Raw genomic sequence first — 70,993 nt, forward strand, 5'->3', positions numbered from 1 at the left:
CTATAGCAGTTAATATGCCTCGAAAAATTCTCACTTGGAAATTCGGAAGTGAGATGTCCATGCTTACATCACACCGTAAGATAGTCATACATAATGGATTTCGTTCCACTGACAAAAAGACAGCCATTTACATATTACGAAAAGTGCACAAAGAAAAAGAAACCTTGGCATTTAATTTGTGGCTAGAAGAAAAACATTTGGAAAGCAAAATTCTGGATTGAAGTATTCTGGCATGAATAGGGAACCATCTTGTGTAGCAAAAGGAAACAGAACACTGCTGTAGCAATGGTGAATGTGTCACATTAAATTGCTGAAATCTGGCAAAATGTCAGAAAGAATAGGCTGGTGGATTGGAGAGATATCTCAGTGAGTGAGAGTACCTTCTGCTCTTGCAGAGGACCTGGGTTTGATTCCCAGCACCGACATGGTGGCTCACAACCATCTGCATCTGATGCATGGATGTGGCTCACTTATATGCATTCATACATATACAGTGAAATAAAAAAACACAATCAGATTCCCAGAACCCACACCTGGTGGTTCATAATCTTCTGTCACTCCAGCTACAGAGTATCCAATGTTCTCTTCTGGATACAGAGTATCCAATGTTCTCTTCTGGAGTTTTCAGTCACCTGTACACATTCACACACTTAAATAAATATCTGAGTTTGAGAACAGCCTGGTCTACAGAGAGAATTCCAGGACAGCCAGGGCTACACAGAGAAACTCTTATCTCAAAATGCCAAAATAAATAAATAAAATAAACAATAAGTAAATAAAAAGAAAACTTGCCAAGTTTCATATTCTCTTTTGTTTGCTTATTAGACAATCAAAGGAATAATGGCCTCCAACTTGTACTAAAAATTGTTTTTAGAATAATTTAACTATACCAATTGCACTTAAAACATTGAAAATGTAAATGTTGGTAATTTATCTATTAATAATACTTTATGGATTATGGAAATAGTATAGTGGGCCTTAGGCATAGCGCCATAGTACTCTAGATGAAAGAACCTGAGGTTACTATAGCATTGACAAACTGTGAATAATTTTATGCTTATCTAACTTTGTGTTCAGACTGAGAGGTCTTGAAAGCATTGCTGTGTCATGGTTGTCACTGCTGGAGGTGTCTGGGGTACTATTTTGCTTAGCATTAATTTGTTAATTAAAATGTGTGTGTGTGTGTGTGTGTGTGTGTGTGTGTGTGTGTGTGTGTGTGTACCCATGGGGAAGTCAGAGGACAGCTTGCTAGAATTGGGCCTCCTTCTGTAGTGTGGGGTTCTGGGGGATTGAACTCAGCTTGTATTGGAGGCAGCACCTTTATCCACTGAGTCATCTCACTGGCTCTTCTTAGGACGAATTGAGCATGACTAAATCCTTACGTTGAATTCTTTAAAAGAAATTAAGATAACGCTGGAGAGATGACTCAGTCATTAAAGGCAAGGTTCACAACCAAACCCAATGTTTACCTTAAGCTTAAATAATAATTATTAAAAAGTTTTGAGAACATGTCAAGCTAAATCTAAATGATGAAGAGCTTTTGAGTAAGGATTATTACCATCTGAATGAGCTAAGATCACAGATTTCCTTCCACGATAAGTCGTGATGACAAAATTGAGTGCAAGTTTGAAATGTGACTATATTTGCAGTATTGAAAATGGTAGCCCTAACTTTTTTTTCTAGAAAATGAACTCCTCAGACCCACGGTGGGTAGTCTAATAAGATGGGTCTCATGTCCCCATTAGAAATCAGTTATAGATGGCACTGTGGTGACTTGTTAGTCAATGGCTTACTCTTTCCTGACAGGTGGATAGCATTGTGGATACTTGTGAGTTTGGCCAAAGACATTCTGTAGGCTTGGTATCCATTCCTTTTCTGTTGCCAGCAGCACAGCACCATAGATGGGGTGAGTTTTAGCAAACAAAAAGAGTTTGTTTTGATAATTTCATGTATGCATATAAAGTATATAATGCATCCTGGTTATCCCCTCACTAGAACTGTACCCTGTCCCCCCTTCTCCTGTTTCTTTAAACAAGTCACCTCCTACTTTCAAGTCTTTTTGCTGCTGATGTTGTGACCCACTGAGTTAATTTGATTTATTATTATTATTATTTTGTTTCAGCTGACTTTAATTCAGTTGGCATGAGCATGGGCAGTGCGGGAGGAGCTGGGGGGTGGGGGCTTACTGGAGCAAGGCAATTTGCCACTGGATATTATGAATCTCCTCCCCCAGCAGTTATTAATTGCCAACAGCTCCTTAGGGAGCAGTGGGGCCTCGTGAGCCCCTTCCCCCACCCGTGGTGGAATGTTGATGTGGCCCCAGCTTGAGCAAGTCACGACTGCTGTGAGCCAGCACCACAGCCCTGCCACATCCAGACATCAGGTTTTTGAAGCACAGTTTTCAGTCTTGGCAGCGGCCGGCACCTGTACAGAAGCTTCTCTGACCAGTGCAGCATGCTCTTTGGCTATAAGCTACATACAGAGAAGGCGATTCTGTTTCATGCCCACTTAACAAGACTACAGTCACGGTGCATCTCCCTTCCAGCCTCACTTCTGATAGGTTACATAACACGAGGCATCTATCCCCTCCTGTGGAGGTCCCAGATCCACACCGAAAGCAGTGGTTTTCTTCCCTAACAGTCATCCCACTATTATACCTGAGGGCACTGGGACTTCCTTGCCTGTGGATTGGTGACACAGCTTTCAGGGTTCCCAGCTGGGTAAGAGTGCTGATGCATAGCACTTTCTGGCTGTACGGAAGCCATCCAGCAGAAAGTCTCCCGAGCAGTTGGACTTGAGTTCTCTATGTCCTGCAGCCAAAGTTTCTCTTTCTTTTTATAATGCCATCAAGGTGCACTCATGGTGGGCTCCACCCCAGTGATGCTCTCTAATCTTCTTAATATTCACAGTGGGGAGTCAGTTTAAATCCAGAGTCTTAGGGAGACAGGAAACTGCATTCAAGTCACAGCTGCCTCTGCAGATCCTAAAACCTTCCTCTCTGTCCTTTCTGCCCATTCCCTTGCACAGGCATACTTGCATGGTGGTTGTCCAGCATCTCCAGACTCCCATTCCTTCCTGCGTCCTACACCCGGGTTTTCCTCTCCAATGAACGCCTTGCACATCAAACCCTCTCAGTCTTGGCATTCAGACTCTGAAGATCTGGAAAGATTCACTTGACTTTGTCCTTGCCGTGGCTCAGAATCACATCACAAACAACTGGCTGTTGTGGCCCGTGTCTGTATTTGCCACACCTGGGAGCTGAGGCCGGAAGATTCAGCATTAAGTTAGCTTGGGATGTGTGTATGTGTGTGTGTGTGTGTGTGTGTGTGTGTGTGTGTGTGTGTATGTATGTATGTAAGTATGGATTCTTTGTCTCAGAGAAACAAAGGAAAAATAATAAGAGTATCACAAAAACTAGACAGGAAGGAAGAACCAAGAGAAAGAGGAAGGAAAGAAGAAAGAAGGGGGCAGGCAGGAGGGAGGCCGGAAGCAGAGAGAGGGCAGAAGTGGGTTTAGCTATCTCAATCGTTTGTCTTCTTTTTATTCTAACGTTAATGAAATGGTTATCTATTAGAATATTTCCTACCAGTTCTGATTCTGAAAGAGATGAAATCAAGGAGCAGCGCTGCAGAGGAATAGCTGAGATCAAATCCCCTGGATAGGAGGAGACCACCACATCAGCTTACTGCTGCTCTGCTAGAGTGACATAAACACCCACTTTGTTCACTCCTTCACGAAAGGGTCACGTGCTTCACACCGAAACACGTTTTATAAGGCCTGACTGCACATTTCTCTTAGCAACTCGGCCGGCAGAAAACATGCCAGTTTTAAACAGTAGCCAACAATGGCTTCAATCAGGTTTTCTTTGTTTGTGCACATGTACTTGTGTGTGAGTGTGCATGCATGGTGTGTGCTGGAACGTGTGTGTGTGTGTATGCGCAGGCGCGCGCGTGCATGTGGGGACCAGAGGACAGCCCCCTTAGTCTTAGTGACCCAGCATGCTACACAGGCAGACTGGCTGACTAGTGAGCCCAGAAATCCATCTGCTTGTCCCCACCTGCTCAGCGGAAGGGCGTCTTTCCTTCTAGTATTTAAACCATCTTTTTGACTCATGCTATTTTCAGTTGTGTGAATGCGGGTGTGTGTAAGTGTGCACTGGAGTGCGGGTGTCCACCGAAGCCAGAGGCAATGGGTCCCAGGAGCGGGAGGAGGTGATGGGTCCCAGGAGCAGGAGGAGGCAATGGATCCCAGGAGCAGGAGCTGCCGGTGGCTTCGAGTGCGGGGACATCATCCGGTCCTCTGCAAGAGCCCTGCGCCCTTGTCACTGCTGAGCCAGTCTCTCCACGGCTGTCTTCTCTCTTTTTTGAGATGATTCTGTTACTTACTCTAGGATAGCCTCCAGTTCACAATGCTCCTGCCTTTGCTTTGCTTTGCCAGTGTTGAGATTACAGGTATGTACTACCAAGCTTGACTTCTAAATCTAATTTTCTTGCCCATTCAAAAATTTTCAGAATTTTTAAATTATGTGTGAACATGTAGAAAGGCATGCACCTCCGCACGAGGCGTGAACTTCTGGGTTTTAAAAGGAAAAGTGGAATTAAAGGTATAGCTTGGACTCGAGGGGGCCATTTCCATACTAATTTTTAAAAATATTTCTGGAAGTTTACACAAGATTGAGAAGGATTACAAAAGACAAAGGATCCACGAGTGTTTGTATGGAGAAGTTACAGAAGGCATGAAGAGGCTAGAAGAGGGAGTAGAGTGTTTGAAGTTCTTTTAAATAATTTGTTTAAATCAATGTTTTTTTTTGATCCATACATTCAGGTAGCAGTGTGAGTTTTAGACTCAAAATGTACAGTACATTTGAAAATACTTCCTTTTTTGATTTATTTTAGTATTTTATGTTTTGCCTGTGAGTGTGTGTGAGCCTGTGTGTGAGTGTGTGCGCCTGTGCCTGTGTGTGTCTGTGTGCGTGTGAGTGTGTGTGTGTGTGCGCCTGTGCCTGTGTGTGTGTGTGTGCGTGTGTGTGCCTGTGCGTGCCTAATGCCCCGGAGGTCAAAAGAGGGCATTGGATCCACTGGGACTGGAGTTACAGATGATATTTGGGTGCTGGGGTTCTCTGCAAGAGCTGTAACTGCTGAACCAACTCTTTTTTTTTTCAATGTGGGGCATCAGCATTATTTTTTTAAAAAAGATTTTATTTAAATACTATGTATACAACACTTTGTCTCCATGCACGCCTGCAGGCCAGAAGAGAGCACCAGATCTCATTACAGATGATTGTAAGTCACCAGGTGGTTGCTGGGAATTGAACTCAGGATCTCTGAACCATCTCTCCAGCCCCTGAACCAACCCTTAATGCCCTTGAAAGGCTCTTTATAAAATCTTCTATTGGTAGAAAATACTATGAAATAACCAAGTCTTTACTACCAGCTTAAGTTAGCAGCCGGAACACAGCAGTGGTGCTTAAAACACGTTGGGGGTGGGGTGGGGACCTGATAGCGTCGATATGACTCTTTATACTATGCAATGATCTGTCAAAAGGTGCTTGGTGTTCTTCTAATCTAGTTAGAGGCAAGGAATCAGAATTCAAGATGCTGCCAATCAAGCGATAATAAAGTAACGGCATCTGTCATTGAAAGGCTTCCCCAGCTCTTATTTATGCAAAAAAGCATTCTAAAATTCAGCACCCTACCACAAGAATAATGATTCTTTATTGCTTTTGCACATATGTATTCATGAGGCTTACTAGTATTTCTGAGATCCCCAGTAGAGTAAGTCCTTTTGACCTGAAATCTGTCACAGTTCAGGCCACATTTCTTACCTACGTTGGGAGAAACAGGTTTTGGTTTACTCCTTTTGGCCTTTCACTTATTTTTTTTTTTCCTTTCATTGCCTCCACCCTCATTCTCTAAGTCTTCCATTCTTGTCCTTTTTTCATTCAAACGAGGCCAGGTGCTTCGTTTTGTGTTATCATCTCATTCAAAAGGCTGCCACGTCACCCACCCGCACGGGGCAAGAACGGAGAGAGGTGCTGTCATTTCTCTTTGCCAGCGTGGAGCCCCGCCCTCTGCTGCTCACCTGCTCCCGGGCAAAAGACACAGAGGCCACTGTCACGAGCCCGAGGCCCGGTGCCCTCCCGCCGGTCTAGACGCCCTCCCCGCTCTGCAGAGCTGCCCCGCCCCTCCCGGATCCGGGTCGGCCGAGCGCATTGATTTGCATATTCCTACCTTTGTTCCCCGGCCATGGCCAATCAGAGTGCGGGGCGAGGCGGGGCGGCGGGGCGGGGCGTGCGCTCGGCTGAGCCGCTGCCGCCGCAGGTTGCAGAGCGGGTGGGAGCCGCTGCGGGCGCGGCACTGCAACCCCGAACCCCAACCCCGAGCCCAGCCCCCGCCACAGGCCCAGGAGGCTAGGATCCAGCGGCTCCCCGCCCGGCCCCGCCGAGGACGCCTGGATTCGCAGGCGCCCGCCAGCCCACGCGCCACGATGGTGTGCGGGGGCTTCTCGTGCTCCAAGAACTGCCTGTGCGCGCTCAACCTGCTCTACACCGTAAGTCGCCGGCGCCCGGTGGCACCTGCGCGGGCCCCCAGCCTCCTCCCAGCCCGGCTGGCCGCCTGAGCACCACCCCGCGCCCCTTGCAGCCTTCCCTTGCCCCAGCCGCGCCCGCGGCCCCCGCCCTGGACCCCAATCCTTGTCGCAGTCTCCGCCCCGTCCTTCATTGTGGCGCTCGCCCCTGGCCCGGCGCTCTGCAGCCCTTCGCCTTGCCGTTCCCTTGGTACTCGCCCGTCCCTCCCCGCCCTCGCATCCCTCCCCAGGATCCCATCCCGGTCCCTCCAGCCGCACGCTCCCATCTGGAGCGCGATCGGAGGCTGGAGAGCAGCCCGGGCTGGGAGGGCGGTTTTGCGGGAGAGCGTGGCCTGGTGTGGACCAGGCGGCCTGTGGATGGCGCGCTTCTGGCTCCCGTCTGAGCGTTGTCGTTTGAATGGAGGCCTCCGAGCGAGGTCACAGGATATCCGTGGCTTCCGAAGTTTGTGTTTCGGGCTTACATAAAGTCTCTTTGTTGATGCTCCTGCCAGTGAGGCTCCCAACTGGATGGCTTTTCCATGCCTTCTTCCTCCTTCCCCTTCATCAACATCCAAACTCCATTTAGTGTGTAACCCTCCCTCCACCCAGGTCGCTTGCCTGTTTCTTCTCCCTGCTTATCGGCGCATGCCTCCCAGTTTTAACGTTGAGAGCCCGTTTTCATTTCTGAGGCATAATCCTGGCTGAACGGGAGGGAGGCAGGGTGACGTTTATTGAAAACCTACATTCCTTTTCATGCACACTTGTCATTCTGGTTTTCTGCGGCAAGCGGAGTTGTCTATATGTTATAACGGTAAAGATTTTAAAAAAAGGTTTTTTATTACGTTTTCATACTGGTCGTTGGTGGGTCTGGAGTGGAACCGAGCTGTGGAATCTAGGTCTTTCCATAAGCTGTCTTCTCTGCGAGGACGAAACTTCCTCTCGGCCCTCTCACTCCATCTATAAATACACCTGGTGCTCGCAGCACCCACCCTGAAAACAAACCCGGCTCCCCTGCGTTAGCAGAGCCCGGCCATCTGGGCCAGCTTAGGTTACACCCATGGGCAAGCGAGACTGGCTGCTTGGGGTTAAGAGCAGAGGCAACCGGTCATTTTACCTTTGTGTGTGTGTGTGTGTGTGTGTGTGTGTGTGTGTGTGTGTGTGTGTGCGTGCCTGAACAAGATGGTAAGGCTTTGAAGGCAAGCCAGAAATAGGCATCGATGGCCTAAGCGTTTCTGGTTTGTTCTTAGGAATCTAGACGACGTGTTCGCAAATGGTAGACTTGGAAGAAAGAACACAGGGTGATGTAGCACCTTGTAATTGGAGATGCGTGCCATGTTTTCACATCGAACACGCTGACCGTGTTGCCTATTAGTCCCCATCTGTCCTCCGCTCTTTTCTCTTACTGGCGTGAATGGTTTGCCTGAAACGTCACATTCTGTTTTGTGCCTTGAGCCCCTCCCCCTCCAGTGATTCGGTCATCTGTTTACCTGATTCTCCATCTTGCTGTGCCTGCCCCCACGCAGTGCAATGGCTGCTGCCGAGCTTCGCTGGCTGTCTGCAAACAGCAGTGTGCAATACACACATTTTTAAAAACAGGAAGGTTCTTTTCAAACCAAGTACCATTGCTTTCAAGATACATTTTCCCCCCCTGGCTGTATTTACAACATGTCATGAACGCCAGGAAAAAGAAAAGTTGACTCTAGCGGGATATGTTAAGATTATTTAATATATGTCCTCAACTTGACCCGAAAAGTGATTTCTAACAGGTGCACAGTAAAACTTAATTTGAAATTCATGGGACTATGAGTATGGTTAGTTTTTAAAAATCCTAGACCTGTTTTGAACAAAGGGACAGTTCTTGAAATACGTTATTTTCTGCCTGCCTTCTAAACGTTGAAAATAGGTTATAATATTGTAAATGTAACAGTTTACGTGGGAGGTAAAGTTGGGCGAGATTTTAAAAGGTAGAAAGATCTTCTGCAGCTATCAATTAAGTTCTGTGTCTTCACTGTCTCTCCCTCCACATTTTAAGATTTTTTTTTTTTAAATGTGGTTGCTGGCCCTAGGAGGTAATTTTTAGGGCAGGAATCAAAAGATCCTTTGTGGGTTTTACTCGGGCCCTGCTAACTGCCGCTAAGATCCGCTCAGTGCTGCAGGGTTAAATATGAGGTCATTCCTCCGAGTGTCAGAGCCACGGCTGCTTGTGGTAGAAATGCCCATGCCTGTGTCCGACGTCAGCACTGTTGTTCTGAAGCGTTTCCTGAGGAACTTGGGACTCTATCAGCAGAGCCTCGGGCATCCTCAAGTGATCTGACCAGCCAGAGCCTTGGCAGTTTGACCAGCCTAGAAACGGAAAGCAGGTCCCTAAAGCAAGTCCCAGGGAACGTCCCCTAACACACCCCAGGAGTTCAGTGGCCCTATGGAGGTTAATGGCGGGTTTTGTTCTTTTCTGAACTAGGGGGGCTTCCCCAGGACGGGAATAACCTTGGGTTCATGCAGGGTATGTAAGCAGCCTCTAAGAGCAGATGGGAAGGGGAAGTCCACGCGGTGTCGTAAGGGACAGGATCACTTGCTTCAGGACTTCCTGTATTTAGAGATGACGAGTTTCTCTAGTCAACAGTGTTGCTTGTGCCCCCCCCCCCGTGCCCCCCTGTGTGCTGACGTTAGCCTGGAAATGCAGGAGCAAACCAAACAGGGCTCTGAAGTAGGCATGTTTTGATGACGTCTGTGTTTCCTTTACTGCATATGATCTTGAGGACTGTAAACCACCAACTATCTTGCACGGCACCGAAACCCCAGGGAAATTAATGCAGAAGCCCTCAATGAATACTTATTTGACCTGTAGGAACAAAGGCTCTAGTTGGGGATATCAGACTGTGTATAAGAGCTTAGACACCTTAAAATTTAGGACTGAGTGAAATCTTCCCGGGCTTAGGAATAAAGAGGGGGTGTTTGAATTGAGGAAATGAAAGAGTAAATTTGGGGAATCGGTTACTTCGTTTCTTTATTTTGAGACAGGGTACTGCCCAGTCTGTTCTTGAACTATGTAGCCCAGGCTGCCCTCAAACTTGGAATCTTCCTGCCTCAGCTTCTTTTCCCTTTCAAATTAATTAGCCATTTATTACATAGTTCATCAAATACATTAGTTCCTACCAAAGCAGAATTCCGAAAGTTCAAGGGTAGCAGGGTAAGGTTTGCTTTCAGTTATGAAACAGAATGGTTATTTTTTATCTCACATTCAAATAACTGTCTCCAGGTTTCATAGCGAGAGCTAGGAAAGGTTTCAGATACTAACTGTGATGCCAGCCATTCATCCCACGTCCCACGGAAAATGAAATTCCCGAGCCCTCTATATCTAAAGTTCCTGATGCCTCGTTTTGGCAAGTGGCCTCCCTGGAGCCTCTAATGCCTCTTGTAGTCAAAGCCGCCGACTCAGCATCTTACATGCCTTGGTAGAGATCTACCACCGTGCTCTGTAACAGCCTTTTACATTTGTGTGTTTACTTATTTATGTTTGTGTGTAGGAGTATTTATGTGCATATATGTCCGTGCACCCTGTATGTGCTTAGTGCCGGAAGAGGCATGGGCTCCCTGGAACTGCAGTTACAGATGGTCGGGAGCCACCCCGGTGGGTGCTGGGGACTGAGCCGGGGTCCTCGGCAAGAGCAGCAAATGCCTTCAGCGGCTGTCACCTCCCCAGCCCTGCATTTGTTTTCACCGAAAGCATCTTGATAAATGTTGGGAACATTTAAAAGGCCATACATTGCTGTTTGTAGGAGATTGTAAGACATACGAAGCAAATGTATTAAAATACATAACCTTTTGAAATCTGTATTTTTTTTTTTCTGGTACTGGCAACTAATCCCAGGCCGTTTATCCATGTTGAGATGTGCGACAACCAGAGTTTGATCCCCCGAACCCCACCTGGTGGAAGGAGAGAAGTGGCTTCTGCGAGTTGGCTATCAACTTTGCACGCCTGTTGTGACCCGTGTCCCTCCCCCACACACAGGTGCATGGTTAATACAAGGAAAAGAAAATTGCGCTGCCAACTTCTGGGTGTTGGTACATGGCAATGGGCACTTGGGAGGCTGAGGCGCAAGGATGACCACGAGTATGGGGACAACTAGCTGTATAGGGAGGCTGTATCTTATCCTCCAGTTCCAGACACAAGAGAATTGCAAGGCCAGTTTTATACACATAGGAATGGCATAATATGGTTAAAAATCATTTTGTGATTTAGACTGTGGGCATGGTATGCTATGTAATATAAATGGATTTTAACTTCAGAAAATAACAGAGTTAAAATCAGAAAGAAATTTCGTGAGTTATGGGTGTGTGTGTGTGTGTGTGTGTGTGTTAATGGGAGAGTCTTGACTGTTGAGCTCTGGTTGCCTTGAACTTGCTGTCTTTTTCCTGCCTCAGTCTCCTGTAGGATTGCAGGTGTCCCTTAGCCATGCCCAGCTGAATTCTTTCACTTTCTTCTTCCTTTGGTAAGTAGCCCACTTTACAGTTTTCCCTTCTACACCTTTGCTTGTTTTGAGAAGCGTTCCTCTGAAACATCAAAAATTATGCTGATTTCTAGGTTTCTGTTTTAACACGTCTAACAGGAGTGCTGGCTCAGGAGGAGCCTGGACCCCTCGTGGTGGAAGGAGAGAACCCATTCCTACATGTTATCCTCTGACCTCCGCATGGCGTGTGTGTACATGCCCGCCCCAAACAATGAGTAAATGAATACATACATGTAATTTAAAAATAAAAGAGATATATTTTATAATAGAATGAAAAAAAGTTGGTAAACTGGTAGGAGACAAATGCCACTGTATTTATTGAGGAAGTCAGTTCTCCCAGCTCTACCTGTAAACCACACAGCATGGTTTTTGTCTTTTGTTGTTTTGTCTACAGTCTCTCCATTTGCAAATTGATGATAATTTCATTCTTCTCTCATGGAATTGTGGTTAAGATACAATAACTTAGTATGTTTTAAAAACACTTATATGCATTATAGAAATAGAATTAAATCCTTACAGCTTCAAGTATGAAGGGGCAATTATTCAAATCTTTTGAACCTATAACTTTTGAACTTATAAACGCGTGTGTTATAATGAAGGATTTTTCAAGCCATTGGGATTTTGAAACATATAGGCTGCTAGAAACATGCTCCAGGAAAGCAAGAGTTCATATCCACAAATAAGAACAATGGTCTTTTGCTTGTGAGACAGTAACGACTGGGATTTGTTGACTGTAAGCATAGAATTACAATTTTTACATTATTTTCTATTTTTGATTATGTGTGTGTATATATGCAAGGCAAATGTTCTACAAACTGAGCTATATCTCCAGTTCCTGGATTTTATATTTACCTATCATATATTTATTTAAGTATATTTTAATATAAATTGCATTTAAAATATTTTATGTTTAGTACAGTTTTTAAACCTAGTCTAGTCATTAGAATTCTGGCAAACACATTAGTACCCCAGTTAAGAAGGGTCTCTGTTGAAATTGCTTTCCAATGGCTGTATTTAGCAATTTTCAAAATTCTGATCAATTTTAAAACCATTCAAGTTTATTTATTTTGCTTTGCTCTATTTGTTTGTTTATTTTTGAGACAAGGTCTCATCATACAATCTTGGCTGGCCTAGAACTCGCTCTGTAGACCAGGCTGGCTTCTAACTCACTGAGATCCGCCTGCCTGAACTCCTCAGTGCTGGGACTAAGGGTGTGCGGCACTGTACCAGCCTTATTTGCGTTTTTGAATCAGGGTCTTGCTCTGTAGCATGAGCTGTTCAAATTTAATTTCTTCTTCTGCTATGCATGTGCTGGTTTGCAGGCATGCATCACCACACCTTGGCTCTTCAAATGACTTTGATATTTTGATGTGGGTTTAGATGGGCGTAGTAATATCCCTATTATTTAAGCCCCTAAAGGTCCACCTGGTCCTTGACACTCCCCACTGAAAAGAAGTTCACAATTCAGAATGAAGCGAAGTTACCTTCTCCCCGGTAGAGTCTGCAACTAAGTTTAATTTGTTCTGCTGTATTCCTTTACTTTTTTTTCCCCCTCACACACATCTGTTCTTGAGGAGGTTTGTTTGTTTATTTATTTATTTGGTTTTTATTTTAGGCTTACACACAGGATCTGGAAATATAGGACATTGATCCTGAGATCACAAGGACAGTGGACTTCTTGTTTGTGAAGTTTTTGAGAAAGGGGAGTGCAATTCTTTTGTAGTATTCTGGCTAGTGATGTCAAAATTCCTGGCTGTCAGCCAGCAAGAAACAGCAGTCAGAACCAGAAGATAGAGAGAAAGGGCTTATCTTTTTTCATGGCCTTCACTTCAGAACAAGTAGTGTCTTCAGAGTAAAGCAAGTTACAGATGTGCACACAGAAGCATCGAGGGTCTCCTCAGAGGGAAACAGGTTACAGGTGTTCCCACAGAAGTGCTGTTGGTAATCACAAAGTTATTGCTATAACAGAGGCTTGGCATAGAATGTTATAAGCCAAAGTGAAAAGACATAAATTCTGGTCCTGTTTTGAGGGTGGGGCTGAGACAATTTCTCTTGGATTGAAAATAAGGTTTTAGAGACAGGGACAAAAGATAGATGCCTCATGGGCGTGGCCTAGTCGGTCCCCTGGTAAGATGGAATAGGATTAGCAGGACCAGGGAAGGTCCAGCATTAGATGTGATGTCAGGGATTCTCAGACAGTTGTTTACCAGCATTTGCGACTCACCTCACTGGACTTCAGGGGAGAGGGGTCCCAGGAGATGCCTTTGAAGGTACCGTGAGCATAAGAATGGCGTTAGCAGGGCTGTGATGGTATGAAATCATAAGTCAGGGAAGGCAGCTGGAGAAGGGTAGTGGTCCTTTTACACAAGCAATGATATGATGAGGTCTAGGTGACAAGGTGAATTCTGCAAACGGAATAGCTGTAGTGGAGGAGAACGAGATAGAGTTGGCTGTTGGAGAAGCTGAGTGCAGCAGCTGCAGGAGACGGGCTTGAACCCGTGTGTCAACTTAGGCAAACCTAGCTGTCATTTCGTGCTCTCACTACCACTCCTGAATTAGTTGGTGCTGGGGATTGGGCCCCGGACTTCCTGTGACTGAACCTTTGTGCTTGCTATACAGCTACTCTACCAACTGAGATCCATCCCCAGGCACTAATTATTGAACATGAAGAAGTCATGGAAAAGAGCTGTTCTCCATGAGGGATCAGGAAGACTGAGTCGGGGAAAGAATAGAGGAGAGCAAGAGAAAAGATACATTAATAGAGGGAGCCATTATAGGTTTAAAGAGAGATCTGGCACTAAGGAAATATCCAGAGATCTACAAGGATGACACCAATTGGCAATCTAAGCAATAGTGGAGAGGCTACCTCAAATGCCCTTCCCCAATTATGAGATTGATGACTACCTTATATGCCATCCTAGAGCCTTCATCCAGTGGCTGATGGAAGCAGAAGTAGACACCCACAGCTAAACACTGAGCTGAACTCCTGGAATTCAGTTGTAGAGAGGGAGGAGGAATGAGCAAAGGGGTCAAGATCATGCTGGAGACCCCCACAGAAACAGCTGACCTGAACAAGTGGGAGCACACAGACCCCAGTCGTAAAACCGGGGAACCAGTTTTGTACTGAACCAAGCCCTCTGAATGTGAGTGCCAGTTAGGAGGCCTGGGAAATCTATGGGACCTCTGACAGTGGAACCAGTATTTATCCCTAGTTCACAAATAGACTTTGGGAACCCATTCCCCATGGAGGGATACTCTCTCAGCTTAGATACGTGGGGGAGGGCCAAGGCCCTGTCCCAAATGATATGACAGACTTTGATGATCCCCCATGGAAGGCCTCACTCTCCTTGGAGGAGTGGGATGGGGGCTTTGTGGGGGGCATGGAAGGATGGGAGGGAGAGGGAACTGGGATTGGTATGCAAAATAAGATTGTTTCTAGTTTAAACAAAGATTTCAAAGGAGACAAAAGAAAAGAGCTGTTTTCCACCCTCCCCTTTGTTGGGAGATCTTCTCTGTCTCCTTTCAGTGCTACTGGACAGGTTTCTCTCTACCCAGTTGGGTCCCTGCAGCTACTATAAAATAACCACCATGAGACTTAATGTCTATAATTGTTTGGCCATTGGCTTAGACTTCTTACTGGCTAGCTTTCTCTTAATTATTAATCCATAATTGTTGATCTGTGTATTTCCACGTGCTCTTTGTTTGCCAGAGAATGCCCAGGTGTCCTACCTTCTCAATAGCTACTTGGCTGAATACTGCCTGTCCATTGGTTGAAACAGCTTTGTTTGTCAACCAATAAGGGAAACATATATTCACAGCATACAGAAGGACATCCCCCATCATCTCCTCTTTTCTGTCTAAATGAAAAGGTTTTAACTTTAACTTAGTAAAATTATATATAACAAAACAATTATCAAGAAAGATTATGGTTACAATATTTATTAGTCCATTAACATTTGGCAAAATTTAAAGAAAATATTCTATAATCTGTTCTATGTAAAGTTTTATATGTAGCTTATCTTTGACCATAACTAAGGAAAACCATAACCACAACTACCTGTCTTCAACTCCAGCAGAGACCCATTGCCTCAAGTCTGTTGGCGGAACAAGATGCCACCACACCCCTTCTTTCTCTTCACAATAACAGCAAGTAAGGGCCATGTCCCCACCACATTCTTTGCTGAGTACACAGTGCAGCCCTACACTGTGTGAGCACTCAGAGCAGATGTCAGCAAGGGGCTGTTTTGCCAATAACCCCCCCCTTGTGTTTTTGTAACCATGGCAAAGAAAAAGGGGTGGAATCTCATTGGCAGCCATGGGTACCATTCAAAGTAATCGACCCTGGAAAATGGTTCAGTCAGGATGCCTTACTTTTAGTTCTCGTTTATATAGTTTCATCACAGGAGTTAGTGCTTTGTGTTCTGTGCCTTGTAAGCAAAAGCCAGTGGGAATGTGGAGAACCCTACAGATATGGGCAAGAGCTCTCCAGCTTTGTGTCAGTTGAAGAAATACTATGGAGAAAGAACTGGCGTTTTGGCTTCATGCTAAGGGCCTGGCTATTCAGCAATATCTGGATTATTCGTGGGCTTTCAGGTCTTCAGCCGGATGTTCTATGTTACAAATGCATCTGTTTGCTTGATCTTTGAAATCACAAGTTCATGGCAAAATTCTTGAAGGACTTAGGGGAAAGGTGGCTTGAGGCCTGCGTTTATGTATAAATCAAGGTCTGTATGGCATCGGCAGTGTGCAGTCCTGCACTCTGACTCACAACAATGTTCAAAGTTTTCTTGCCTGCTACTTCATCAGAACTATTGCTCTTTCTTCGTTTTGAGACAAAGTGTAGCTCTGGCTGGCCTGAACTTGATATGTAGAACAAGTTGGATTAAAGGCCATACAGATCTGCCTGCTGTTGCCCCCTGAGTGCTGGGATTCAAGACGTGTGCCACACCAAGCCAGATCAGCTCCCTCCCTTCTTCCCTCTCTCCCTCCCTCCCTCCCTCCATCACTCCCTCCCTCCCTCCCTCCCTCCCTCCCTCCTTCCCTCCCTCTCTCCCTTCTTTCCATTTATTTCATTTTGTGTGTGTATGTCTACCTTATGTGTGTAGGAGTCTGTGGAGACCCGAATAGGGTCTAGGATCCCATAGAACTAGAGTTCCAGATGGTGTGAACCAGCATGTGGGTAAACCCAGATCCTCTGGAAGAACAGCAACTGCTCTTAAGCAGTGAGCCATGTCTCCAGCTCTACTATTTAAATTCCCAATCATTTATTGTTATTATTATTATTAAATTATTTATTTTATGTGTCTTGTGTTTTGCCTGCATGTATGTCTGTGTACATGTGCATGCCTAGTATCTGAGGAGGAGGGCAGAACAGGGCGGCATCAGATTCCTTGCAACTGGAACTACAGATGGTTCTGACCCTTCAAGTGGGGGTACTGGAAACCAAATCTGCATCCTCTGCAAGAGCATCCGAGTGTCTTCAGCCCTTCAGCCATCTCTCCAGCCCCTTGTTTGTTTGCTCTGAGACGGGGCTTTGATATGATATGACTTGGAATTCAATAGGTAGACCAGGCTGTCATCAAGTATATGGTGCTTATCTTGCCTCTGTCTGGGATTACAGGTATGTATGTATCGCCATGCCTGGCCATCAGAATGCTCCCTTTCCTTTTAGAGCTAATGAGACATTTGGAATAATTTAACTGAAACATCTCATCTATTTCTGGTGATCAAAAGAAGTAGCTGGCTTAGAAATACTCCTGTCTCCATCTTGCTCCTGAATAGGGTGGATATTTGATGAATCGATGTAATTTTATGTATTGCATGTACAAAGAAAAGTCTGGTACAAGGATGGACTGAGTTTCTTTCCCTTAAGTAGTGTACAGGCTGAAGAAAAAGCATTCCCCATGCTCTGAGGAGGAGGAGTGAGAATCCTTCACCCAGCAGTTTGCACTGATCACCTCTTCTGCTCTAGGCAGTTAACCAAGTGCTGGGAATACGAAATCAACATAGCATTGACTGCAGGCACCTCCTTCAATGATGTCAGAGCTGGCTGGGGCTGCAGGGTGGTAGTTAATGTCTTACCTCCAGAGATAGGCAGTCCTTTCACATCGTGGGGTTCTGAGAGCATAGGAGTACAGACAGTAATATTAAAACAAGATAGGCAGGATGCTAGCCGAGAATGACCTAATCTTCCTGGCTTCGAAGAACAATTAAACATCAATTAGTGTCTGGGGTAGTTTGAATGAGAATGGCCCCCCTAGACTCCTGTTTGAATTCTTGGTGTCCCCAGTTGGTGGAACTGCTTGGGAAGGATTGGGAGGTATGGCCTTGTTGGAGGAAGAGTGTCACTGGGGTTTGAGCATTGAGGGTCCACAAAAGCCCTGGCTGTTCTCAGTTCTCTCGCTGTCTCTGTCTCTCTGTCTCTCAGTCTCTCTCCCCACACAGACCTGCTAATAAGGATGTAAGCTCTCCGCCGCTGCTCCCGTGCCTGCCTGCCTGCCTGCTGTCATGCTCCCTACCGTGATGCTCATGGACTAACACTCTGACACTGTAAACCCTCCATAGACTCTTTTTTTCTTTAAGTCGCCTTGTCACAGTGTCTCGTTATAGCAATAGAAAGTAACTACGACAGTGTCTTGGTCCATTTTATATTGCTGTAGTAGAATATGACAGACCGGGTAATTAATAAGGCAAATCCTACTCCTCACAGTTTCTATAGGGTAAGAAGTCCAAGATCACATACTTACACTTCCCCATCGCTATGTAGATGAAGGTCTCCCTTGGCACCAGAGCAGAGGGGCAGCTCAGGGCCCTTCCTGACTACATAAAGCTTCTAACCCCTCGTTGAGGCCCTGCCCTCAGGACCATTTCTGACCTGGGTCGCCTTCCAAAACCCCCTTCTCTTTCTAAGATCGGGCACGTTGGTGCTGTCCCTTAGCCTGTGAACTGGGCATGTGTCCCTATGGCACACTGGCGGCATCTGGGTGTCCTCCTGGGCATTTGGCTAGGGGAAGGGATGCTGGATTTAGACACTTTCATAGTCTTGCTGTTGTATGACTTTTCCATCACAGCCCTTTTAACTCCCCTTTAAAGCGCTTGCTATAGATCAAATTTTCTTTGTTTTAAAGAGAAAACAGGAAAGGTTGGTGCTTCCTGCTCATAAAAACAACACCGTCAAGGAGTTAACAGCCATGATCTGTTTTTATCAGCGTTCCGTCTCCCAGAGGAAGGAAACTATTTGTCATGGCTCTAAATTTACTTTCCGTTGCAACTGTTTTCATAAGAAAACTGTTATTATTCCTGAACAAAAGAGTCCTTGCAGTTGCTTTGTCTCCCAAGGTGTAGTGACAGGCTTAGATTTTTTAATTATGCAGCTACAGTTAATTTCATCTGAAACCGTAATTTTTAGATTACTAACTTGGACTTGTAATCTCATTCTCCTTAAAATTGTAAACCAACGGTAACATTTAATTATTACTTCTGAGAAATAAGTCATTACATTATTATGTGGAAAGGCCCCTTTTAATAAAAATTAGAAGTACATTGAATCTCTTTCGGTGTTAATTGTGACTATTTGGTGAGTTTCAGTTATACTATGTTACAAACACAAATCACCCACTTTCATTTGTTTGGGGATTTTATTACTATTTTTAAAGATTTATTTTTATTTTTAATTATATGTGTGTGTAGGTGTCTGGCTGTGGATTTGTTCACATTCACGTAGAGCCCATGGAGCTAGAAGAAGACATAGGATCCTCTGGGGTAATCCTGGGCTGCCTAGTGGTGCTGGAAACCGTGTGGGCCTCTGAAGAGCAGAGCTTTGACTCTTAACTGCTGAGCGGATCATCCCTCCAGCTTCTTCCCCTTTAAGAGTCATTTATTTTTATTTCATATGTAGGAGTGTATTCACCTGTTGAGTCCCCTGGAACTGAAGTTACAGGTGGTTGTGAGCTGTCACGTGGGAACCAACGCTGGGTCCTCCTACAAGAGCAACAAATGCTCTCTCTCAACTGCTTAGCCATCTTCCCAACCTCTGTTTGGGTTTTAGTCAGGGAAGTTAATTCGTTCACGCAAGTTCGTGGTCATGTGATCTCCCTGGTTGCAGTAACAGATGCAGAATTGGTTTTGCATTAGAGGGTTGACTCTACATTCTTTTTTTACTTTCAGGAAGGCCCCTTACAAGTGGTGATTTGTGTTTGTGTGTTTGTGCTTGTGTGCACGTGAGGGGACAGGGTGGTTCACATTTCAGACTGTTGGGTATGATGGCCTTGGAGGACTTGGTTTGCTTATCTTTGTGCTGACTCTAACTCAGGCCCTTGAGTGTGCTAGGTAAGCACCGCCCACTACTGAGATGTCACCTCGGCCCCAGAGATGCCTTTGGCCCTCTGCGCATGGAGGGTCAGTAAGTTGTTGCCAGTGGCCTGCCTTTGGGTGTACATCTCTTTTGTTTGCAGGTTGTCCTTTCTCCTGAGTGGGAGCGAAGTGTAAGGAGGAGTGTGGATGCCCTCGATGACTCATAGATAAGGATCCACGACTGTTGGACGAGGCTGGATGGTCTGATTTATAGGGGATGGCAAGGCGGAAGGTTTCCAGTTGGTGCACATAGAAGAAAGTGCTAGTAATGTCCCATAGTTTATCAACTCATAGTTTATCTATGTATATCATCTCATGTACATAGAAAATAACATGACAGGGTCCTGTGAACTTAGCAGCTGAATTTTACAGATGCCCAGTGTTCTGCCATGACATTTTCTCTAAGAAGTAAATGTTAGTGGAACCAGCAGCCACTCTGCACCCCTTTGGCCCCATAGGAAGACAGTGTAGGTGGTCACTGTCTTCAAATCCACACCTGTCATGTGCATGTCCATTCATGATGATTAAGACAACTCGAGCCACAGGAAATTGTGTTGCTAGTTTGTGTTTGGAAATTGACATATTGTATCAAGACTTGTATAATGCTTAATCTTTTGTTTTTGAAGTCTATTGAATAGTTTCATATCACTTGTATTCTGTTATGTGATTACACTGTGTTGATGGATGCCCAGTCATAGGTGTGGGGGTGAATCCATTGACTTCCTGGTCCACACAAGGGTGTGGCAGTGTCCTGGTGTGTGTAGGTGCTTGAAGGAGCCTTGGGGACTCACCTGAAAACAGAATTGCTAGGCTAGTGAGTACTTGGGACTCCTGCCAAATTCTTACTCTGTAAAGTGTCCAAGGCTTTACCCTTTTGCCTGGAGGTGAATTTCAGATCCCCTTGACCATGTCACTGGATTTTTGTGACTTTAGTGTGCATGAGATTGTGTTTGGTCTAATATTTAGGATTTTGCTTGTTGATTGGTCTTTGGGCTTTTTTTTCTGATTGCTTCTTATTTTTAATTCCTCTGAACCACTTTTGAGCCGGTGCTCATAACTGCCGAGCTGTCTTTCTAGTCCTGCTTTTAGTTTTTATATTTTTATTCTGTGGTGGTAACCACTTGTTTCTACAAATTTTAATACTGTGTGGACGCTTGGATTTCCTCTCTACATGGTCATTAATTACTCATAACGATGGTGCTGCCCCTCATCTTTGCTTTTTATCCCTCTTAGGAGAAATTTGTGTCCTGAAATTTGAAGGGAGTTTCATGTTTTGTCACTGAGTATGAATTTTTGCTCTGGGTTTTGTTGGGTGTTCCTTATCAGGGAAGTTTTGTGGCATTTACCCTTTCTCTTAATTTGAAAAAGTTTATCTGTTTTTGGCACAATCTCTTGGAGCACAGGCTGGACCCAGACTCTTCTCTGAGACTGCCCATCAGCCCCTGATCCTTCTGCCCTGTTTTTGCCATCCTGGGATTGTAAGTGAGCCCCGCTGCACCCTGGGATTGTAAGTGAGTACCACTACACCCACACTCTCACCTTAGCCTGGTTCTCCTTCTGATCTCTATTTTAAATTTATCTTTTGAAATTATATATATTGTGTAGAGGTGTTTGTGTCACTGTGCATGTGTGAGGAGGTCAGAGGGCAACATTCAGGACCCACTTCTCTCCTTCCTCTGTGTGGGTCCCAGGGAACTGAGCTCAGGTTGTCAACTTGGCAGAAAGTGTCTTTGGTCACTGCCGCCCTGTTGCTTCTCTTTATTTGATTTGATGTATTTGGCTCATTTCCAAGTCTACACCTATAAAATATGACTCCCCACTTTCTTTTTATTTTTTTAAATCCCCTTAGATAATTATTTTTTATTTTTGGCTGTCCTGGAACTCATTGCACAGACCAGGCTGTCTTGAATGCGCAGAGCAATGCCTTCCTGAGTGCTGGGACTAAAGGCGTTGCACCACCACGCCCAGCCTGGTTAGTTTAAATATGCCATTTTTAGTTTCAGCGGTGTTTACATCAGGCTCTTGGGAGCTCTTATCGTTGTCTTTCTCATAGATTTTTTTTTCCTTAGGTGTTTGGGAATTTTGATTGCTAACAAGACTTGTCTTTTTAAAATCTGGAGCTGTTTGGGAGTTGGGGTTTGCGTACATCTCTGAGTCATTAGTTTGCTTCTGTCCAGTCTTCCTCAGCCTCTGTCATTCTATCTGGTGACGAGCTGCCATCTGAAATGTGGCGTGCAGATAGATCCCTGCATGTGTGGGTAAAGTGGATTTTACGCCTAGGAGACTGAGTGTTTCGTTTCCTGAGTTTTGAGGACACTTGGGGATCTTTGCAGTCTCCCACAGAGTTTTACCTGGAGTTCCCAGCTTTCTGGGTCCACTTCCTGGTTCTGCTTGGCCAGAACCCAGAGTCTCCTTTAGACTCCGCTGCCAGCAGGGATGGGACAGCGAAGGCTTTCAGTTCTCCTCGCTTTGGGGGACTACGGGGTTTCCTGTAGTTTCCGTGTATGTGTTAAATCCTTTTTCATTGGTTTGAAATATATTTTAGCAGGGCAGATTGTTGTTTTATTTTAACTCATTAGTCAGTGAATTTGCATGATTGTGGATGACTGTGGCAAGTGCCATTGTGCTCAGGGGACTGGGTGGGGGTGTCGTCTAGGGATCCAACTCAGGCTTGGGCAGCAAGGGTATTGAACTACTAAGCAATCTCCCCACACCCACCCTCCCCTCTAAAAATGTTTTAAATTTTTTATTTATTTATGTTACATGTGTTTTACTGGCTTGTATGTACCACATATACATGCTATGTGTCCCTAGAAGTCACAAAAGGGCTCTGGGTCTCCTGGAACTAGAGTTGCAGGTTGTGATCAGCAATGTGGGAGCCAAGAATCGAACCCGGTCCTCTGGAAAGCAGCAAGTGCTCTCAACGGCTGAGCCGTCTCGCCATTTCCATCCTTTCTTTTTTTTTTATTTTTTATTTTTCAGAGGCAGGGTCTTACAATGGAGGTCTGGCTGTTAGCTTGGTACTTGTTAGGTAGTCCGGTTGGTCTTGAACTTTTAGAAACCCTCCTGCCTTAGCCTCCCAAGTGCTGGGATTGCAAGTGTGGCCATCATGCCCGGCTGGAAGATTCCTAATAGTTTAGAACTGCCCATGGTAAGGCAAGTAATACCTGTTCTCAAAGGCCCTGCATAACCTTGGGTTCTGATGTTGTAATGTGCTTTCCAGTCTGTTTCCATTGTTTAGACCAGGCAAACTTTCAAAAGCCCCATAGATTTCCTGCTGGTAAAAAAATCACTCCAAGTGTAGTGGCCAAAAGCAACGGGGTGTACTCTCCACACCCGACAGCAGGAGCCGCCGCAGATCTCGGATCGTCTCCTAGAGTACGGTCCTTGCATTCCTTGGCATGGAGCTCTTCCTCTGCCTCCAACACTCACAGCATGCCACCCTGAGCCTCTCAGACGACACCCTGTTTCCCTCAGCCGAGTCCTTCTCTGACTCACACCCCCCTCCTGCCTCTTGCAAGGACTCTGGAACTATGTAAGTCTTATTCAGGTAATCCAGAGTACCGTATTTTGAAATTATCAGTTGCACACCTTCTAAGTCCTTTTGGCCAATCTTTAGTGTCACATTGTGGACACGGGCCTTTGGAGCTAGGCATCATTGTGTACTCCTGTAGTCACAGAGGATTGCTTGAGTCTGGGAGGGACGGGAGAGCCAGCTGGGAGAGCCTCATAAAGGGGAGTGCACATTAATGTACTTCCTTCTGTTTGCATTCATGGCTACCCTAATGCAGATGCATGGTGTTTTTATTTGTGAGTTCATTACAATCAGATGATATTTATTTAATTTAACAATGTGTGCACGTGCATGTGTGTGTGTGTGTGTGTGTGTGTGTGTGTATACATGTGTGTACAATTTAGAGGACAGTTTCCAGCACTGTAGGAGTTCTCTCTTTCCACTGTGTGAGTCCCAGCGATTGAGCTCTGGTTGTCCTGCTTGGCAGCAGTCACCCTTGCTTGCTGAGTCATCATATTTTTAAATAGTCTGAAAAAAAATCAAAGGAAGAAAAATACTTCATGATACATGGAAATTCATGAACATAGACTCCACAGTTGGAAATGAAGGTGTTGGTGGTCATGGTGGCACATGCGTGTCATCTCAGTACTCGGGAAGCCAAGGCAAGACCATCCTGATTTCGAGGCTAGCCTGAGCTACCGGACCTTATCTCCACCATTCTAAATCCTCCCAACAAAAATGAAGCAAAAATGTAACTAAACCAACAGCAGCAAAACTCCCAAACAAAGCAAAAACTCAAAACTTCCGCCAAATAAAACTAAAAGATGGGGTGGTGTCAGCAAAGCCGGCGTATCCCGTCTGTACTGTGTGTCTCCACGCTGTGTACAGTCTCGGGACTGTAGGGCCGTCGTCTGCACAACCAGGGGAAAAAGTTCCCAACTCTGTTCCGTCATAGGGCCCGCCTGTAAGTCTTTCACTTACTTTTTAGTTTAGTAGTTAAGGATATTAACTTTTAACACTCTCAATTATTAGAAACTCCGTTAGCGTAGTAACATTTGGCATGGTTTCCGAAGGGCTCTGTAAAGCTGTGTCTGCACGCGTGTGTACCGCCCGGTGTGCTGTGGGAGCCGAGGACGGCTTTTGGGGGTTGCTGCTAGCCTCCCACCTTGCTGAGGGTGTGTCTCCTGTTCCCGTTGCTGCACGGTGTGTTCCGCGCCACACGTGGCCCGAGGGCTTGCAGCTGGCTCTCGCGTCTCCTGCCCGAGGAGTGTTGAGAGAAGAGCCGATGCCACCACATCTGACGTTTTACTGGGTTCCGAGAGCAGACTTGCGTGTCGGGCTTCGGCGGCAAGTGCTTCTCGCTGCAGAACCACAGTCCTCTGGCCCAGAAGGGTTCTTTACGTTGAATGACGTTTCATGAGCTCATCCAAATGAGGGAGCGAGCCTCCCACCCAGAGCTTGGTGTCAGCAGAGGGGGTGAGGAATCTGTGTTACCATGGACATAGGCTGTGGGGTCCAGCTGTTGGTCAAACGCTAGTCTAGATACTGCTGTGAGGGTATTGTAACTGAAGGGGGAAAAAGGGTATTGTAACGATGACCAGCCAGCACTTACCATCAGTTGATTAAGCGAATCACAGTGTGGGTGGGAAGCCGTCACATCCTCTGAAGTTTCCCAAGGAAAAGGGTGTTCTGCTCTGTTTCCCTCCTGCTGGGCCCTACGGATTTCTGCCTGATCCGTCACAGTTGTGTGGGACAGATCTTTCAAACCTCTTTTTTCTTGAGAAGTAGATACAGACGCACGTATTTCTGTTGGGTATGTTTCTGGAGGCCCCTAGCTACCCTGACGTGTGTGTGTGTGTGTGTGTGTGTGTGTGTGTGGACTGCCACCTGTGGCCCACACAACTCAGCAGTGATGCTAACCCAGGAAGAGGAGGCCCTTCCTCACCCCGCCCTTCCTCACCCCTGCCTCAGAACATCTGCTTTTGCTGACTGTGAAAGGAAGTGTACCGCATTTGGATGTGACAAAGTCAGAAATGAGATCGCTTGTGAAGGGGCCGAGGTCTTTTTCTCTGTTCGCTGTTGTTTGAAACTGTGAGGTGGCTGAGGGGGTGATGTCACAGAAGTGACAAGGAGCTGCCAGGAAGGGAAATGGAACTTGGGAAGCATCTTCATTGTTCTCTGTGTGCTGGCCACAGGGGTGGAGGCCACCAGGTCCCCGTCCCCAAAAACTGGTTCTGTGGTTCTACAAGCTGATTTCTTTTGTTCTTGTGTTTTGGCTCTTTGACCAAGATTCCAAAAAGAAAATGTTTTGGATAAAAATACAAATAGAATATTTAAATACACTAGTTAGCAGTTCTGTTTGTATTTCTACATACGTAAATATTTTTTAAATCAGTGCATTTAGAGCATGTTTAGTGTTGTTTAGCACAAACAATGATACATATTAGCAGAAAAACATCAAATGGTAGTTACTAAACAGATTTCCCAGGCCTTCCAATAATATGATGCTAGAAAAATCTAGTTTTGAATTTTGATTTCTCCAAACCCTACAGTACTCCAGGAGACGACCCTGCTCTACAGCCCCCCCCACTCCTTCCCTGAAACCTGACTAAGCTAGATATGTCTTCTGTGAGTTAATTATAAGCCCTTTGTGGTTTACTATTTATTTGTTTTTTTTTTAATTTTAAGTCATTGTGGCTTTGAGTTTTATAATTCCTAAGGTGTGCGAGCTTTTCTGGTAGTGCTTGACAAACCTGTAAATAAAATGACTGAAATGTGACGTTGTTTCTTCTTGCTCAGATGCCATTTCATTTTAAATGGCTAAGCTCTCCTGTCCTGTTTTCATCTGGATGTCTGTCATGGTCTCTTATCCCTCTGTATTTTAACATATTTGATGTCAATACAATTAGCACCAACAGTGGTTCTGAAAACAATTTTCGAGTGTTCTCCAGAGCTCAGGCCTGTAAGTTCTAGGGGTACCTGGCGGTAAGAACATAGGAGTAGTTCCTTGCGAATTGCTTCTTGTTTCTGCAGAGGCGGATAGGGGACAGATTGTAATGCAAGAACAGAAACAATAGCTTCAGATTTGAGGAACAGCTTGACAGGGGAGGGTGGATTGGCTGAGCCTTTTGGGGAGTGGGAGGCCACAGGGGGCTGCAGGCCAACTGAGTTGTGTAGGAAAAGATACATAATTTTCATGTGAACAGACCAGAATTGTGGACTGCGGTGCGTTGCTGCCTGGTTTTACATGTGCTGGTCCTGCGCTAGTTAATACAGTTGCTAGAGTGTGAGCCTTGTAATCCAGATGACCTCTGAGACTCCATGGTTGCTTTCTGGATTATGTTAGTCTCTTTTAAAAGGCATACTCCAGGGTTACGTTAAATTAAAAAAAACAATAGCATCCATGGAAGCTTGTGCGTTTCAGTCCACTATCTGTATCTGTGGGTTTCACATTCATGGGTTCAGCCACCTGGATCAAAAATTGCTTCGTGAGCACAGATTCCTTTCTTGTCGCTAATCCCCTGAGAATGTGGGTGACATTGCATAGCCTTGACACTGCATTAGCTGGTCTGAGTCATCCAGAGGTGGTTTGATGATTAGAGGAGCATGTCAGAAGTTACACACATGACAACTTTTTATATGCAACTTGAATTTGGTGTATGTGGCAGGTTCTGGAACCAACACCCTGGAGATCCTGCGGTTCTCCTGCCATCGTATGAACCATGTAAACACCTGACACTGCTGCCCCTGTATAATTGAACCGCTCCCGTCTCTCCACAGCTCGTCAGTCTGCTGCTCATTGGGATTGCTGCTTGGGGTATCGGCTTTGGACTGATCTCCAGTCTCCGGGTGGTGGGTGTGGTCATCGCTGTGGGCATCTTCCTGTTCCTGATTGCGTTGGTGGGACTGATTGGCGCAGTGAAACATCATCAGGTGTTGCTATTTTTTGTATCCTTTTTAAAAAAAAATCAGGATTGCTACTTCAATCAGGCACAGTTCTCACTCCTTGTCAATTATGTTTCAATGGTTGCTGCTAACTTAATATTATCACGAGGGAATTCATTGCCAGGAAGCAGCCCTTAGAAAGACAATGTAGGGATGAATAACTGTAAGGAAAAAGCCTTAGGTTTAGTTATCCCCAACCCTTCCTCATCATAGTGTTCTACAGGTTGGGCATAATTCTGATTTTCTTTTGCAAACTCAGAGTTAAAATGAACTCATTTTGTTACTTCCTAACACATTAATCTTTGGTTGAGAATTAAGCAGTGTATTCTTTATGTTTAGTTTTGAGAGAGTTTATACATTTGTCTAGATCTGTTTTTTGTTTTACAGGTTTCGGAATTTGTATTTCATTTTGGATGTGAGTTTTTCAAAATCTGATTCTCTCTCTGTTTCTTTTTGAGACAGGGTCCCTGTAGATGAGGCTGTCCTCTCCTTAGGCCAGGGGATTACATGTCATCCACCATGCCTGCTGTATATAATTATTTATATATTTTTGGAAATGAATTTAAAGTTACAGTGTATTAGCAAAATAATACAGTGTATCACTTTGAATTTAGGTAACATTGTTCTGGTTTCTCGGTGAATGGCTTAGAGTGTACTGTCAATGCTCCTGTTTTATGCTCTTCCAGAACATTTGCAGTATTTCTAGCAGCAGGTAAAGGCAAATCTAAGGACCAGAGTTCAATCCGCAGTTCCCACATGGAGGTAGGACAGTTGACTCCTCAAGCTGTCTTCTTCATGAACAGCGTGGCGCATGCAGATATACTCATACATACAGTGAATAAATAGGTGTAATGATAAATGACAGACGAAGCAGTCCTTAACCTGTAACCTCAGTATATGATTATTCTCCTCCTTGTATTTATTGTTCAGTTCTCGGTGTCTTGTGCTTGCTTAGCTCTGAATCAGGACCAACAGGTAAGTAAGGGTTTTTTTCTTTTTGTTTTGATACAGGGTCTCACTGTGTAACCCAGACTGTCCTAGAACTATGTAGACCAGGTTGGCCTCAAATTCACAGAGATAGCCTGCCTCTGCCTCCTGAGTGCTGGTATCAAATGACTGGAGAACAAATATTTCTTCTTGCCAAGAATGCCGTTTTACCCTGCTCTTGAGTGGTTCCTGGAGATGACCTCAGGGAAGAGTGTCAGGTCTTGGTCATTTGTATCCTTAAGAAAGACTTAACAAAACTGCTGTTACAAGATGTCTTTTCTTAAAAGGCTGCTGTGTAGCTCCAAAGTGTCTGTGCCTTTGTCTTGTAGCAGCTACTCTTTTTTTTTTTTGGTTTTTTGAGACAGGGTTTCTCTGTGGCTTTGGAGGCTGTCCTGGAACTAGCTCTTATACACCAGGCTGGGCTCCAACTCACAGAGATCCTCCTGCCTCTGCCTCCCCAGTGCTGGGATTAACGGTATGCACCACCACCGCCCGGCTGGGATGATAAGTTTTAATGTATCTATGAACTGCATTTCCTAGGGTCAGCTGCTGGAGGTTGGTTGGAACAATACAGCCAGTGCTCGAAATGACCTCCAGAGGAACTTGAACTGCTGTGGCTTCCGAAGTTACAACCCAAATGACACCTGCCTGGCTGTAAGTCCAAACTATAAGAGCTTTTTTTTTTTTTCTTGATTGTGTTACATACAGTTCAATAATGATTAGCAAAGAAGAAGTAGCCTTTCTGATACTATATTTCAGGATTGTTTGGCATATGCTCCTGTTATATTTTGTATATGTACTACTGTCACAATTACCCATTCCATGTCCAGTGAGACACACTGCGCTTATTTTCTTTCCTGTAGTTCTTTCTCATTCAGCTCTTTCCTAAACCAATTGTGAGGGAGAAATGATCAGTCTTGGAGATTTCTGTCTATGTGGTTTTTCAGGGAGTTAGCAAAAGAAGGGGGTCTGTATTAAATTGGCTTTCCTAACTAGCCCAACACCTCAAGGTCAGAGACACAAAACTACCCTGCTCTCTTTCCCTTCCTCATGGCTCCAGGCTTGGTGTCCTCCTGCTCAGTGTTTGTTTGTAGACTCATTGTTCTTGTAGCCTTGCCCTGTTTCCTTGGTGGCTGTCAGCCAGTGTCTGTTGCTGTGAAGGGACACCATGACTAAGACCACTCTTATTGGAGAAGGCATTTAGTTGGAGGCTTGCTTACTTTTTCAGAGGTTAATTCCATTATCACCATGGAGGGGACAATGTGACTTACAGGCATGGTGCTGGGAAAGTAGTTGCGAGTTACATTCTGGTCTACAGGCAGGTGTGTACGTCCATAGAGAGAGATAACTGGGTTTAGCACAGGCTTTTGAAACCTCAAAACCCGCTCCCAGTGACACACTTCTTCCAACAAAGGCCACATTTCCAATCCTGGTAATCCATAACCTTTTCAAACAGTTCTACTCCCTGGTGACTAAGCCTTCAAATATATGGGCCTATGGGGGACATCCTTATGTAAACCACCACAGCCGGGTGTCTTACAATGCATGCATATCAGCATGGGAATCTCTGTTCTGGTAGGATGGAGTCTTACACAGTGTAGTCTGGACACCTGCACATCATATTTATAGTTCCTGGATGGGGATGGATACTACAGAGCATGTACAGGAAATGGCCATCTTGGAAATTTACACACAATTTAAAATCCACAATCAAATTGGATGTAGCACCCTAGACCTGAATTTTGTTTGTGTGTGTGTGTGTGTGTGTGTGTGTGTGTGCGCGGCGCGTGCGTGTGTGCAGTTTTTAATGTGACTGTTTTTTATAAATGTACTCTGAAGTAACTAATGGGCCTTTTCTCTTATTGATACAGAGCTGTAATAAAATTGGACACAAATGCTTGCCATGTGCCCCCATAATCGAAGCGTATGCTGGAGAGGTCTTGAGATTCGTTGGTGGCATTGGCCTCTTCTTCAGTTTTACAGAGGTTTGTCTTTCCCCTGGGTCACTGGGAGTTGTGTTTTGTCTGTCAAGAAGACACAGCACTGCGTGTCAGCATAACAGCTAATATTCCAGAGCTCTCTTTTCCTGAGGTCACCCTGTGATGGGAACAGCCCAGCCTGGAATAGGAGGTCTGGCAAATCTAGGATGATCTCTATGATGGGTGCCGTTCTTGATCTGTTACCCTGAGCAAATTGTACTAAGTGAAGAGGTTAGGCTGGATTGACTCGGTCTTTCTCCATCTTTCTAAACTTATATGATAAATTATAGTTTAATTTTGTCATAAGTAGACCGTTACTTGATATATGTTATACTTAATATATATTAATACTATAACACACGTAGGCATATATGCACGTAAAGATTTGTTTTTAAGAATTGCCCCTGTTGCTGGGCAGTGGAGGTGCTTGTCTTTATCCCAGTATTTGGGAGGCAGAGGCAGGCGAATCTTTGAGTTCAAAGTCAGCCTAGTCTACAGAATGAGTTCTAGGCCAGCCAGGGTACACAGAGGAACCCTGTCTCTGAAAAAAAAAAAAATGCCCCTGTAACTGAAGAAGCTGGGAGTGGGAGAAGTGAGGTGACCTTTCCCAAAGAAGAGCTCATTAATTCGTTATCCAATACCGAATGGTCAACCCTGGAAACATGCATAGAATAACATAATATGGGCCGAGAAGGTTATGTTTAGGAATATGCATATATATTTATGTTCGCAATAATAATGAGTGAAAGAAGAGGCCATTAATTTGAAGGAGAGTGGCAAGGGATATATGGGGGGATTGGATAGAAGAAAGGAAGGGAGAAATGTAGTTATAATCTCAAAAATAAAAACGACATAGAAATTGTGTTACTTTCAACCTTAAAAAAAATTTCCTCTGAAACCGAAAGGATAAAAAGTGGCAGAAAGGGTACCTTTGGCGGGCCCTGCCAAGGTGTGCCACTGAGAAATTACACCAATCAACAGAGCTAACGCAAGAGATTTATTGGGGAAGGGGAGAGCAAAAGAGTGAAAGGCCATCCCAGAGTGGGGACATGAGAGAGGCAGACAGACAGACAGACAGACAGACAGACAGACAGGCAGGCAGGCAGGCAGGCAGGCAGGCAGGCAGGCAGGCAGACAGACAGACAGGCAGGCAGACAGGCAGGCAGACAGACAGACAGGCAGGCAGGCAGACAGACAGACAGGCAGGCAGACAGACAGGCAGACAGACAGGCAGACAGACAGACAGACGGGCAGACAGACAGGCAGGCAGGCAGGCAGGCAGGCAGACAGGCAGGCAGGCAGGCAGGCAGACAGACAGGCAGGCAGACAGACAGGCAGAACAAGCGGGAGAGGAGCGAGACGGCAGCTAGAGAGGAGCTGTGATGGACAGACACGTTAGGGAGTGTATGTGTGCCCTAGCTGGCAGTGGAAATGCGCTGCGCCTGGTGGCCGCTTGCTGCAGGTGGGGATGCAGCTGCCGTTGCGAAGGCGGAGGCAGGCTGGCGAGGATGAGCGGAAGCCATCCCCCATTTCCCCGTTACTGCCTTTCTAAAACCTGTAGGCAGCTACTCTCGTGGTTTGCGTATGTTTATATTACATTAATGTACTTGCTTGCATTAGTAAACTTTCGTATGTTAGTAAGTAGAACTGGAATGCTAATTCTGTATTCTGTATTACATTCTCAATATGTGTGAACAGTTCTTGATACTTCTGAGCTGATAATATGTATCAAAAAAGTTTTGATTTTGAGGCAGAGCTCTTACTACATAGTCCCTGCTGGTCTCAGATTCTCCTTGTCTCAGCCTCCTGGGCACTGGTGCTATAGGTGAGAGCCACCACGATGGCTTTAAAATTCCCTTTTAGCAAAAAAAATTCCATGTGCAATATTTTATTTCATGGAAACAATTATATAACCACGTAAAAGGAATACACAAGGCTATTTATAAGCAGCTTTGAAAGGTTTTTAAATTATGTACGTGAATGTGTATCTATGTGTAGGTACACACACATGGGTGTGGATGTCAGTGGAGGCCAGAAGAGGGCGTCAGAATCCCCGGATGTGGAAGTGTAGATGGTTGTGAGGCATTGTTGTGGGAACCAAACTCCAGCCTTCTGCAAGGGTGGCATGCACTCTCTCGAGTGCAAGGGTGGCATGCGCTCTCTCGAGTGCAAGGGTGGCATGCGCTCTCTCGAGTGCGAGGGTGGCATGCGCGCTCTTGAGTGCGAGGGTAACATGCGCGCTCTTGAGTGCGAGGGTAGCATGCGCGCTCTTCAGTGCTGAGCAGCTTCTCTGGCCCTCACCATGTTTGTTTCTGATTAGTCTTTGGGCCCTTTTTGCTTCCCGACAGTGTGCTGGGTCATTGAGATGTGAGTCCGACACGGGAGCAGAAGCTGAATGGCACCTGCTTGCTCATCGTGTGGCCTGGGGGCAGGTTGTTTAATCTTGCCTTGTGTCTCACCCTGCCTGGGAATAACGGCCACAGAGAGCAATCTTGCCGTGTGTCTCACCCTGCCAGGGAAATAACGGCCGCAGAGAGCCGGCCGGGGAGCATGAGGGGAAGCTCCAGCCGGTGCATGGCTGGGGAGCTGTGAGCAGTACTGGAAGCTAGTGTTTCGTAACCACTGATAAAGTACTATATATGTCATATTATGCGCTGTTAGAAAAAGACAGTGTGCCATTGTTTTTGAAGCATGAGCTGCCCACATCACGCATCTGTTTTAAACAGAGAGCAGAAGAATGGAGATCAGATAATTCTTCTGACAGAGTTTGTATGTATAGCTACAGAAGCAGATTAGGCTACTTAGAGGAGCAACATATGTCCTTACAAACTGCAAAAAAAAAAAATCTGTGTTTTATATGGTTAGAATTTAGCCGTGGATGGGATTGCTTAATCTGTTGGCCATTTACTTTTTAGTTTTTAAAAATTGCATCATACTTATTATGTGTGTGTACTGGGGGGGCAACATGCTTGTGCCACAGTGGGAGTGTCAGGGTCACAAGGACAGTCCTGTGGAATCTGCTCTCTCCTTCCACCATGTAGTTTCTGAAGATTGAACTCAGGTCTTCAGGCTTTGCACAAAGTGCCCCCCCCAAGGCCATCTCATCCCACCTCTTAGAAAAACTCATTCATTCATTCATTCATTCATTCATTGGGAGACAGGTTTTCTCTATGTAGTCCTGGGCATAGTGGAACTCGCTCTGTAGACCAGGCTGGCCTGGAACTCAGAGATCCGCCTGCCTCTGCCTCCTGAGTGCTGGGATTAAAGGTGTGAGCCACCACTGCCGCCTGGCGTACATTTCTTTAGCTACCTGGGTGTGGGTGCCCTTGTGCCGTGATGCATGTGTAGAGGTCAGAGGACAGCTTTGGGGAGTCTGTCCTGTCTTGTCCTGGGAACCGAAGCCCGGGGACTCGGGTCATGAGGCTCTGCAGCAAGTGCCTTCATCTGCTGCACTACCTGGTCAGCCCAGCCACCTGATTTCCTTTTAACGTGTGCATGTTTGCACAGGTGACTCCTGTGTGTGGAATGCCATTGTACTCTCCCCTAGGCATGCACTTCTAGGTATAAAATGCAACAGAGTATAGGAATAGTCAAGGGATCTTGATAAGCAGGGTTTGGTGGTTCACACCTTTAATCATAGCGCTTGGGAAGCAGAGGCTGGTGGATCTCTCTGAGTTCCCGGCTAGCCTGATCTACCTGCATAGTGAGAGCCTGTCACAAAAAGAAAAAACGACTGAGATTCAGTATTGGTAAATTGCCTTCTGAGAAGAATCTACCACCGACTTTTGACTGAATAACTAACTCTAGATATTATTAAAAATATTTGACAGGCTGGAGAGGTGGCTCGGGTCGGTAATGCTTGCTGCTTAGGGCAGTTACCATTGGAGATGAAGATTTAGGTTCGCCCAGTTTGGTTCCCAGCATCCAGGTCTGGCAGCTCACATTCACTCTAACTCAAACTCCAGGGGGCTCCAGGGCCTCTGGACTCTTGGGGACACATTTGCACATATGCATATAACTAAGAACAATAAAAATAAATGTGAAAACCACGCAGAGTTCACACTTGGCTGCTTATCAAAATGGAAAAGTCAAACTTGCTGCACCAGCTTCGGGTCCAGCGGCCAGTGTGGAGCACGCGGCACCCCTGCCTTCTTGCCCGGTCGTCGTTGGCAGCAGACTTTATCTCTGTCCTCTCACTTCGGCCCTCTCAGCTCCTCTGAGCCCTCCTGGAGCATGTCTTCCTTGCATAATCTGAGCAAATGCTCAGAAAGTAGCATTTGCAGGTTCCAGGCAGTGGTCACATCGCCGCGTTAGTAGGGCCTGTCCTTCAACGTGCCCAGTCTCTCCTCTTTGAACAGAAAGCATGCAAAAGTAATTCAGAAGTTTCAGGTATTCTGTTGGTTGAGGAACTAAATCTGCACAGCGCTCACCTCTTCTTCTTCTTTTAATTCCAGATCCTGGGCGTTTGGCTGACCTACAGATACAGGAATCAGAAAGACCCTCGCGCCAACCCCAGCGCTTTCCTTTGAGGAGGAAGCCAGGAAAAGTTCTCCCGTGTTTTCCCATCTTCCTCACTTTCTCTAATCTTAAGTTAAAGTAATTTGTTCATTTGACAGGAAACAGTATCTGAAAACTACACTGTCAACAGTGGAACTAAATATTTTCACTCTTACATTTTTTTGCTGACATTGCTGAAAAGGCAATTGAAATTCATGGTGTTCGCTGACCCTCAGTGGTCTCTGTAGTCACAGTTCTTGGTGTCTGGCGCTGTCCACTGTGGCCTTTCTTAGCCTTTTTACGTGCTGTAAAACTGTGTGTGGCACCCCTGGGGAAATGACATTGTGAACCCCAATCTCCATCTCACCGGTAGTTGTGCAGAGCACCGTGCTGTGCGGGAGGCTCCCCCGAAGACACTTGAAGTTCATGAAGCCAGGAAGAAGTCCGCGGTGTTCAGTCCTTAGGAGAGATCTAAGTTCCCTGCACTTTATGTCTTTTTAGGAAAGCTACCTTGTAGTGAAAAGTGTTAGCATCTAAGTGATCATTTAGTTATCGTAGTCTTCCATGATTACACCCGTGTATTCCAGAAATAGCTGTGTCTTTAGGAAACTGAACTTTAGTTTTTGACTTTTATAGTAAAGGTAAAGGAGGTGCCATTTGGAAAATGTTCTGGGCTGTGACAGTTATCTTCAGCTTTTAAAATGGGATGAGTTAGGATAATCTGACCTTTTTTTTTTTAATAATTTGAAGTTCAAAACACTGTATTTGTAGGCAACGTGCAATCAATATGTTGGCCCGTGCAACAAAAAGATGTTTGATTTTCTTAAAAAATAACTGTTTATTGACATTTCTTGGTATTGTGACAGTGAGTTGTCAAATCCAGACATATTTAAATGTGCTACCTCCCGTAAGCTGAGAGAGAAATGGTGTTTGTGGCTCTGTATGTTACATTAAAAATTAAAGGCTGAAACCTTTCTTTGTGTATGGGTGTTTGAATCAAAAAATGGTATGGGGAGCGTTGATAAACTAAGGTAAGTCAGCATTTTTCCCTCTGCTTTTTTGTACACCAAAAATAGTGTTTAATCAGGCCTTGGAAATAAACTCCTAGCAATGATGTCTACTGGTAGTTATCCTCAAATCCTTAGGTTAAAAGTAAGTATATATGTGTGCTTGTGTGTGTGGGGGTGTGTGTCAGAGGACAGTTTGTAAGTATATATGTGTGCTTGTGTGTGTGTGGGGGGGGACGGTTAGTAAGAATTGGATCTCTCTTTTACCATCTCGGTTCTAGGGCTCAAACTTGGTCATCAGCCTGGGTGGCAAGCACTGTCACTACTGACCAACCACCTGTCTCCTAAATGCCTGATTGAGCTATTTCGGTGGTCCCTGTTACCTGCACGATGAGGAAGGTGTTTGTATTTATTTGGAGAAGTCACTGGTGTTTATATGGGAAGAGTACACGCATTATTTCCCATTAGTGACGGTTCATTTCCTGTCTCGGTGTGGAGCAGCGTGTGATACATCACTGGTGATTTTATTTTTGGGGGGTGTCAAGTTTTAGATGTAGACGGCTGGTAAAGGGCTGGTCCCCGGATTGATGCACGTTGGTGCAGTTCGTTGTTCTGACTCCTCTGAGGCTCTCTGCTGGCCAGCCCTGTGCAGAAGCAGAGCCCTGCTGTTTCGAGGCTGAGACTGCGGCCCCCTGGGTGGAACATCGCATGCCATAAGATGGGGATGTGACTCTCGAAGGGAGGAAGGGAGCCTGTGGAAGGGACTCTGTTTTCCTCTTCAGTCATCCTGTATTTTTCCTGTTTACTCATCTGCAGCTCGGAATATCTTAGAAGGTTCTGGACCTCTAGCGGCTCACCTTGGGTAAATGACTGCCAGCGGAAAGGCCGTCACACAAAGAACATAAACTTGCCTGGGGCTCGGTTTGTGCTTTTACTGCCATGGCTCTGTTGAGGTCACAGTCGGAATCAGGGTCTGGGGGCTTGGAGAAATGCATCAGCTGTCCAGAAAGCACTCTGCTTTTGGGGAGGACCCGAGTTCTGTTCCCAGCACCCACATTGGTGGCTCACAGTGGTCTGTAACTCTAGTAGCTGCAGGGGCTTCTAATGCCTCTGGACTCCTCAGGTGCCTACATACCCCAACATACACATACACATACACACACACACACACACACACACACACATGAAAAATAAATTTCTTTTTGCTTTTGTTTTTAAAATCAGGATTCGGCCCTGATGAGTATTTCTGTTAGTTATGATTTTGTCTTTTGAGACAGGGTCTTGCTATATATACTGGGCTGCTTTTGAATTTTCTATGTATCCCAGGCTAGCCTCAGACCTAAGGTGATTGTCCTGACTCATGTGCTACCACACCCCAGGGTGAATCATTAGGATTTTGAAATTGCCAGGTTATATAAGTGAACAATAAATAATAAATGAGTAGGCAGTCGGCATGCACATGTTTAAGAGCCGGGGTATTCTATGTCAAATGAATCTGACTTTTTCTTTGCCTAGGATGTGAATGGGGTGATTATCCGCCCTGTCCTAGGATGCTGTTGTGATCCCTGTTTGTTTCTGATTGAAGACACACATCTGCTGTTTCATGGTGTCTCAGTATCTACTGGAAAGCCCTCTGAACAGGTCTATCCCACCCTGTTCCATGAATGGCCCAGCTGTGAGCCTACAGAGCCCAGGCAAGGCTCCTCCTGATTGCAGGATGGGTGCTCCCCTGTGTAAGGCTCCTCCTGACTGCAGGATGGGTGCTCCCCTGTGTAAGGCTCCTCCTGACTGCAGGATGGGTGCTCCCCTGTGTAAGGCTCCTCCTGACTGCAGGATGGGTGCTCCCCTGTGTAAGGCTCCTCCTGACTGCGGGATGGGTGCTCCCCTGTGTAAGGCTCCTCCTGACTGCAGGATGGGTGCTCCCCTGTGTACCTGCAGCCACAGAGTGTGATGTCTGCAGCACAGAGTGCAGATCTCAAGTTACACCAAAAGAAGGTCCCTTCCACCCAAACCGTTATCTCCTTGAAAGGAGCTCACTGCCTAAGCAGTTCTGAGTCCCTGTTTACACATTCCACTTAGAGGAATGTTCCTTAGAGCATTTGCTCCATCGGCCTTGGTGTTAACGGTGAAATTTGAGCTCAGGAAAATACAGCTAGTGCAAAGGGAAAAGGTTTGGCTGTCACCGCTCACCTCACATCCGAGCTCACCACGGGTGAAGTTCAACTCTGATCCTGTGCTCTGTGGGAAGCACTGTGTTTACTATGAAAACCAGTTCTGCATGCTCAACCTTGAAAATAACTGCCAGGCAGGACCCTTCAGACAGGGAGAGGAAACCAGGCCAGGCGTTCAGTTCTTGGTTTCTTTGAGCCAAACCCTCTTTCCTGGTGTTCTTAAATATTTGTTTTACCTTGCTTCCGTTTATTCATCACTTTATAAATACATTAGATATGTGAAACTATTTTACCTTTTAGCTGAGAGAATACTGAGACAGGAGTGCATTGCCACCAAGTAGTTCATAGAAAAGCACACTGTAACCGTATAGACATGACTGCTTATGTAGGAATGTTCTTATCGGAGATGACATGTGAGCATTAAAGACCAACTTTACCAGGCTTCTGGATAGTGAGGGGGGTTATGCAAACAGTGTTTGAGGGAAGGAGATGTGGAGAGGTTGGGGCTAGCCCTGTTTTTATTTTTTGTTTAATTTTTACAATTAATTTTTAATTGTGTATGTGTCTCTGAGGGTAGGTTATGTGCATGTCAGAACAGAGCCGAAGGAGGCCAGAAGAGGGTGCTGCACCCCCTGATCTGGAATCACAGGCCGTTGTGAGCTGCCTGATGTGGGTGCTGGGAACTGAACTTGGAGCGCTCCTCACCTCTGTGCCGTTTCTCCAGCCCCATGCTGAAGTTTTCCTTGATGTCCTGTTACATCGGGACACAGTTGGAAAGGGGGAAATCAGAGCCCAGCCACTGGTCACTACTCTCCTTAGGAAAACTAGCTTGGAAATTCATTCTCAAACCTAAGAGCCATTAACTCTGAAGAGTCACCTCAGTTGCTGCCCCTGCTGTCTAATACGCTGCAGGAGACATTTAAAGAGCACAAGGATTAACAATACCACCCCGTCAATTAAATGCATATGTGATCATCCTGGAGTGATCAAGTAGCCTTTTTATATTATGCCAAACTTTTCAAAAAAAACAGAGTCAAAGGCTATAACCTCTGCCCTTGTCTGATTTAACTAAAATAAACCAATTTGCTTGTGAGTATATACATTACCCATCCTGGGTCATTCCCTCCTTGGTGGAAGCAGGCTGATCCATGGCCGGGTACACATCTCTTATTCGGGACCCATATTGACAATGTGACAGTCTGAGGAAAAACACAAGCATACCGTCACCCACCCACCAGTAAGCAGTGGGGTGGTGGCTGTCATTGGAGGGAGATAGGATCCCTCCAACTCACCAAGGGCAGGGGGGGGGTGCGTTCCTTGACGGAGACGCCCCTTGTAGGCCTGGCTGAGCTGCTTGTCATCAAAACTGAGAAAGTTCATATGGAAAAGGACCTCTGTAAGGCCAGATGAGGGTCTCTCTTAGCCTCTGGTGAGACAGTCCAGGAACCTGTTGGTAGTAGGCTTGATGGCCAACCTGTGCCTGATTGATGGGATGGACACAGTTACCTCATCTAGTGAGCATGTCAGGGGTCACGGGAATGTTAATTAAGAGGTGTGTTCCTGCTTGAGCTTCTGCTTGATCATCATAAGCCGATTTCCAGCTAAGAATGGCAACCAGCACAACTTTTAATGGCATTTTATCCCAGGCTGATGGGAAAGACTTCTGCCAGCCTCGGAGGCCTGGGGAGGGAGTCTGTGGTGGCTAGGGGTCATACTGCAGTGCAAGGGAACTTTTGCCTTCAGAGGCTGGTGGACATTGTGACACTTTAGTCCAAGGGTATTGCAGCAGAAGTGGGGTTGATGGGGAGAGGCACACACGGTCTTAACTGTGGCCTTGTTCTCCTTAGCATGCTTTGAGGGCTTGAGGGCTTGAGCTGTCTGTCTCCTCATCATTGGATGTCATGGAGAGATTAGATATGGACGGGGGGGGGGGGGGGGGTGAAGGAGAGGTGAGCATCTCTCAGACAGAAGATGACAGTCAACGTGGGAGGGACAGAAAAAACAAGTGCCTTCCTAACTGCACGGGCAGACAGGCATGACGGACAACACAGAAGGAAAGAATGGGGGTCCCGACGCTTACCTGCCTGAAGGGACCGAGCACACACAACATGGAGGGGCCTTCTCACCCAAATACACTATCTGGGCGGCGCTGTCCAGCACCACGGGTGAGGAGAGGGAGACACTAGAGCCTGTTCTGGCAAAACCCAAAAATTAGAGCTGCAACAGAAAAAAAAAGGACTCTACTAGGGAGTTCAAAGCCTATGCGAGAAGTTCCTGTTCTGGGAGTCAGATGTTGCTTGGTCCTAAAGGCTCCCAGAGTGGGGGAGGGGGAAGAGATACGGAGTCAACAACACAGACCCCAGGAGTCAGGTGAAAGAAAAAACAGTAGACACGTTTGTTTACCAATGGGTAGAAACTTATACAGCCCCCCAGCACCCGTGTGTTCTGATCCATCGACACTGCCACTGCATAGCTGCTCCTCATTGGCGAGGCACCTCTGACAGTACCTGTTGCTAGGGTCTCAGGCGGGGTCTCATGGTCACTCCTCATTGGCTGGGCAGGATCAGGACCACTGACCGCAACTGTCAGTCTCCAGATTGGCTCAGCTCTCAGCCTGGTAGACCTTAACTTCTTAACACACACAGACATGCATAGCCATGGGAGCTTACTTCTTATACACACAGACATGCATGCCCATGGGATATTACTTCTTATACACACAGACATGCATGGCCATGGGTTCTTACTTCTTATACACAGACATGCATGACTATGGGTTCTTACTTCACAGTCAGTGCTTTGAGGCACCACTGGTCTGTTTTTCATACCATTTTCCACTCCCATGTTTATTGACATTTTTCTTCAGCTTTCAGACACAATACCCTCCACAATCGGCTCCAGTCTTATGACTATCTGTCAAAGAAGTAATCTAGGTACATTCTTATTGAAATTTAAGCGCAAATAGAAGATGCTATGATGAGAGTTGGATTTGGCAGAAAAAGTGGGTACTGTCAATGTTTCTATGAGCAAGTTCTACAACAAGTGCTTTCAGAGTGGAATCTCCAGCTCTTGTAGATTTTTGGTGCTTGTATTTCATATTTCCTGTAGTTATAAATGTAAGACAGAACCTTCAGTTCTTTTCATATGGTCTTTTCTGGTTTTTCATGCTCATTATCTTTCAAAGAATTTTAAAGATTTATTTATTTTTATTTTATGTGAATGCATGTCTTGCCTGTATTCACATTTGTGTACTGTGTGTGCTCAGTGCCCATGGAGACCAAAAGAATGTGTGACATCCTTGAAACTAGAGCTGTAGACAGTGTGAGCCACCTTGTGGCTGGGAACTGAACCTGGGTCTTCTGCAGTAGCAATACATCTTCTTAACCTTTGAGCCATCCCAAACCTTTATTTTCTCATTTTGTGGTGTGTGTGTGTGTTTGTGTGTGTGTGTGTGTGTGTGTGTGTGTGTGTGTGTACGTGCATGCCATGGCTCACATGTACAGCTCAGGGGACAACTTGCAGGAGTTATTGTCTCCGTCCACCATACGGATCCCAGGAGCGGAACTCAGATCTCAGGGGCAGATGCTCTCTCCTGCAGAGCCATCTTGCCTGCCCTCTAGCTTCCTGAATGGAATGCTTTTCCTTCTCCAAGACAAGCAAGTTCCCCGACTGTAAGGGGTAAACTCATGCCCCCATGATGTTTTACCATAGACTTTTGTGTCACCATCCCTGTGAGAGGCAGCAAAGCACTCTGGGAAAATCAACAGTTGCCAAAGGAGCTATCCAGTGATGCTTCCCACCCTGAGGGCACCGGGGCCACTGCGGGTGATGGGCAGGAAGTCCACTCGACATTGTGAGATTCAGTGTGGCGGACTGCCCTGTGCTGTACTCCCTTCCTTCTCCAAACAGCAGTGACCTCTGACCTCGACCTCACCACAGACCCCTGCTGCCCTTTGCCTCCTCCCAGCCACATTCGGATGAGCTGAGGCAGTCAGTCTGAGCCCGCTCCAGGCCTGCTTTCTGGCTCCTCCAGACTGCACCTGGAGAAGGGCACTTCTCTGTATCTCTAAGGCGTTCTCACAGTGTGGGTAAGCACAGGCCCGCCAGTGACTGTTCCAGTGGGCGAGTCTTCTGCAGACAGCCATCAGACGTGCTGGAGATTCTCTGAGATGCAAAAAATCTGTCTATAATTGGACTACTGAGAGTGTGCTTAGGGGTTTCTACTAGTATGGGAATGGCTGCTTCTACATGTGATTTTTAGTGTGTGTGTGTGTGTGTGTGTGTGTGTGTGTGTGTGTGTGTGGTCTTCCTGTATTACCCTTTACACTAAAGCATGTGCTGTTTATTGCTTCTGCAGGGTAAGCTCATGTCTTGTCAAGAATCCCCTGTAGCATGTCAGGATGACAGCAATGACTTCGATAGTTTCTATCTTCACTGTTTGTCCTGCTCCTTCATGAGCATTTCATGTGTTCAATGTTCCCGTTTAGTGAGCAAACCGGAACCAAATAGCCTTTCCTTCCCTCCTTCCTTACTTTTTTAATTTGAAAAAATTAAATTTTTTCCCGTTTTTTGAGATGGCATCCCACTGTAGCTCAAACTCACAGCCTCCAATTCAGGACGGTGATCCCACCCCTATAGGGATTTTAGCCATGGCCTGCTGTGCTAGGCTGGTCCAAATAGCTTTTTCTATAAAAAAACCAATAGAAACAACCCTTCAGTTGGAGTACTCACAAGACTTTATTTTTTAGAAAACCATGCTTCACTGTAGTAGATAACAATATATTGTCTCCCCACATATGCGTATGGGTGTTTAAAAAATACATGTGTTGTAACATTAAACTGTGATGTAATCAGCGAGTTCACAGTGCTCCTGCCTCCTCATCACCTGGTGCAACGCACAGCTGGCTCTACAATTCTGTCTTTAGTAGCTTCAGAGCTTTCTTCATGTTGTCCAGCACTGGCGGGACAAAAATTAGGACAGTTAAGTTCCATTAGAAATGACAGTGCGGTTTGAATGAGCATGCCCCCCTCCCCTTCCCCAGGCTCAAATATTCGGATGCTTGGTCCCTAGTTGGAGGAACTGTTTGGGAAGGATTAGGAGGTGTGGCCTTGTTGGAGATTTATCCCTGGGGGCAGGCAGGCTTTGAGTCCCCAAGGCTCAGACTGAGACCATTGTCTGTCTGTCTGTCTGTCTGTCTGTCTGTCTGTCTCTCTCTCTCTCTTTCTCTGACCCCTGCTCGTGGATCAGATGTGAGTTCTCAGCTCCAGCACCGTGCCTGCCCGCCTGCTGCCATGCTCCCATCCTCTGAAACTGTAAGCAAGCCCCAGTGAACTTCTCCTTCCATAGCAAGTTGCCTTGGTCATGGGGTCTCTTTACAGCAATAGAAAAATAACTGAGACAGACGCTGGTGGTACAATAAACCCTGGCACTTGGGGACTGGATCCATTGTTTGACAGAGTGTCCTATTGTCTTAGGGGGAACAGTTGGTAATCTTATTGTTATTTTTCTCTCTGTAGCAGAGTAAAACATTGGCAACCCAGCTCTCAGTGGTCTCAGCTCTTTAGTGGTTCCTCTCTTCTAGTTTCCTCAGAGCTGCACAAGCTCTGTCAGCAGCAAACTGTTTTGGTTAGTGTAGAAACTAACTTAATTTTAACTTAATTAGTTATTGGGACAGAGGCCCGCCATGTACTTCTGGCTCATCTGGGATTTGTTATGTAGATTAGGATGGCCTTGAACTCACAGAGATCTACCTTTGAGTTCTGGAAATAAAGACATGGACCACCACACCTGGCTTAGAAGCAGATTTTAAATCATGTTCATGAGAAATGTTAGCAGGTGTGTGCAGCTACTGCAAGTTATTTTAGAAGCCTGTGGCGTACCAAAGAGAACTGTCAGCCCAGCAAGGGTGTTTGTACAGATGAATCCGCCCATCTCCACAACAACGTTGCACTTAGCAACGGGACAGGCTCAGAGAGGCTGAGTTATTAAGTCACACAGTGGATAAGTATGAAACTGCAGCTCCAGAGCCCAAGCTTAGGATCACTATCCCATCGGTGAAATGGAGCTCGGTATCTGGGTGATGTTCTGAGTAGCTACTATTCACTCCTGCAAGTAATTATTAAGCAGGGAAGGCATGGCGATGTTACCTGTTTGGGTGTCTGCCCTTAACTTTGAGTTCCATCTTATGAAAACAAACCCTGAGTCTCATAAATGCCCACGCTTGGAACATGCTGCCCTTTGTACTGGAGACGTTGTTAATGAGCTGTGGGAGCGCTCACATTCTCTAGGTCCAGGCTCCCCTCACCCCGTGTAATTACTATTCTAAGTTTGCACCATCTAACAGAAGGTTTTGTTAGACGGTGCAAAAAGTTATTCGGAGTCAGACTGGTCAAACTGGTTCTCTGGCACCCCAGGGCAGAGGTCTAGCCCATCTCAGTCGGGGTCTCTCCCCATCGCTAACGCAGTAGGCATCTCTGACCAAGCTGGAGGCAACACTTACACAGAGCTGTGTCCGAAGGTTCGTAAGCGTAGAGACGGTTTGAGTATCTCCCAGTGATGTCCGCCCTCACTGTCAGGGACGGGTCTGCAAAGACAGAGTGAGGATGGAACACTTCCGCTTCCGGGGAGCCCGGATTGTGTGTTGAAGCTGTTGTGCCCATGCTCTGCCTAGTCTGTTCTGCTACCCGACCCCTCCCCCCCCCCCCCCGGGAGTTACCACCCGAGCAGGGCAAAGCAGTTCAGGAAACATTCAACAGCTAGTTGCACGGTGCTGTTTTTGGGAAAGATGTTGAGCCCCGCCATCCTACCTAAGTGCCCTGAATGTAGGACAGAGCATATTTTGGGGGGTTTTCCTTGCGAAAACCCAGTATTCTTTACGACAGGACTACCCTGAGATTTCAAAGGGCTTTCATTGCAGCTGACTGTCTTCCCTAAAAAACAGCTTTGGTAATTGGATCCCTCCCCCCAGGTTGACCCTGCAGTGAAACAGTCTTGGCTATGCTGGAACCCACTCTGTAACCCAGTTTGACCTCGAACTCACAGATGGGCCTGCCTCTGTGTCTCCTGAGTCTGGGATTAAAGGCGTGCAGCCATCACCTCTGGGCGGTGCGACTGGATACTTTCATGCTGATACTTGGTTATGGCTATGCTCCATTGGGGTGTATGAAAGTGAGAGATGGCATGAAGCATGTGATTTGTGGGCTGGGGCTGGAGGGTGGGGTACAAGTTTAATCTGGGTCAGATTGATTCTCTGCCTTTTTGTTTATTTAATTATTATTTTTTTTTGTTTGCTTGTTTGTTTTTGACAGAGTCTCACTTTGTAGCCCAGGCTAGCAAGAAACTTACTATGTGCATGAGGTTTATCCCAAACTCATTATAATTTTCCTGCCTCAGCCTCCCAAGTGCTGGAATTTTAGACCGGAGCCACCATACCCAGTTTATACCAGGAAACCCAGGGCTTGCCCATCCTAGATATGCGCTCTGCCGATGGAGCTATAGCCCAATCTTTCTTTCTTTAAACCAAATAAAGCCAGTCCCTAAGCGCAGCTGGATCAGACAATTGCCCATGGTGCTTTCTACTTCCATTTTTCAATACTTTGTGGTTAATCAGCTGCATTAAAAAAAAAAAGACTTAAGAATTACCCCTTATCTCTCTTTAAATATTCCTCTAGGTTTAAATCCATCTATCAAGTTGAGCATGGAGGGGCATGCCAGTAATCTCAGTACTACTTGGGCCTAGAGGTAGGAGGGTTCAGGTTATTCTTGGCTACATAGAGGGTTTGAGGTCAGCCTGGATTACGTAAAACTGTCTCAAAAAGCAAAAGACAACAAGGAAACCCCCAAACAAACACATTCTTTCTGTCATACTTTTATGAAGTTGAAACTAGGTAATTAGTGCGAGCAGGGGACTTTAAAGGCTTGGTACATTGGAAGAACAGGAAGGGAGTGTAGAGAGGTTTAGATACTTGGTTTGAAAGGCGTGGCTGAGGGGTGGGGTGGGGCTTGACGGCAGAGCATTCGCCGAGTGCCCACAAGACCCTGAGCTAGATTCCTAAAGCTGGAAAAGAGGGCTGGTGAAGTGAAGGTCCTGAAACGGGGAGACGACGTGTGAGAACCAGCTGGGCGTTTGCGGTCAGCCACATCCTGGAGGGGACTGTCTTTGTCACTTTAAAGTGTTCGGCCAGGACCGACAGACAATGAATTACCAGAAGCAGAGAGATCCATTTGTTCAACAAAGACTTAGCAATGATGCCTCCACATGAAGGATGCAAAGACACAGCTGGCCTTCTGATAAGATTCACACAAGGCCTTACACACTCAAACTGCCTGGAGGCTCTTAAAAACCGTGGTGGCACTGGTTTAAGGGCAGCGGCCTCTTTCAAACCTTCACAGGATTCTAACATTCTGCCAGCGTGGAGGACCAGTGAGCTTTACAAGTTAGCACCTGGGATTTGTGCTGTGACTGAAGGCAAGGATTGCGGATGAATGTGCTCAGAAACATCCAGGAGGCTTTAAGGGAAATCCCATTCAAGGCACAGCTAGACAAGCCCCAGGCTGCTCCTGGTGCTCAGACCTTTCTGCAAATGAGTGCTCTAATCCATCCCTTCTGGCTCTTTGCCCCATCATTCGCTTCTCTCCGCCCTGTTTTCCGCTTTCAGTGCAAGCTCTGATGAATTACCCCAGTTGCCCACTTGATGGGCTCTGCTGGGCAGCGGGCTTGATCACAATTTAAGTGGCTATGTCTGGTTAAAGCCAAACGTCGTATATTTGTGAAGCTACTCAATTAACACTTATGGAGAACCTATGACAGGATCACACTGGGCTTTTATGACGAGCAGAAGCATGTAGCTCTGCCACGCTAATACTTAACGAGCAAGCAGAAGCTGGGAAATTGGTGGCCAATGATGAAAGCAGGGCCCTGCCTTCCCAGATGTGCTTGGAGCAGAAGATGGGAGTTAAAATAAACAGAGGAAGAGAGGAGTATTTATGGAGATAGCAGTTCAGGCGCTCTGATGAAAGTATATGTGACACTTAGCGGTTTTTCCCGCCCAGAATGCCACTCCCCTTGCTAGAGGTTGGTGACCTTGCTCACAGTGATGTGACTGGTGAGGTTGGGACAGGGACGGGAGGTGTGATGTTGGGGGAGACAGGATGTGGCTGCAGCTGCATAATCTTCGGTGTGTCTTATGCCCCTGGGACCCCACTTACCCACAAACAGAACTCTGGGGACGTACTGGCCGTCAGGAGAAAGGTGCTTGTCTGTGGTTTCATACTGGGAAAAAACAAAACAAAATCAGCTGTTTGTTCTTTAGGTGTGTTCAAACTTGCCAATGCAAATAAAAAAGTGCTGTTAAATCTCCCTGGGGCTAGAGGGGGCACCGTGAGTGGTGAAACAATTAAGAGACGGTTGGCGGACTGGAAAAGGGTTATATAACCAGAAGGAGGGCTTCAGGGATGAGCAAAGAGACTGGGGGGCGGGGAAGAGGCAGCAAACACAACGTGCCCATGAACATGCCACAGCGGAGCCCATTGCATTTTATGCTAATTTAAAAAGCTAATCAGAAAAGAGAATGTGTCCCTCAGTGTGCCGTGGGCCTACGGTGCTGCCAGAGAACCTTTCTGGAAAGAGTTCACAGCACAGACCAGAGGGCAGAGTCACAGAGCAGAAAGAGCAGCACGGGATACAGGACAGGAGGCAGGAAGCCAAGGGATGTGATACTCAAAAAGAGCCAAACAGCTCCAGGGGGAAGACGTGTGATTGGACGGGGAGACCATTTGTTACAGGGTAGCAGCGTGGCTAAGGCACGAGGGTTGGTGATGGGGAATGAAGCGAAAGTCCAGGACACATGGGCAGATCTGGACCGCCAGAGCTCCCTCCCACGGAGAGAAAGAAGTAACAGGGATTCGTGAGCCAGGACTGTAAGGAGACGGGCAAAGGCAGTGATTTGCAACGAAACAAAAGAAACAAACAAACAAACACCACCACCCCCCCAAAAAACAAACAAAAAAAAAACAACGGTTACCATAGCAGCGCAGAGGTACCGACCACTGAAGAATGTTCTTCAGGTAAGATTACTAATTACTAGAAAAGATGTGTGCCGCATAAATGCCCGATGAAAAGGTGAAGGATGTGACCCAGCGGCAGAATACTCCTCGGTGTGTGCCAGGTGCTGGTCCCAATACCAGTAATGCAAAATTTCAAAATGAGATTATTAATAAAGTCAAAGAGTGTGGGTTTCTCATCTGTAAGATGGGATACTTGGAAGAGACCCTAGCTGACACAGCATCACTGAGATGCACAGAAAGGATGAATCAGACACTGAAGCCAGACGAGATGGGGGTGACGGTGAGGGGGACTTACAACCAGGTTGAGGAGAACAAACTGCTCTGCCAGTTTCTGGATTTCCTTATTTTCAGCAAACACTTTCTTTAAAGCTGTGACATAAGAAAAAAAAGTCATTGAGCAATTATCTATACAGTTTTAGTTAGAACTCTTGCTTTCTGTTGTCTTGTAAGTTGAAACGTGGTTTAAATGCAATGCCTACTTTGCCCCTCCAGCAAATGATTTGGGATGTTGTTGAACAACTACGTTGTAGCAGACATGATTTTATAGACTAGGAAAACACTTGGAACAGACAGGCACAGGCCACTTGCAGAGTTCGGAGGCTCGTGTGGGAGCCACAGCATAAACAATGCATGCTGCACATGTAGTTTCATGTAGGTGTACATACGCGGGGGACAAAGGCTTGGAGAGCTATGAGTTTGTCACGCAGATCTCTTGTAGGAGGGGAGGCTGAGGTCAGAGAGTGCCCAGACTGCTGGAGACAGGTTGCCTCAGGCAGAGGGGGCTATAAAAGCCTCGGCTAATAGGGGTGAATTGCATGAAGGCTGGACAGAGTGGGAATATGTGACCTTGACAGGAAAGGGAAACCGAGCTCTGGCCAGGTGGGGTCCATCTCCGGAACCAGGCTTTACTTGTGGTGAGAAGCCACTGGGGCACACCAGTGAAGGATCTGAGTTGTGCTGAACAGCTTCAGTCCGGCTTCTCTGTGCAGAGAGCTCTGACTGGTGTGATCCATGGTGACTGGTGTGGTATTGTGAACAAGCTACAATGTTGGCTTGGACTAAGGTGGTAGCATTGAGGTAACAGAAGGCATTTGGGTTTGGGTAAGAAGAGCTACCTAATTAATACCAGCAGGGAATGGAAATGTAGAGTCCCTCACACAAGAATCATTAAGTGAAGGCAGCGATGAGTTCACTGCATCAAACGCAGGAAGCCTCTACAAGTGGGCAGGCTGCATGTGTGTGAGGCTGGCGCTGACTGGAGATATATTTTAGCAGTCAATCCCATGGTATCTGTTGATGTATCGCATGAAGAGAATGGAAGAAGCTAATTATGAACCCCAGCATTTCTTAACCGCTGAGCCATCTCTGCAGCCCCCGGACCCCAGCGTTTTTTATTCAAAATATTCGCCAATAGTTTATTCAAAACATGGAAACATTCAAACTTCTTTTTAAATGTTTTAAGATACTCTTTCTTCTTCAACAGTGCTAGGTTCTAGGAACGTAAACATGAGTGATCCAAACCCTGACCCAACACAAAGCCTCTAGAAGAAATTGAGAAGAACAGACTACCTTGACTGTGTGGGCATTCGTCCAAGTGATGAATGATCATCAAGGGTCTGTTGCTGTGAGAGAGATGAGATCAGATGTTTAGCAGGACGTCATGGCACCCGATAGTTACCACCAGATGGCGCTCACGAGAGACTCCAGGAGCTCCTTACCTAGTCTTGGATTTGTATAAGGCTTCTTCGTAGGTCTGAGTCCAGATGAGCTGATCGCCCCAACCTAGAGCAAGAGGAATTGGTACCTTTAAATCCACCACAGTTTCAGGCTCAAGCCTGCTGAAAAGTGATGGTAAAAACCCGGATAATATGTGCTTAGTACTGAAGAACCAAAGCCTCCGGAGCGGGATTACCTGACTATTAACTATGCTAAATCTAGAAAAAAGAAGTTTCCCAAGTATCTCCAGCAGACACATTTAATACCAAGAGTCGGGGAGTCTTTATGAATGAAGTTGCAGTTGGGAACCGACAAAAAGTTGGCACCTACCCCTGGAGAGGGTCTGGGGCAGTTTGGGCCGAGAGTCCTTTGCGTCCTTTTTGGCTCCAGGTTTGACTGTGGTTTCTTTGGCCAGGGTATAGGAGAGGGCCACAAGAAGCAGGAAGGCTGACGCCAAAATTTTCTCCATGGCAATCTACACGGGAAACGAACGGGAAGAAATTAGACTCTACGGAGTGCATCACAACAGTGGGAAGCATCGGGAACCGGGTTACACCCAGGTGAGATGGGACAGGCGTGGATAGGCAGCCATCTTCCACAGGACGCAGGAGTTTCCTGGGAATGCTTATTGAGCTAACCTCTGCTGTCTATCTGCCCTCACCGTCTTCGCTTCCTCTATCAATGGATACATAATATTTGTTGTGTCTTATCTTACAATAGGATGATACACATCGTAAGGAAATGTATAACTAGGTAGATGTATATACTTGGCAGCTAAGGAAAAGCACATTTAAAAGTTGCACTAAAAAGCATAGCGATGGAAGGTAATTTGGGGTACCTCTCTTCCCCCTTCCCCGATTTCTCACTGTGTAGATGAAGACTCTAAGGTTCAGAGAGATGAAAAGATTTTGGGGATGAGTTCAGAGGGAAAGTGTTAATTCCCATCTCCCCTCCCCGAACAGTTTACCCTTGCAGTGAAAGGGACACCTTGCCCCTGAAGACTGGATGTGAATAACCTGGTCACATCTCACTTCATGTAGAGCATGCTAGCTTTGCCACCTCTCTGGAGACTCATCCCGTTTCCCTGCTGAGGATCTGCTCAGATGGCATTCGCTGTGAACTGACCAAGGCACATAAAATGAGCATCCTTTGCCCTAGTGTGAGCCTGTGTGGCAGGGGAGGGCATCCTCTCCAGTGCACAGATGTAGTCTGTGATGCACATGACACAGGGAGTAAAACCCAGGCTGGTTCTCTGCTAAGTTCCCTTTCCTCCCCCTCTGCTATTGACAGTTAATTACCAGGGAAAGCTGCAGCAGATGATCGTGACTAGGGCTCTGAATGACAAGTGTGTGAGTGCAGGAGGGAAGGCCAAGGAGGCTGTGTTTCCTGTCACTCAGAGTACCTATGGGCTATACCCTGGGGTACTGCAGACTTCAAATCTGGTAAAGCCAAGTCCTAACGGTGCCCAGAAAGCACTGCAGAACTACAGCGTCCGTCTCTAGTATTGGTATCGTTCTTCATTAAGTCAAGTAGTCTCTACCAAGAAAGCAGGTAGAGTGTCGTGGTGTAAGTGCTTAGGAGAGAGGGAAGGGCCTCATAAACTGTGAGCCCGAAGTGGGAATATTTGCTAGACGTCAGAGGAGTAAAAAGAAGCCAGTCACCAACCCAAGTGATGCCTTAAACTAAACTGGCCAACCATTATCCAAGGCACAGTGCACAGCCACACAGAGGCTCAGAAAAGATGACAAGCTAAGGCGGTGACACAATGTCAGACATTTCCACATTTGTAAGGATGCAGGAATGCTCCTCATGATTTTTATCTTCTGAAATTCTGCAGTCACAACTTAAGCATATCATAGGCCAGCGATACCTAGCAGCTGTATTCGTGTCCTGACTTCTGTTCATTATTTAAAAATGGATGAGGTACCTCGTATGAGAATTATTATATTTCTGGAACACAAGCTGGTTCAGAAGTATAGATGAACTTATTTGACTTTCTCAACAAATAATTGAATATATATTACTTGCATAAGCACTTATATGGAGTCTATAAGAGGGAATTCGTGGCAAAGTGCTGTATTTAGACCACTGTCAATTCTTGCTGTACAAATGGCTCCTAGGCCTCCTTGCAATAGCTTTGCAGATTATGGGCTGGAACTACTGATGTGTCACATGTGTTTTATGGCAGGGTGCTTCAAGGAAGGCCAATATAGCACTGCTGTCCACACATCCTGCTCTGAGATGGCTTTCTGTGATTCTCTCTACTCTGTTTTCACGGTGAAAACAATCTGTTCTGCAAACATTCCACTCTACAATCATCTGTAAGCCCCTGGAAGCCCACAGCGCTGGAGACTCCAAGACAGAATTGCAAGACTGTGATAATCTGCAGGTGCTCCCCACCCCAAGGGCCACTTATTCTCTGGAATCAGCGCATTTTACTGTCACTCCATTCCCATGAATGTCCTTGCTGGAGGTTTCAGTGACTCTGTTGCTGTTACTTCAGAAAGTGCCAGCTCTCCCCTCTGACACTCTTAAAATCTGCAGAAGCATAAAGAAAACTGTTTCCCGTTCTGCAAGAATATATTCCCAGGGGGCAATCTGAGCTGAGTTTTCACAGTCCAGAGCCCATGGCCTTTGCATTACCTAGTACAGGGGTGGACACAGGATTTTCTGCACCCTGATGCAGGTTGAAAACTCATGAGTTCACCCACCTGTAAATTTCCAGTTTAATGAGGGGCGAAGCATCTCACACACTGAACCTAGGCAGGAATGGGATTCTCCACCACTTTAAGCCAAAGAAAGACCATAGTGAGCTTCTGAGGGTTGCGTGAGACCTGCTCAGAGCCTTGCTGCCTGCAACGTGCACAGCAGTCAGAGGCCACAGCTTCCTCTAGCAAGTGCACCAACAAAGTGATTGTCAGTTGTCTTACCTGGGCTCCCCGCCCTCCTGCTTTGTGTGAGCTGCCCGGGTTGCAGTCCAAGCTTCTGAATGTGTCAGCAGAGCCCTGAGCCTCTATTTATGGGCAGAGCACACCTCACTCCCACCCACGGATCCTGTTTCCTCAAGCTGCTAACTCAGAGGCAAACTTTGCTCTCACCAAGCAATTGTCTTTTGTGGGTTAAAAAGGTCTTTGTTTTTTTTTTTTTTTTTTGTTAAAGCAATCATAGCAAAAACTTTTTTCTTTTAACTTCTTCTTTTTTTAATAAGCAAACTGGTGGTGAAAGTATTATTGTCAGTAGTTTTGTAAAAGCTGGGCAGTGTGCCAAATCCAGGTAAGCTTTAAATGAAGACATTTGATTTGTCCGAAGGGTGATTTGTCTGTACGTGATTGGATGGAAGTTGTGCTTTCTAGATATTCATTTCCTCCCTCTTGGGCAGATTGCATTGATTTAGCTTAAAATATGATGACTCACAATTCTAACCTTTCTTATACTCAAACAGCTGCTCTTGCTCGAGTAGTATACATATGATTTTCTATACTACCTCTTTTCAAAAAGATGCTTCAACTACAGGTATAAGAAACACAAAGCATCTACCCATGGACTATTTCAAACTTCAAGAGGTTATTGAAGAGTTAACATTGTGGGCTAATAATTGGACTGCTGGTGAGTGTGTGTGTGCGTGCCTGCTCTCCTGCGTGTGCACAGCAACTTTCCTCCAAAGAGTTTCAAGACACTGAAGAGAGATATTTATGTAGTGGCAAACTTTCCTGTTAGGCAGACGAACAGGAATCCACTCACCTCATTTTCCATAATGTCTGGAATCTAGCCCTTACTCGATTTTCTAGTTACTGAGAAAATTAAAAACTGGAATTTGAGTTTTCTCTTAGAAAAATTCAGTTCTGTTTTTTTGTTCACAAATCTATATGCAATTCTTTAAAAACTGAACGGAGGGATCTTCAACAGGAGTCTATGGGATGAAGGGTCTATAACGAAAATTTAAAATGAATGAACCTCACCATATCTAAAAACATTTGGAGGTGTATATATTTCATTCAGCAGGGGTGTGGATTCTGTGGGATAGTGACTCAAAATAATTGCATCTGCTTCTGCATTTAAGAGAGTCTACGGAGACTATCTTTTAAAGTTCAATTAAAAAAGGATTTGCACTAAAGCCTTGAGACTAGAATTGCTCTCACATAGATTCTTACTATTTAGCCCTTAGTTGAGTTCAACCCTCATTTTTAGATTTTACAATGAAGATACCAAACAAACAAACAAACAAACATCTTTCTGAAGACCCTGTAAGTGGTTGAGGGTACAGCTTGGAGCAAAGCCAGGACCCTTCCGTTCCATCCTCCTAGAAATAGGAAGATGGATGGGATTGAGTCAAGATTTCAGTCCGCGTCTTTCTTCCACTACCTGGATGTTGCTAGCAGAGATGGCATTAACACCTCTGAAAGTGCAGTTTCCATATCTGTAATCGAGCTGTCAGTTTAAAGACATTTTACAACCGTATCTTTCTTTCCTCCGAGAAAGAACTTTTTTAACTTTCTTTTAATTTATCCTGTGTGTCTTTCACACCGTGCCTCTCGATCCCATTCATTCCCTGTCCCTGTGTATCCTCCCTCTGATCCTGACACCACCCCCATAAAAATTAAAATTCAAGAAAAAAAAAGGAAAAGAAGACTCAAACTCGTCGTGGAAGCTGCAGTGTGACGCAGAGACTCACACAGTGAACCCTTTGTCCATGCATCTTTACTTGCGAGTGTTCATTGCAGAGTTTTGGTGTGGTTCGAGGCCTCCACTATACTATAGATGCTGGGCCCTCACTGGGACTCCTTGGATATCCTGCTGTTGCCCTGTGTTGTGGAGATCCCGCAGTTTTGGGTCTCTAGGACCAGTCCCTTCGTGTGCTCCAGCCGATCATAGACGGGGTGGGTGTTCGGGTGAGTCAGCCTATAGCCCTGGTTACGGGCCGGGGTAATTGCTGGGATGTTCAGCCCACCAGCTCTCCCCCTGTCTTCACCACCAGGGTGAACTCTGCAGCGTTGCCATGGTGAGTTCACCCCTTGTAGCAATGAACAAGGGGTGGGGCCTGTTCCCCTGCTTTCCCGCCCTCAGGGTCGGCTCTCCCCCACCCACACCATCAGGGTCGGCTCTGCTGTGTTGCCCAGGCAATGTACGGGGACCGCTCTCCTGAGAGCTGCAGCTGGTGAGGGGCAGGGACGGCTCTCCAGCTCTTACGACCTCAGGGCCCACTCTTTCACTTGCCACACATGGTGAAGGGCATGGGGGCACAGGGAGGAGAGGGCATCTCCCCCCCCCCCACTAACTGGTACCACCATATGGGAGATGAGGGCCAGGGCCAGATCCCCCATACTTACATGTAGGGGCGGGCTCACCTACACCCCAGTCAGTAGGGTCAGCAATACTGTGCTGCCCAGGTAAGGGGGGAGGGTCAGCTCCCTCACTCATAACCATATTTCCAAGTAGGTTATTTCCTATTTTGGATCGAATCTGAAGACACATAATAACTGGCAACTATTGAGTGTTCAGCACACTGTTTCACTTATTATTTATTTGTTATTTATTGAATGTGTGTGTCATGGCCTGTGTGGAGGCCTCCTCACCTTCTTCTTTATTTGAGGTAAAGTCTGTCTTGTTTACTGGGTTCCTCCTGCCTCCACCCCATTCTGGTTTTAGATGCAGGCACCTGTGGAATGATATCACCTTCTGCGAAGGTTCCGTAAACTCAGGTTGGTAGGCTTGGGGCTTTACCCACTGACCCATTGCCCCGTCTACGTTTTACTCTTCATCAAACAGTCAACGACGCTAGGCAGAAAAAACTATGCCAGGCATTAAAATACAAAGGCGGAAACGTTATGGTCTGTCATTGAGCGAGACAGGAACAGGCACGGGCAACGGAAACTCAGGAGATGCAGCATGTCCTGGGGACAGCAAATGGAAGCTCATGGTATTGCTCCTGCCTCGCGTTACTAGTAAATAATCTGGTTGAAGGAAAAGGCTGGAACCACACTAGAAACTAACCATCCGCACAAGACTAGCCTGAAGAAGGGGTGAGAAAGTAGTCCAGACTTCAGGAATTACTTTTCAGAGGAGTTAAGCTGTCTACTAGAATGCTCAAATTAATGGTTAAAAAAATCAAGATTTTTATAGAAAACAGTGACGAAAACTTTGTATAATGTATTCATGGGCTATTTACTGGATGAGTCTACCTGGAGAGAGTCCATCTGAGTAGCTTAGACAGAATAGGTTAGAGAGATGTCTTACTGCTGTTTGCCTGAGTGATACCTTTCACTACATTATTAATGTATAACAATATTCACATTTGTTCTATGACATATTATTCAGAGTTTACCTTCAAGAGGAAGTGTGTGGTGGTTCACAAGCAAGCTGTCAGTTCAAAGTGATTTCAGTTCGAAGCTAGCTGCATGGCACTGCACGTTTTAGTAACCTAGGGTCATGACTCAGTCTCTGTGCCTTGGCCATCCAATTGTGAAATGGGCTCGCAGGTCATACTTCACAGGGTATGCAAAAGGTCGGGAAGAAATAGAGTTGGGGCTGCACTCATGGCTCAGACTTCACCAGCGTTTGCTGTGCGTGGTGGCTATGACCATCCGTAACTCTAGTTCCAGGAGATCCAACGTCCTCTTCTGTCCTCAGTGGGCACCAGGTACACTCGTGGGACACAGGTAAACACGCAAGAAAGACATACACATAAAATGAAATAAAGACATTTTTACAAAAGGAAATGAAGTTGTTAGCACATAGTAAGTAATCAATATATTAATTACTAATAAATAATGTGTAACTCATTTCCATGTGTTATTGTTTCAGACTGTCAGCTCAAGTATTTGAGAAACTTGATGATTTTAATCTTAATCATTTAAAAATGATTGTTACTACGACTACTATTTTTGTCATTGGTTGTTTGTGTATGTGTGTGTGTATTCCCACAGGCCAGAAGAGGGTATTGGATCCCCTGGAACTGCAGATACAGCCAGTTGTGAGCTGCCTGATGTGGGTGCTGGGAACTGAACTCAGGTCCTCTGGAAAAGCAGCAAGCATTGTTACTCCAAGTTCTGTCTTTGCAGACCCTCAGTTGCTTTTTGATTGAGGTCACTCTCAAGTCTTAAAAGTTCAGCCCATAATTATTTGCCACAGTAACAACTTCACTAGACTTTATAATTTTCCTTAAAAAAAAGGCTGATCAGGTAACTAGTCACAAGTAGGCCAAAGGCAGAGTTGACACGTGGATGGAGGACCCACAGTTCACCGTCATTGCTGATGACAAACCTGATGTTCCTTCTGCCCACCAAGCACCTTCCAATGTCAGGATTATATTATATTACACTTCGGAGTTATTGCAAGGTTTTCAAACCTTAGTAGGACATCCCCATTTATAGATGCAATGTCATCATCCCTTTTACACCCGTGGCAATTGAGGGAGGAACAGGCTTACTTCTGTGGTGACTCAAAGTTCCTTGATTTGGATGTTACCTTCTTCTTGACCCCCAGTAATAAACTGCGACCTACCATTACGATTCGGGACCACAAGGACAGTCCATGGCTGGTATTAATGTCACACTGCCAGATGTGTTCCTTGTGGCACAGTGTGGAACAGAAGGCCCAGCACTGTGGCAGCAGCCACTCTAATGAGAGGAGAGGAAACGAGGTAACCCAGAGCACAAACGCAGCAATGACATAGCAAGACCACAGAATGTGCTATGGCTCCAAGTTCAAGCTTCAGAGGACCCGAGAGTCACAATGAGACGCAGGAGTGGGTAGCTTAGAGCCAGACATGAGATAATACACTCAGCTAGGTAAAAATCAGTTGCCCGAAGTCCAAATCTGTGTTGCAATGTATTACCAGGAGTCAAGAATGAAGTAGTGTCCCCCAGACGGCTGGAGAATGGTTAAGCCTGCTCTTAACCACTGTAACCACTTAGGCTGTAACCACTAAGGACACTGCCTTTAATTCTAAAAAAATACCACGATTTCAACAATAAATAATATAGTCTTGATAAAATATGTAAAGTTAAACTCCTTTTACATCGTGTGTGCGTGTGTGTCTGTGTATGTGTGTCTGTGTATGTGCGTGTGTGTGCATGTGTGTGTGTGTGTCCTCTGTGTGTGTGCGCATGTGCGCTCGCGAGCGTGTGCGTGCGTGTGTGTCCTGTGTGTATGTGTGTGGAAGCATGTACTGTGGTATGGCTGTGGAGGTCAGAGGACAGGTTGTGAGAGTCAGTTCTTTTCCACCACGTGGGTTCCAGGGATCAAACTCAGGATTTTAGACATTACCTTTTGAGCACACCTTGCTGGCCTGAAATCAATAAACTCTCTAGGAGAACTGCCCCTGTTTTTGTAGAAAGATGGTTTAACAATTATCCTACTGTGTTTGTTTCAGAGATACAGTCCAGCATCTCCGCTGTGTCCATGGTTCCCAGGTTAGCAACTCAGGCTCTCATGTTAAATTTTTCAGGGATGCCATAATGTTAGAGTTTGACACTCAGCTCTCCTCTCTTGGTATATAGGATGACCTAGTATTTATTCTTAGCTATCCAGAACTTTTATACCTTGTCCTGAGCTGGAAGGGAGCCTCTTCTCACTGCTTTCCAAGTCATTGCTTTCCCTGAATGCCTTGAATCCTTTTAATGGTGGTGGAGATTCCCTTTGAAAGGGAAGGAAGAATTACAAATAATTTAAAATGTGTGAGTACCCAGGGTCATGAGGTGATTTTCCTATGAGCATTTATAAAAGAGTTAAGCAGCATCTTTTAGAGTGGGAAGGCATCTCAGCAGATGCTGGGAACTCCCACCAGAGTGCTGTGCTCCGGACGAAGCCACTTGTCTGTTTGAATCTGGGTCTATTAACGACCTCACTAATGACTGCTTATGAAAGGCAGTGTCAAGCACGTTAAGGTAACGTGTCCTTAGCAGGTGGAGGCGGACCCTGGCGTTGGCATTGTTAGCAGCAGACAAATACACACCTTAGGGTGGAGCACTGGGCAAGCAGAGCCGCCATCAAGGACTGTCACTCTCGCCTAGCAGTGACTTTGGAAAGCGTAGCACTACCCGTGATGGAGCTCTGCTTTTGAATTCAGTGTTATGAGCTTCCCCACCTGTCTATCATCTTTCCCTCCATCTACCCATCCACCCATTTATCCATCCATCCACCTCGTTCCTTTAAAAGATGTCCTAGATTTCCCATCCACTGCCACCTGATTATTTTCTGATCATGACTGAAGTTTTCTGTATTATTCTTTAGCCCCCGTATAGTGGGATGCCATGTTTTATCAGATGATAGTAAATAAATACCAGCATAGTATGAAAAATCACAGGTACATCATATGTCAGTACAACCCAGGCATGTATGGTATAGCATGTGATGCAGTGCATTTGTGACCTGAGGCTTGTTTTTCTTCTTTTTGAGATAGGATCTTACGTAGCCCGTGCCAGCTTCAAACTTGCCATGTAGCAAGGATGACCTTGAATTACCCCCCTGCTTCTACTTCCCATGGAAGTATTTTTTATTGTCTGTCAAACAGGGGCAAGTAACTTTTCAAGACCTCATTTTGTGTGCGTGCCTAATATTTCTTAGAAGATCAAACTACCCTTTGAGTAACCCATGATTCTAAATTTGATTTCATGGAGTGTGTTTATGTTTATCTTTTAAGCAACTGATTCTGCAAGTGAAAGAACTGGCTTAAAAAATTGAACTGGAATGATGGGATGATGACTTTTGGATTAAATTGCTAACAACAACAACAACAAAATGGCAAGTTTGACCAATGGGTGATAGGTGTTAGTTGCTTTTTAAAGATTCTTCTCTCTCTCTCTCTCTCTCTCTCTCTCTCTCTCTCTCTCTCTCTCTCTCTCTCTCTCGTGTGTGTGTGTGTGTGTGTGTGCGTGTCTCTCTCTGTGTATGTGTGTGTGTGTGTGTGTGTGTGTGTGCGCTCATGCTATGGCATGTTTGTAGACACAGGAGGACAGTTGATGGAAGTCTCTTCTGTGTGTGTGTGTGTATGTGTGTGTGTGTGTGTGTGTGTGTGTGTGTGCGCGCTCATGCTATGGCATGTTTGTAGACACAGGAGGACAGTTGATGGAAGTCTCTTCTGTGTGTGTGTGTGTGTGTGTGTGTGTGCGCGCGCGCTCATGCTATGGCATGTTTGTAGACACAGGAGGACAGTTGATGGAAGTCTCTTCTTCCACTATATGGCGCGTCCAGCTTGGCAGCAAGCAACTTTACTTGCCGAGTGTCTCACCAGCATAGTGGGTGGCAGTTAGGTCTGGTGTACTCAACATACAACCACAATCTATAGTGACCCTACTGGAGAGTGTATCCAAAAGCTGGAGGAAAGAATTTTGAATGTTGTTGTCATGAGTAGTAAATATTTGAGACAGCCTGATTGTATAATGCATTCATTCATATACCAAAACATCACATGGTAGGTACCACATATAGATGTGATTTTTTAAATTTATTTTTTATTTTTTTATTTTCCAGTTTAAATTTAGATAAGAAACAAGGTTGCTTCACAAGTCAGTTCCAGGTCCCTCTCCCTTTCCCTCCCCTCCTCCCGTGCCCTCCCCCCAACCCCCCCCGTTATCCCCTCATTCCCCCAGGGAGGGTGAGGCCATTTGCCTGCGAATCTCAAGATTCCATTACTTTTTTCTGCTGAATAGTACTCCATTGTGTAGATGTACCACATTTTCTCTATCCACTCTTCGGTTGAGGGACATCTAGGTTGCTTCCAAATTCTGGCTATTACAAATAAAGCTGCTATGAACATAGTGGAACAGACATCTTTGTTGTATGAATGGGCATCTTTTGGATATATGCCTAAGAGTGGAGTTGCTGGGTCTTGTGGTAGGTTTATTCCCATTTTTCTGAGGAATCTCCATACTGATTTCCAAAGTGGCTGAACCAGTTGGCACTCCCACCAGCAATGGAGGAGTGTCCCTCTTTCACCACATCCTCTCCAGCATAAATTGTCATTGGTGTTTTTGATTTTAGCCATTCTGACAGGAGTGAGATGGTATCTCAGAGTTGTTTTGATTTGCATTTCCCAGATGGCTAAGGATGTTGAGCACTTTCTCAAGTGCCTCTCAGCCATTTTAGACTCCTCTATTGAAAACTCTCTATTTAGTTCTGCAGCCCACTTTTTAATTGGGTCCTTTGCTGTGTTGGAGACTTGCTTCTTGAGTTCTTTGTAAATTTTGGAGATCAACCCTCTGTCAGATGTGGGATTAGTGAATATTTTTTCCCATTCTGTGGGCTGCCTTTTTGTTTTGCTGACTGTGTCCTTTGCCTTACAGAAGCTTCTCAGTTTCAGTAGGTCCCATTTATTAATTGTTGATCTCACTGTCTGTGCTACTGGTGTTATGTTCAGGAAGCTGTCTCCTGTACCAATTCGTTCAAGGGTACCACCCACTTTCTCTTCTAAGAGGTTCAGTGTGGCTGGATTTATGTTGAGATCTTTGATCCATTTGGACTTAAGTTTTGTGCATGGTGATAAACATGGATCGATCTGCATTCTTCTGCATGCCAGTCTCCAGTTATGCCAGCACCATTTGTTGAAGATGCTTTCTTTATTCCATTGTATATTTTTAGCTTCTTTGTCAAAGATCAGATGTTCGTATGTGTGTGGGTTAATACCCGGGTAGATGTGATTTTTGTGTATCGGTTACATTAATTTCAAAAGAACTGTACCCCTTTTTACACTAGTTGGTCTTTTCAGAGCTCTTTCACTGTCCAGGTTTCTATTGGATCCCTGATACTGAATGCCAATGAGAGAATAACACGTACTGTATTTCTCAGCATCTTTGTTTACCTGTGTTTTCCATATGAGTCACTCTGTTACAGCCTTCCTCTCAGTCCCCAGCAGCTGGCCAGCCCAGAAAGCAAACAGAACTTGCCACATTTACTTTCTTTAAGGCCTCGTCATCGTTTGAAGACTAAGCTTTCCTCTGTTCACTGTACAGGAAAAGGTCCCTTCTGTTTATTATTCTTGTCCTCTAGACTCTACATGATGGAGAAAAAGAAGGAGTCTCAATCAGGGGACATTCAGTATGTAATTTTAGAAGTGGCTCTTTGTTAAGTTAGGCCAGTTTTCCATTGTCCCTCTTACGTTGGCTTGACATACGAAAGGCAAATAACTCTCACCAGCTACTTTAAATGCTAAAACAGTTCTTGAAATTTGGTAGTTTTCTAAGTTTATTATTGACTTCTTCCATGGCACAATATAAAATTTTTCCATATGAAATCATTGAGCACTTCTAAAATGAGTGCTAAGATTATTTTTGTTATTTTTTAATCAGCAAACCATTGGTAAGAAATTTTATTTCAATATTCTAGAGAAATATACAGATTTTCTACATGTACTTCAATAATTTCTTTATTTCATACTTCCTTTAAGATCTCACTTTTACCTCTCACGATCCCTTAATTCCATGACCAGCAAACATACATGTGTAAGAACACACACCTGTGCCTGCCTGTGCGCATGCAATTACCCATAGCTTTGAATATAGGTTCTGCCTGTAAGAGCAGCATATAGTATTCATCTTCCTTATTTTCCTTTTTGTAATGACTTCTGGGTGCATCCACTTACCTGTTAGTCATGATTTAATTTTTTTCTTAAGTCTGTATAGAATTCCATTATATATATAATTTTGGAGAATGACACCTTTCACCAGGAACAGTGCAAACCATTCTGAGACTCTGATTTTGTAGATGATTCCCTGTCACAATGTCACAAGGCACCGTGGAGGAACATTTCAGGTCAGGCAATAATGCTGCAAAGATTTACTAAGCTCAGAAAGAGGAAGTTAGCACTGTGAAAGTGGTGTCCACAGGGCCAATTTCTGGCAGCATTCTGGGTGCTGGCAATGTGCAAGGTGTTTTATAATCATGTCCAACCACAGTTCAGCAGCAGCCACAAGGACACAGAAGTGCATTGTCCGTCTTGATGCAGGAAGCTCAAGCGAGTAGTTCCGGGATCGTACATGAACTCAGTGCTGAATGCAAAAGGAAGAGAAATAAGATGGTGCTCCCAACAGGTGCCGTGACCTAATGAAACCCCTTGACCAGCGCTGCATTCAGCCTCGAGGCTAGCCCTGGTGACCGGAAGCTTGTCTGGAAAGGCTGCCTGTGCAATCAGTAGGTAGGGTGCCCTGGTACAAAGACTCTAAGCAGCCTCCTAGGCTGGCTGGCTGTGAGTACATTGCCCCAGAGCTCTGGAGACAACTCTTGTACCTTAGATTGTTAGAATCTGGGCAGGGTGCTGTCCTTCCAATATCTCAGAAGGTTCCCCTTTCATAAAATTGCAAAACGTCTTCCTGGTGTCTCAGGATCATTTTACACTTCCAAACCCTGACACCTGGACCTGTTGACATTCAACATATTTAAAACTTCAGTATTCTTTTTCCAATTTTTATATTGTTTTAAAATTTTATTTTGTATTTCAACCACAGTTCTCCCTCCCACCCCTCCTCTTACCCCCCTTGCCTCCCCTCTAGCCCACCCCCAATCACTCCTCTCAAAGGATAAGGCCTCCCATGGGGAGTCAACAAAGCCTGGCACATTAAGTTGAGGCAGGACCAAGACCCTCTCCTCTGTTTTAAGGCTGTTTTATTATTCCATGATAGGGAATGGGCTCCAACAAACTAGCTTATGCAGCAATAGATCCTGGTCCTACCGCCAGGGGCTCCTCAGATAGTTCAAGCTTCACAACTGTCTCCCGCATGTGGAGGGCCTAGTTCGGGCCCATGGAGTCTGCATTGCCGTCAGTCCAGAGTTCATGAGTTTCCATTAGCTTGGCTCAGATGTCTCTGTAGACTTCCCTTTCATGATCTTGACCTCTCTTGCTTATATAGTCCTTCCTCCCTCTCTGTGACTGGATTCCCAGAGCTTAGCCTGGTGTTTGGTTTGGATCTCTTCATTTGGTTTCATCAATTACTGCATGAAGGGTTTTTGATGACAGTTAGGGTATTCAACAACCTGATTACAAAGGAAGACCAGTTCAGGCATCCTCTCCACTATTGCTAGGTGTCTTAGCTGGAGGTCATCCTTGTAGATTCCTGGGAAGTTCCCTAGTACAAGGTTTTTCTCTAACCACATAATGACTCTATCAAGATATCTTTCATTGCTCATCCACGCCATCCCTTCCCCAACTCAACCATCCTGTTCCCTCGTGTTATCATCCCTCATCACCTCCCCATTACCCCCCCACTCCCAGCTTACCCAGGAGATCTCATCTAATTCCCCTTCCTTGTTACCTAACTTCTCTGGAGCCGTGGATTGTAGTCTGGGTATCCTTTGCTTTACATATAGTATCTACTTACGAGTGAGTACATACCAACAACAACAAAAAAAGGTCAGCACCAGATGGCTTCATTGCAGAATTCTACCAGAATTTCAAAGAAGAGGTAATTCCAATACTTCTTAAATTTTCTATACAATAGAAACAGAAGGAACATTGTCAAACTCTTTTTTATGAGACTACAGTTACCCTGATACCCAAACCACACAAACATGTATTAAAGAAAGAGAATTACAGACCAGTCTCCCTCATGAACATTGATGCAAGAATACTCAATAAAATATTGGCAAATCAAATCCAAGAACATATCAATAAAATCATCTACCATGACCATCCCAGTTTTCATTCCTAGGCATTTATTGGACTATTTCTCAATCCACCTGCTTATTTTTATAACCTTTTATAGTGTGTCTTTCTTTATAAACATTTCCTCCATAGGTTTAATCATCTTTGAATTATTGGTGCTTAAGAAGCCCGTTGTCTTTGCTTTTATACTTTCCATGGGAGACATATTGTGTGTAGCACTCTGTGCTTTCTGTTTCTGAGCTCATCTAGAAGATGATTTTTCTGTTGGAGTTGAGTATGCTGAGTTGTTGACAGGTTTCTAGAGAGCCTTTGTGTAATTTTTGGCTTTACTTTCTCTTTTGTTTTTTATGGTAGTGGGGATTGAATCCTGTACCTCATGTGCTCAAGGCAAGAGTTCTACCACAAATGACGCATTTCTTGGTTACTAGGTGGTATTTTCCAGGGTCCTCCCCCTCTTACATAGCTTCAGAAGAGATGAAGTTAATTCTAATGCCTTCACATCTGTCAAAATCATCCCAAACTCACTTGTGCTTGTTTTGGGCATGTTGGGAGGTGGGGTGGTGAGGGAACAGTGCTGGGGTTTGTGTTAGGGCCATTGCCTCTCCTGCTAGGCACATGCTCCCATCCTCCACTGACAATTTTGAGCAGTCTCCAGACCTGCCAATCAGAGCCGATCAGATCACAAAAGCCGTTTCCTGTAATAGTCAGCCCTGAATTGATTTGTGCTAATGTAACTCCTGATGTGATTGCTTTAACTAAGTATTTGTCCCCTTCAAGGCAGGAAGCAGAAAGATGGCATGGAAACTGCTGTCTGAGGAGTGATTATTTCCATGGTAACATGGGAGTGGCTTTGTTTGGAGTCTTGGTGGGGACAGCCCTGCCTGGGCTTTGCTTGCATTGACCTTGGAAAAGAAGACTAGGTGGGGAGCAGATAAGGGGGACCAGTGGATAAGCCTGAACAAGCCAGGTGGTGATGGCAAAGTCGCAGAGTGGCAGATGGGTGCCAAGGCCTGGTCCAGGGAGGGTGGAATGCAACAGCATTGGACTCTTCCGGCACTAAGTTCCTGCTTTCACGTGTTTCTCCAGAAATGAGACATGATAACATTCATGCTATGTTTGCACTAGTGTAATCATTGAAAAGGAAGAAAAAAATCAAGCCGGTGATACAGATGTTGTTATATTACCCAGGATGTACTGTCTTGATTTGAGGAAACTCAATATTTAAAACTTGGCACGTTTTTTTTTAATATGCCCAGTGGGTATACACGGATGTGTGAGTGTGGTATACGTAACGCTTCTGCGTTGTGGGTGATGAGAAGGTGAGGGGAAAGTTGAGGGAGATTTCGTTTCCATCACTTATAATTAGGGTGACTGCTATTTCCTGGCACTGTCCCAGGCGTAGGGAATTCAGCAACGAATAAGCAGTAAAATCATGGCCTTGCGGAACGTGCATCTCAGGGGAGAGAGAAGGATGGTGAAGCAAGTTTGTGTGGTGTGCATAGCGTATTAGGGAGAGGCTAGCAAGGTGAGGGAAGAAAACTGACTGAGCAGGGGGGGTCATGAACGAAAGGCACCTGTAATTTGTTTTTAAAGACTATAACAAAATAAAACATAATCAGATAAAACAAAAGCGACCACAGACAATCCAGCAGAGGGAAAGGAGCCCAAGCGAAGACGCAAGAATCAGAGACCCGCTCACTCGCACACTCAGGAACCCCATAGAAACACTAGACCGGAAGCCGCCGTAACATGCATGCTGAGGACTGGCGCAGGCCAGCGCACCCTCTGTTCCGGCCGCCTCAGTCTCCGTGAGCTCATGTGAGCCTTGCTAGCGTTGATTCAGAGGGATAGTTTTCTTGGTGTGATCCAGCCCCGCTGGCTCTTACACTCTTTCTGCCTCCTGGGGGTGGGAGGCTCCCAGAGCTCCGAGAGGAGGCATTTGGTGTAGACATCTCATTTAGGGTTCAGCGTTTCAAGGTTTCTTACTCTCTACATAATATCTGGCCATGGGTCCCTGTGTCTATAATTCTGGGTGTCTTGAGAAGGCTTCGTATAAAGCAAGAAGAGGATGTCAGACAGGCTGAGGAAGGAGCGCGAAGAAACAACGACTTGGGCATTATGAGCTGGAAGCTGGGAGAACAGGAGATAAAACCGGAGAACCAGCTTAGACGCCGAAGACACACACTGTAACCTCCATGCACTTGAATACCTGGGCAAAAATGCTGCAGTGCATGGATGGCCTAGTACTTAGAATGGAAGGGGTAGAGCATTACTGTAGATAGGTGTTCCCAGTGTCACCTGTGGGAGTGACGGAGCTATGGAACTTTTTTCCTTTAAGCCTGTCACATCTTTCCTTAACAAGTCTAGCTGTCCTGTGTCTCAGGAGACTCCTGCAGCATCCTCAGAGCCTGCCCTGTATCCCTGCAGCATCCTCAGAGCCTGTCCTGTATCCCTGCAGCATCCTCAGAGCCTGCCCTGTATCCCTGCAGCATCCTCAGAGCCTGTCCTGTATCCCTGCAGCATCCTCAGAGCCTGTCTTGTATCCCTGCAGCATCCCCAGAGCCTGTCCTGTATCCCTGCAGCATCTCAGAGCCTGCCCTGTATCCCTGCAGCATCCTCAGAGCCTGTCCTGTATCTCTGCAGCATCCTCAGAGCCTGTCTTGTATCCCTGCAGCATCCCCAGAGCCTGTCCTGTATCCCTGCAGCATCCTCAGAGCCTGCCCTGTATCCCTGCAGCATCCCCAGAGCCTGTCCTGTATCCATGCAGCATCCTCAGAGCCTGCCCTGTATCCCTGCAGCATCCTCAGAGCCTGCCCTGTATCCCTGCAGCATCTCAGAGCCTGTCCTGTATCCCTGCAGCATCCTCAGAGCCTGCCCTGTATGCCTGCAGCATCTCAGAGCCTGTCCTATATCCCTGCAGCATCCTCAGAGCCTGTCCTGTATCTCTGTAGCATCTCAGAGCCTGTCCTGTATCCCTGCAGCATCCTCAGTTTGGAAGTACAGTCCAGGATAGTGGAGAAGTCAGGGTTCTGGGAGCAGGAGGCAGGTGGTTTCATTACAGCTGCAGTCAGGGAGTAGAGAGAGAAGGTGGTGCTGAGCTTGCATTTTCCCTTCCAGTCTAGGGAATGGTACCTCCTGTTATTAGCAGACTGGGTCTTCCTGTCTCTGCTAGCCCGGTCCCGAGAGGGTCACAGACCTTCCCAGACATTGTCTCTTTAGTGATGCAGATCCTGCTAAGCTGACAGTTCGTGCTCACCTTCTCAGTTGCTAATGCTAATGCTTACAGTATTTTCGCAGAGGGAATACTTACGGTAATTTTTAAAGCCTGGGGATGCAGTAAAGCAGTGTGACACCAGCACCCGACTGGGCAGTGTGGGAAGTGCTTCTGTGCCTGGTTTTGACCTTGGCTGTTAGCCAAGCGCCTTTTGGTAAGTTGCTTACTTTCTGTGCAGCTCATCTTTCTCACGGGTGCACTGGAGGAGAAGTAATGGACAGTGCACTGGGCGTTTTAGAAGAACAAGTAAATGAACACTTGTACTTTCCTAAGGAAGGTGCATGCAATCCGTGCCAATAGCAGATGTTTGTCTCTATGACTAAGCTCAAAAGAAACTTTTCTAGGTACCGTGTGATATCTAATACTATGCATGGCCTCTGCAGATGGCTGCCATACTGGGGCTTAGAGAACAATGGCAGGAAAGAGTGCATATGCTGCCTACAGAGCTTTTTCAAATATTTCCTATCTGTGGTTGTCTGACTTGCGAAATCAAGCAGAGATTGTGCATACAAAAGGCCCCTTTGACACACTGGTGCACGCGCACATGCGCACTCTCTCTCTCTCACTCTCTCTCATACACACACACACACACACACACACACACACTCACTATAGTAGCCCATAAGTTTCCTAAATTTTGTTTAATAGTTTTTGTGCTTTGTTCTTCCTATGCTCCTTTGAGAAAATGAGCCAAATTATGACAACAGCTACAAACGATTTTTTTCTTATTTAAACTCAAGCATGCTGTAAGTATGAGCTGTGAATATGACCTTATTCTCAGAATACAGGTGAGAGGTTTACATGGACAAGCCTATTTAATAACGTAAGGTATTAAGAAATTAAGCCCTTTTTGCTTTTATGTGGCCTATGTTATATTTTAAGGCCCTAGAAATAGGCTTTAAAAATTCCGTATTGATACAGACGAGATTAATGTATACACTTCAATATTGAACACCTAGATAGCACAGGTTTTAAACATGTATACACAGCCTTCCTTTTGATTATTCTTAGTTCTTAAATATTGTATAAAAAGGAAGATGGGTTGGGAGATTTCTAAGTAACATAGAGGCTGCCACCGCTCCCCCAGGATATATAGGATCTCTCCGCCCATTGCAAAGCGTGGTGGGCAAAGGATTTCTAGTCTTTGCTTTCTAGTCACCATTGTGAAATGAGACTGTATAATGAGAACAACTAGAAAGGGGAGGAAGCAGTCACTGGTTAGGTAATCTATGACGTTTTTGGAGTTCTTAATGAGTTCCCAGCACTGTTCTTAGAATATTACGAATGCGTGCTTACTCACCCTTCCAAGCATTGAGTACATTACCCACTATCTCACTGCTCACTCGCCACCAGAGAGATATGCCGCAGAGAGAACGAGCATGGGCAGGGAAGAAAGGAGCAAAACCTAAGTAGGCTCGCTTGAGCAAAGCATGGGGAGACTCAGCCGCTGTGGTCAATGGGTTCCTAGAGGTGACGGGAATGAAAGGGGGGCGGGGGCGGGGGGCGAGAGAGAAAGTGACAGAAGGGTCTTCCCTAACAAGAAGGGACGCTATCTCTCCTTGTACAGCAGAAAGAAATTTGGAGGAGGGAGAGGGAAGGCAATGCAATTCAGTGAGGTGGACTCGGCTCTCCTTTGTAAACAGAAAGCGGTTTTAAGGCAAGTGGAAAGTGGGTATTGGGAACAGAAGACTCAGGATGGCTGTCGTGATGGGAGTCGTGATGGGAGGGGCCTCAGCAGAAGTGAGCAAGCGACTGCCCAGCTCTGCTGTGGGCCAGAGAGCACAATTTAGCAAATAATAAGGAGAATTTAGCGGCGATCAAAGGGAAAGGATGGTGAAGAAAGAGAAAGCTTAAGTATTAACATAGGAATGTTTTTAATTGTGTCCAGGTGGTAGATTCGCAGCCTTTATTGTTTGTTTATTTATTTATTTGTCAATCTATCATCTTTAAGTTTCTGCAGGGTAAGTTATTTTTGGAGGATAATTCTGTTTAAATATTAAAGTGTTATTCAGCTTAATGGCTGACTTGTCATGTGACCAAAACTGCAAGGACAGATGGGTGGTGGCCCTTGGTACCCGGTGTACGTGCCGTGGCCTGGGCCTCCTCATCTCCAGAGTGTAATGGTAACAAGCCGCATAGGGTGGCTAAGGGGAAAATGTTCCGTGAGACTGTGGAGAGCTGGCTAAATATTAAAAGCTCCACAAACACCCTTAGTGCTGCAATGCAGGAAGGGCCCATGACCCTTCAGATAATGTGCGCTAAATTTCCGAGAGAGAAACAGGAATGGCTAACAAAGCAGGCATTGCCACTGGGAATCGGTCCCTGATACACTAGCGATAAGCAGGCTGGGTTTCAGCCAGACTTTCCTTTTGAGGAAAGGCCAGCTCTCTAGAACTTACCAGTAGGCCTAGTCTCCCGACGTAGACAGCCATTTGCAAAGAACTATTGAGCTAAGACTTGATGTGATGTCATAGGGCTCAGCAACATGGTAGGCAACAGGAGAAATTGTCGTTAATACAAATCCAGTTCTGCAGCTAGTGAGTCTCATGATACATGATTCAGACTGTCTGACTAGAGCTCCTGGGCATCTAAAAGGTATTCCTTGCACGCTGGTCGCTTCCGGGAATACTGTTTCTAATATGCCCTATGGTGCAGTCACTGGTCCACCAATGAGTGTGAAACTTCGTGATTTCCTCTGCATCCAAAGATGACCATGAGTTTCGTATGAACTTGGACATCAAGACTGAGATTTTGAGCTTATAAAACCCACAAATAGAGTAAGAAGTGACTCAGGAGAAGGGACAGTATCTCTTCTTTCTTTTTTCTTTTTTTCCTAAGTTGTCCAAATTGCCATTCACAGAGCAGTTTTAGATTCATTTTTCTCTGCCAGTTGCATGGGGCATGAAGGATGGGTGTTTGTTTCTTTCCTGAAGGATACATTGAGAGTTCAGAAGTTCTCCCTTACTGGAAATGCTACAATTAGAATTCTGCAAAGATTGCCCGGAAGTGAGGCTAACAGGCTCAGAGTTTCATGTTCTTTTCTTTCTTGGAAAGAGCCTCTGACAATGTAGCTCAGTGAGTTGTGTGTGTGTGTGTGTGTGTGTGTGTGTGTGTGTGTCTAGCATGCCCAAAGCCACGGGTTCGAGTCCAGCACTGTATATGCTGTGTGTGGTGTTGCATGCATGTAACCTCAGCAGAAGGGTCATTCTTGGCTGCTGCCTGGTGGATTTCAGGCCATCCTAGACTACACCAATCCTTGTCTCCAAAAAGAGCAAGTTTGCTACAAAAACACATGAATACATAAGCAAAATGTGAGGATAACAACCAGCTCTCTTAAGTTTCTTTTGCTGAAGAGTGATATCTCTGTTTCTTCTTAATTCTGTATTTTTGTTTGTTTTGTTAATAATTTATTTACTTCTATTTCATTTGCATTGGTGTTTTGCCTGCATGTATGTCTCTGTGAGGGTGACAGATCTTGGACTTAGAGACAGTTGTTAGCTGCTATGTGGGTGCTGGGAATTGAACCCAAGTCCTCTGAAAGAGTAGTCAGTGCTCTTAACTGCTAAGCCATCTCTCCCGCCCTGTTTGCTTGCTTTAAGACAGGATTTCACTATAGAACTTGATGGTTGTTGTTGTGTGTGTGTGTGTGTGTGTAAATCATGATCCTTCTGCCTCATCTTCTCGACTTCCTGGTTTCTTTTCAATTGTTTTTCTTTTGATGACTGTGTCATAGGAAGTAGGATGCGAGGCTTATGTGTCTTTTTTTTTACAACCCTTGATTAATATTGTCTACTTCCTCTAATTCCCAGGACTTCTGAAA

The 70,993-nt window shown here is 45.6% G+C and overlaps 2 protein-coding genes across 2 annotated transcripts; one reads left to right on the forward strand and one right to left on the reverse strand.

Moving 5' to 3' along the window:
• The first annotated feature begins 6,315 nt into the window (after positions 1-6,315).
• Tspan13 (tetraspanin 13) lies at positions 6,316-35,320 on the forward strand. The gene is made up of 6 exons (XM_040743238.1): positions 6,316-6,549; positions 26,719-26,886; positions 27,778-27,858; positions 28,411-28,524; positions 29,742-29,855; positions 34,304-35,320. Exons 1-6 carry the CDS (start codon positions 6,487-6,489, stop codon positions 34,376-34,378), a joined length of 615 nt encoding a protein of 204 aa, XP_040599172.1. The 5' UTR covers positions 6,316-6,486; the 3' UTR covers positions 34,379-35,320.
• Positions 35,321-42,242: 6,922 nt separating this feature from the next.
• Positions 42,243-52,358, reverse strand: Agr2 (anterior gradient 2, protein disulphide isomerase family member). Its single transcript, XM_013117835.3, has 8 exons — positions 52,237-52,358; positions 49,637-49,781; positions 49,309-49,372; positions 49,160-49,212; positions 47,886-47,959; positions 46,733-46,796; positions 44,025-44,108; positions 42,243-42,481 (listed from the first exon to the last, which is right to left on the reverse strand). The coding sequence occupies exons 2-8, from the start codon at positions 49,773-49,775 to the stop codon at positions 42,432-42,434; spliced, it is 528 nt and encodes a 175-aa protein (XP_012973289.1). The 5' UTR covers positions 49,776-49,781; positions 52,237-52,358; the 3' UTR covers positions 42,243-42,431.
• Between the last annotated feature and the right edge of the window lie 18,635 nt (positions 52,359-70,993).

This window comes from Mesocricetus auratus, unplaced genomic scaffold, assembly GCF_017639785.1.
Source record: "Mesocricetus auratus isolate SY011 unplaced genomic scaffold, BCM_Maur_2.0 Super-Scaffold_15014, whole genome shotgun sequence".
NCBI lineage: Eukaryota > Metazoa > Chordata > Mammalia > Rodentia > Cricetidae > Mesocricetus > Mesocricetus auratus.

Bases quoted from the DNA above. Each gene is read 5' to 3' on its own strand.
- Tspan13 (XM_040743238.1), top strand. From the start codon at position 6,487: ATGGTGTGCGGGGGCTTCTCGTGCTCCAAGAACTGCCTGTGCGCGCTC. The intron at 26,887-27,777 runs GTATCCTTTTTA...CTGTAACCTCAG, and splicing joins ATCAGGTGTTGCTATTTTTT to TATATGATTATTCTCCTCCT. The intron at 29,856-34,303 runs GTTTGTCTTTCC...TTTTAATTCCAG, and splicing joins TCTTCTTCAGTTTTACAGAG to ATCCTGGGCGTTTGGCTGAC.
- Agr2 (XM_013117835.3), bottom strand. From the start codon at position 49,775: ATGGAGAAAATTTTGGCGTCAGCCTTCCTGCTTCTTGTGGCCCTCTCC. The intron at 49,213-49,308 runs GTAAGGAGCTCC...TCTCTCTCACAG, and splicing joins TTATACAAATCCAAGACTAG to CAACAGACCCTTGATGATCA. The intron at 44,109-46,732 runs GTAAGTGGGGTC...CTGTCTTTGCAG, and splicing joins CCCCAGAGTTCTGTTTGTGG to ACCCGTCCCTGACAGTGAGG.